Consider the following 64,967-nt stretch of genomic DNA (forward strand, 5'->3'; position numbering starts at 1 on the left):
GAAGCCGCAACCATGGCCTGCCTTGGATCTTTGGTCCTTAGGCAGCACGGGGTGGTCGGGAGCAGCCTGGACAGACTGGATGCTCCTCCAGTTCACCCAGCACTTACCCGAGAATACAGAGATGCTTCCTGGCTCATCATTTCCCCGCTTGGAGGAAGGAAAAAGATGCTGTCGAAGCAGAGTCTTAAGAGTTTTCTTCTGTTCTCCAGCACCGTCCCCAGCGTGCTGCAAAGAGAGAGGGGCCCAGCTGGCCACTGGTGCTGGGAGCAGTGTCTCAAGGTCTCCTGCAGCACTGGGGCTGGGCTTCCAGGAGGGATGGGCAGGTGGGCACAGAGTGCTGGGCAGGGGTCTGCAGGTGTGATGGGCCGGTACCTCAGTCCGGCAATAGCGAGCATGGCCAGCCGCCGCACCTCCGTGCAAATCTCGTACTTGGGCTCCAATTGCAGCAGCACCTGCAGAGCACAGCTGGGCTGCAACCATGCAGCTGCCAGCACCCAGAGCCACCAGAGCCTTGCCCTGCCCACGCACTGCCCTCACCGGCTGCTGAGGCTCCTTGCTCCCTTCCCCAGATTGCCGGGTGCCCCCTCACCTGGATCTTCTCTCCCAGCTTGTAGTTGTGGTAGAAAGCATCCAGGTCCTTGCAGAAGCCAGAATCCTTGGCATCTCTGCAGAATGTGCAGATGCTGTCAAGGAACTTGAGCTTCAGATCCTTGTCTTGGAGCTGGGGAACAGAGACAACGGGGCAGGGTGAAGTGAGAACACCCAGCCAGTGGGACCAGAGCCCTTAGGGTGCAGTGCCCTGTGGGAGCAGCTGCTCTGCAGAGCCAGCACCGCTGGCCGGGCACAGCCGCTGTCCAGCAGGCTGTGGGTACCTGGTCGGGGCTGCTGGCAAAGGCCCGGATGAAGTCCATGGCTTCCTGTCCATACACAGCCTCTAATGGAGAGGGAGAGAAGAGAGAGCTGAAGAGGGTGCAGTGATAGCAGAGAGCAGAGGAAAGAGATCTGCCCTTTGCCCATGCTGTGCCCACTCCCCTGGCACAGCCTTTCAGTGCAGCTCCCGACTGGAGGATGCCCATCAGAGGAGCTGCCCTGCTGGAGCACACCATGGCAGGGCAATGCCCAGTGCCCCGGGCTGAGGAGCGCTCTGGCAGACGAGAGGGACACGTCCAGCATCCCACAGCACCACTGCCTCTTGCCAGCCACTGACCCTCACTGCCCACGCCCCAGAGCAGCAGCTGGGGCCCCCTCTGCTCTCCCTCTCCTCGGCACAGGCTGTGCCGGGGCTGGTGTCCTGCCCCGAGCAGCTCTGGCACTCCGGCATCACTCCCACCCCTGTGATCCCCATCTGCCTGTGTGCCAGGGAAACCTGATCCCAGCCCTGCCCAGTCCCACAGGGCCCCTCACTCACTGGGCTGCAATGGCTGCACCGTGGTCACCTCGGTGGGCTCTGCTGCAGAGCTGCTCTCCTGAGGAGCCACATTCTCTGCCCCGGCCACCCTGGGCCGTCTTGGAGGTCTCTTCTCCATTCTACTGAATGGAGATGAAGTTCGGAGAATAGGCAAGGGGGAAGGTTTGGTTTAATACCTTACTCCCTGCTGCAGGGCAAGACGTGAGCTAAAACCAGCGGGCTTCTCGCCAGCTGTGTGCTCCCGTCCTGTCCCGTCGCTGTCCTGCCGGACACTGCAGGCTGGGCGCTGGTTCCACGTCAACAAACCCTTCCAGCTGTTGCTAGGGGCAGGTGGCGGGTCACAGGGGGCCCTTTGTGACACCCCAGTTCCCCCACTGTGGTGCTCCCACTGAAACACTCCAAATCATGCACTGCTCCCTTCTCGCACTCCCCCTCCCCTTTCCCCTGCAGCAGGCTGGAGAGGAGAACTGCAGGCTAAAAAGTGAAAGGTCACAGGTTGAGTTATGAACAATTGACTAAAACCAGCAATGAAAGAAAGCAAGAGCCCTGAGCTGCCAAACCTTATGGATGACAAAGGAGAGCAAGGCCTGTGATGACAGTGAGGGGGATGGGCCCAGAGACACCCAGCATGAGTGGATGCATCCAGAGGAAAAGCGAGACTTGTGGGCAGTAAATATGATGGGAGAAGAGGGCTGGACCAGGAGGAGAGAAAACAGTGGGAAATGTAAGGGAAAAAGGGCGTGAAACATGAGGGGGAAAAGGGTCTGGAAATGTGAGGTAAAAAATGGGAAACATGAGGGGAAAAAAGGGTGGGAAATGGGAGAGGAAAACTTGGCAGGAAATGTGAGGGTAAAACTGGCGGGGAATATGAGGGGAGGAAAGAGCAGGAAACATGAGGGGAAATAATGGTAGGAAAGGTAGGGGAAAAAAGGTTGGGAAAAGTGAGGGGAAAAGAGATAATGGTGGGACAAATGACATGAGCCCAGCTGTCCTATGTTTGGAGTCCTGATCGGATGTAGCAGCTCGCCCTGTGTTACTGCACCATGAATAAATGGCTTTGTGGAACAAGACATCTGAGACTGCCATGGCAAACCTGGGGTTGATGCAGTGAGGAAACCTGGTTTGACTGTGTGAGTGGGGGCTGTGGGGACTCAAGTTGGGATGCGTGGAGTGTGGAGGGATTCCTTGTGGAATACAGGATACCCCAGGAGAGCTTGGGCATCTCAAGGCTGTTGCAGAAGTACCCCTGACAGGGCCTCAGGCTGAAAACAGGCTCTCAAGGCACCTGCTAGCTGGCAGCCTTGAACAGCCTTGGGAAAAGGTATACACTGGTCAGCTCCCCCGCTGCTTCGAGGCTTTCTCATGGGAAAGGGGCGTGAACTTTGGAAAAAAGTATAACTTGGTGTAACCGAATAATAGAAGGGGAGCACAATGCTCAAATCGTATCGGTGTTCGTATCGTGACTCTGGCTGGATTCCCCTGCTCCTGGGACCCCCCCCCCCCTACTCCCCGCTACAGTGGAGTCACTGGAGCCGCTGCTGTGAATATGCTCCAGTCCCAGCAGTCAATATCTGTGGCCTTGGGAGTTCTCCCAGAGAGGCTCTGCAATGTCACACAGGATTGTTCCTTAACACTGCCATGGCCACAGCAAGTCCTTGTGATGCCTTAGGTTTTAACTTCTATGTTTTTCAAGTCCTGTACTGCCTAGTGTGTAACTCTGAAGTTTCTTGTAGCTTAATTTCTGCTCTCTCATGCTAGGTAGACATAACAAAGTCTCTCCAGGCCTTCTCTCCAAGGACTCCCAGACTGTCCTAGGCCGAAAATGTGTAAACCAACATCTTAAGAGGGGGGTGAGCTTGAGGAAATTACATAATTAACTGAAGTTTTAATTGGAGAATTAACCCTGATATTCAAATCGGCCAATCTTATAAAAGTGTTAAGAACTAGTGACTCATCGTCCAGCTTGGGGTCCATTTTGAGAGTAGCCGCTGGCTCCCCAGGGTGTACTTTTGAAGGCCTTTCAAATAAATGCCTATCTTTATTCGCTTATTCTAGTCTAGTCTCTGTTTTTAGGTGGCCTCTCAAGGCATCACTTGCACCATTGCTTTGGGTGGTTCCCTCTTTGCCCACTCCCCTCAGAATTTGTTCCTGCCCCAGTTATCAGCTCCTGTTGTGCCTTTGCCACCCCGCTGGAAATCTCCGTGTCCAATCGTGTGTTCCTGGAAGTCCAGCTGCTCTCCCCATGCAGTTCTCGGGTGGTGCCAGCACGCAGAGGCTTCGCTCGTGCGCTGTTGGCTCTGGCGGTCCACACCACTGACCCTGACCTGGAGAATCCAAAGCCGTGTCACATTCCTATCACCTTGCTTCCCACGGAAGGGAACGGCCTCTTGGCAAGAACTGATGGGAGGAAACGGACTACAGTGGGGCGATGGAAAATCCTAAGAGTTTTATTCTTGCCAAGGGATTTCAGTAACAGTGAGAAGGCAGAAAGGCGGCTGGGCTGAGCAGGGCTCTCGTGTGGGAGATGAGGCAGAAGAGGAAGGTGCGTGGCCAAGGGCAGCGAGGTTGGGGAATGCGGGAGGGACATGGAGATGCTGCTGGAGTTGACTGTGTGGGTGGGGCGTGGCGTGGCTGGAGTGGCCGTGGTGTGAGAATGGGCGCGGCCTCTCTCTGTCGCCTGGCATGGCGGTGTGGCGCAGGTCCTCCCCCCGGTAGGCGGCGCTACCCATCCTGCCCGGCGCGCTGCTGCCCCCCAGGGGAGGGAGCGGAGGAGCCGCGGTAAAATGTCCGCAGGGAGCGGGCAGGGTCAGGGGATTGGGGTGGTTTTGGGGGGCATTGGGGGAGCCTGGTACGTCCAGGGGGGTTCTGAGGGGGAGCTTGGGGTGGGGAGCTGGAGAAGGGGGAGTTTGGGGTGGGAACAGCAGGATTTGCTGGGGTTTGGGGGACAGGAGAGGGCGGGAGGAGAGAAATTTTGGACTTGGGGTAGAAATGGAGGATTTGGGGTACAGGGAGGGGATTGGAGCGGGAACATGGGATTTGGAGTGGGAATGGGGATTTTGGGGTGAGAAGGGAGGATTTTGGCATGGGGAGGAATTTGGGGGAATTGGAGGGATTTGGGGGTTTTAGGACAAGAGGTGGGATTTGGCATGGAAATCAGGGATTTTGGGGTATAGGAGGGGATTTGGGTGCAAGGAGAGAAGGTGTGGGGTAAAAGAGGAAATCTGAGGTGGGGCCAGGGGAATTTTGGACAGGTATGGCAGATTTGGGTTGGGAATGGGGGGATTTGGGATGCAGGGAGGAGAATTTGGGGTGAGATTTGGGGCAGGAATTTGGGGAAAAACAAGAATTTGGGTCTAGAGAGGGATTTGGGGTTAAAAAGATGGATTTGGGGTAGAAGGGGAATTTGGGGTGGCATCAGGGGATTTGGGGTGGAATGAGGAATTTTAGTGTGAGAAGGGGAAATTTGGGGTGCAGGTGAGGAAAGGGCAGTCAATAGCTAACTCATGTAAGCACAGTTAACTATTGGGAGACAGCAAATGTTACTTCAGACAGCAGATGTTAATTACAAAACCTAAGAAACCAAATTCACCGTAATCTTGTCAAGACAGAGGGGACAAGGATTATCCCAGAGACCGCTGAATCATTCCTCAAAGGACTACTCATGCCCAGGGAGAAAGGTGAAAAGTGCACTGTGAGGATGACTACTGGCCTTCATCAGAGAGACCCCCGAGGAAGAAGAGGAGCCTTCCTCAGCGCGACCACCAGGACACACAGCGCATGCATGACCCATATGCTAATGATACTAATGACTTCTGAGAAATAATTTGTATAACCACGCCTGTCCCAAGGAAAGTGATGAATATTCATAATTTAACCCTTAATACTGTGTTGTAGGGAGCACCGGTGTGTGTGTTTGGAGGAGCGATCCCCACACACCCAGCGTGCCGAATAAATCAAATACCCACTTCTCTGTCTCTGAAGTGTCTCCTGGCCCGGTTTTGGCACGATTCATCGGGAACAAGGGAGATGAATTTCCCTGCAGGAGACCTCTCTGGTTGTCCCTACGATGGGAGGGTCTGTAGATGCAGGACTCTTCAATGCTCCCATCTGCTGCAGGGATGCACCTTCCCCAGCACAGCCCAGCTGCCGCCTGAGTATCTTCTGGTGCCAACTGATACTTTCCCAGTGCAACACTTCCAGAATACCTTAAAATCTGCTTATTGTCCGTTATCATATTAGGCTTCTGATTCTGGACAGGCAGATCAAAACAGCATTCTAACAGCTCTCTCTCGCTGGTGAAAATGATGCCATCCCACACTCCCCTATTCCCCCACCACACACACACTGTTCTCTTAGACACTTCTAATCTCATTTTTCAGAATCTCCAAGGGGAAACAGTAGCCATCCCTGTGATCTGCAGCCAAGCTCTAGGCCTTGCCCTTGGGGGCCCTGAATTTCAATGAACACTTCCCCAGTACCTTAAAGGCAAGAGAGTTTGTTAGTGGGAGAAGTCTCCCTGAAAGTAGCTCTTCCTTGGATTCACAGCTCTTGCTTAACTCAGAGTTTTCTGCCAGTTTCTGTCAGTCCTTCACACAACCTTTCCAATGGTCTTTCTGCCATCCCACACTCCATCTGCCATAAATGCCAAATTTCCTTTGGCTGAAAAAGAGCTACAGTTTGGGATGGGTTTGCCTCTCAGCTCCCCACTATTTCATGAAACAGGCAGGGAGAAGGTTTGCTGTTTATATTCCTCTTTCAGTATGAATATGTAGGAGCCTGGAAGTATTCAAGGCCAGGCTGGACAGGGCTTTGAACAACCTGGTCTAGTGGGTGGCATCCCTGTCTATACAGAGAGGGTTGGAACAAGGTGATCTTTAAGGTCTCTTCCAGCCTAAACCATTCTATGATTCTGTCATTCTGTGCTCATTTTTGATCAGTGAATCCAGGCTGACCAGCTCCACCTGGCTTTATCAATACCTGCACACAAACGGTGCCCACTGTCCAGCTAGGGAGAACTGGCAGCCCAGATCATCTCAGCCCAGATGAGAAGTCACAGCAGGGAGGGCCCCATTCCCCTCAGTCCCACGGCCAGGGATGCTGAGCACTTGGAGGTTTCGCCAGCCCCACACGGGTCAGAACAGGGCTCAGGCTGGGCAAGGAGCATCCAGAGCATCTCTTGGCACAGGAACTCCCCCCAGGCTGTTTGCAGCTTTTCCAAGCTGTTCCTGCCTGCTCCATTTCACCACACAATGCAACTGCCTTTGAATGTGCAGTCCAGGCTGGGTCTCCTGGAACATTCCGGTTTAGGGCTCCTTCCTTGCCTAAAACTACCCAGGCTGCCATGACCTTCCTGGGGCTGGTGACATCACCAGTTCCTGGGCTCCCTCCCGGGTGGTGGTACATGGGTTGAATTTTCTTGGCTCCTTACAGACCATTCAGTGACTCAGAAATAAAGTGTGACAGGGATCAAAAGGCAGCTGCCATGTGGCCCACGGGCTGCTGGGAGGAGTGGGGAGGTGATGTGTTGGGTCATATGAGGCGGCATCAGCTGGGGGACAGTGACCATTCAGAGAGCTCTTTTCCCTCTGTAAGAGCTTCCCCCCTTCCCCACCCAGCCCAGAAAGTCTCCAACCTGCAATGCTGAGCTTGGTGGATGTATGAGTGCTCCAGTCCCTGGATATCACAGTGCAACTGTACATTCCTTCATCTGCTGGCTGGACGTTCTTCAGTGTCAGGGACACGTTCCCAGTGGCAAATCCATCTCCTGGCACTGATGTCCGCCTGAGGTATTTCTGCATTGGTTCACCCCCAAAATGCCTGTATGTGTAGATGTCCTCTGTGTGCCCATCTGTGATTTTTATCCAGTGCACTTGGGGGTTGTCCAGTGGCTTTGTGGAAGAGATGGTGCAAGGAAGGATTGTATCCTGGCCAACAATTCCAACTACTTTCTCAGGAGAGGTGACCTTGAAATGTTCTGTGGAAACCAAACTTGAGTGAGCATCTGGCTGAAATCAATCAGAAAATGTACTGGTGTGAAGGGCACAGAAAACTGGGACAAATAATGGGGAAGAATTGAAAGTTGCAAATATTCACTAATGTCCTTGGACCATTCTGTTCATACACCTTAAGGCCACGAGACATTAGATCTTCAGAGAAAAAAGCCAAACAATGAGAACAAATAAAATCCAAAGAGATCTTTAGGGGGATTTGTCAGTTTTGTAGAAAAATCCTAGAGCGTATACTTGACAACGTGATGAAAAGGGTAACACCTTTTCCTCAGTTTTTATAAGAGATAAATTGATTTTGCTTTGAGGCATTCACTCTTTTGATGCCTTGAGAGGCCTCCTAGAAACAGAGACTAGACAGGAGTAAGGGAATAAAAGTAGGTATTTATTTGAAAGGCCTTCAAAGGTACCCCCTGGGGAGCCAGAGGCTATTGCCAAGATGGACCCCAAGATGGACGACAGCTCACAAGTTTTTCACACTTTTATAGGTTTGTTTCATTTGCATATTAGGGTTAATTCTCCAATTAAAGCTTCAGTTTAATGATGTAATTCCCCTCAGCTTGCCCCCCTTTAGAGGGTTTTTGGTTTATACTTTTTGGGCCTAGGATGGTCTGGGTGTCCTTGGAAAGCAGGCCCGGAGAGGCTTTGTTATGTCTACCCAGCATGAGAGAGCAGAAATTAACAGGCTACAAGAAACTTCAGAGTTACACAATAAGCTGTACAGTGATTTGAAAAATATAAAAGTTAAAACCTAAGGCATCACTTTCACTTTCTCCTTTTCTTCTTTTCTCTGAGGCAAAATGGTAATTGGGGAAATTGGAAACCTAAAATATTAGAGGACAGGGAGAAACCAGGATGATACACGTTGTACAGGATGGGTTTATTTGAAAGAAAAGTAAAAAATAAAAAGTATAAAAGCATGTCCAGAGCCATTCCATGCAGCTTCCCAGCTGTCCCTGCCCCTTTGCAGCCCTGTGCCACCAGCAGCGGGGCAGTTGTGCCAATGCCAACTGCCCGTGCAGGCAGGGAAATGCTCCTGGCACTGGGGAGGGCTGGACAGGGCAGAGCTGCCTTGGCTTAGGGCTTCCCCAGCTCCACCAAGGGAGAGAAACTCCGGCTGCAAAGGGCTGGATTCCCCAAGAGCAGAGGGGCAGGGCAGCTCTGGCTCTTGTGGAGTTCAAATCAGGGCTGCTCAGGAGACCATGGCCCTCAGCTCCTGCACTTCTGACCATCTGCAGGCTGGAATCCCCCAGAAAGGAGCAGAACAGCTCCTGGAAGCGTTACCTGAGACAGGGATGGCCAGAAGCAGGGCCAGAGCCAACAGGAGCCATCTCCTCTGCTCCATCCCTGCAGTCCCCGGGGTGGGATGATCCCGCAGCTGACCTGGAACAGGCACAGAAGGGAAGTGAGCAAAGAAGGGAAATCCTGTCCCAAAGCCCTCTGATCTCTCTCACCTGGCACCTGGCACCAGCTGTGACTTCTGAAGGTGCCAAGTGCTCAAAAGTTTGAGTTCAGACCTCAAGAAAACTTGTGCCTTTCCAGAGATCTCAGTTACCCCTGCAGATACAGGGAGCTTCTCTCAGTCCAACGTGCTCCCAGGATGTTGTGACAGGGGATGCAAGAGAGGAAAATTCAACCCAGACCACACTGCCTGCTCTTAAAATTAACAGACACCTTGAATCACCGATTAAACTAGGTTGGAAAATACCTTTAGATCATCTAGTCCAGCTTGTGACCTAACATTACATTGTCAGCTAAACTATAGCACTGAGTGCCTCATCCAGTCTTTGTTTTTAACACCTCCAGGGACAGTGATTCAACCACCTCCCTGAACAGCCCATTCCAATGCTGAACCACTCTTTCAGTGATGAATTTTTTTCTAATATGTAGCCTAAACTTCCCCTAGTACAGCTTGAGGACTCCAGACTTGAGGCTGTGACCTCTCATCCTGTCACTGGTTGCCTGGAGAAGACAACAACCCCCACCTGGCTACAACCACCTTTCAGGTAGTTGTAGAGAGTGATAAGGTTCCCCCTGAGCCTCCTCTTCTCCAGTGAATTAACACACCAGTTTAAATGTCTGGTCTCACTTGCTCAAGTCTCTCTGTCCATGCTCTGACATGGGGGAAGAGGAGGAAGAAACTGTTTTCGCTGTCCCCTGCCTATGTCTGGGGGAAGGAGACTCAATGGCACTTGCTGTCCTGAAATTACAGCTCCCTGGGAACCATCAGGCTGCAGTGACAGTGCATCAGCTCAGCACAAACCTGAAACCATTTAGGGAGCTGCACCAGGGTCAGCTTTGCGGCACTACACTACAGATCCTGCCCTTCTCTGGCTCTGGCTTCCTCTGCATTTTGACATTTCCAGGATGTCTCTGACTGCCCTTATCTCAGTCCCCATAGCAACACTTCTGGTGTGATATCTTTATTACTGTATTGAGGTATTAGGGTTTAATATTCCATGTTTCTTGAGCAGCAAGGAAGGTGGGGCATCCTGATGACATCCAAGCAGGAGTCAATCACCCAGCACTGAAGTGTCTGGATACTTCCCTACTTCCCAGAGAAGGTCCCATAACATCTCACAGCTACCTCTGAATCGAGTAAATTGGATGCTGTTGAAACAAGCGTGGTGGTGGATCAAGGCAGACATCAGTATTCCTTGTTCTGGATCAATTCGTGTCCTGGGAAGACACCTGCCATGTTTGGCCACTGGGGAAGCACAATTGGAGCTACAGGGGAAGTGTTTAATTCACTGGGTGTTATTCACAAATTCTCCCTCTTCACCTGCTAAGGAGACACAGGAACTCCTGGAGGGATTTCATCCAATTCACCACAGGCCACCACAATGGGGATTTGTCTCCACTCTGATCTCCACAGCACAGGCTTTCTCCTCTGAGCTGGTTGTTCTGAGCTGTATTTATGGGACATGGAGGTAAAAGAGCACTGTGAGGTTTCTGGCCTGGTTTTGGCTGGGATATGTGGATACAAAAATGCTGTTAGCAAGGATTTTGTTGCTATTTTCTAAGTCCATGAGAGACTTTTCTCTCTCACAGAAGAGGTAGCAGAGCTATGTAAACAACCAAGCCACCTGCAGCCTTGAAAAGTCTTGTTTATAGTATAGTAGGAAAATATTTTGACAATGGATGTTTTAGGATTTTAGCCAATCACCCCCAAGGGGTGGCTGATCCTTTGTCCAATTAGACTATGAAGAAAAAGGTCTATAAAAGAGTTAATAAAATAATTAAATAAATCAATCTTGCTGCACAATTCCTGCCTGCTGGATCTTCTCTCCTCCTCCCTACGGCTGCAGGACACGGTGATATACCCTAGGGTTGCAGTAATAGGGATAGAGTTAATTTTTTTCCTTGTGGCTGGTCCAGGGTTGTTTTTTTTCTTCTTTATTTTTTTTTTTCTTTTGATTCAGGATGAGAACAATGTTGATAATACACCGATGTTTCAGTTGTTGCTCAGCTGTGCTCACCCCAAGTCAAGGAGTTTTCAGTGTCTCTTACTCTGCCAGTGCAGAGCTGCACAAGAAACCAGGAGGGAGCGGGGCCAGGACAGGTGACCTGAACTGGCCAGAGGGATATTCAAGACCACAGAAAGTCATGGTCAGTATAGAAACTGTGGTGAATTGGCAGGAAGGGGGCTGATCACTGCTCAGGGACAGGCTGGGCATCAGGTGGTGAACAACTGCATTAGGCATCTGTTGGGTTTCATTTCCCCCTCTCCCTCTCCCTCTCCCTCTCCCTCTCCTTCTCACTTTCCCTCTCTTCTTTCCATTACAGTTGTTCTTATTGTTCTTATAATTATTTTTTAAAAATTTGTTTCAATTCTTAAGCTGTTCTTATCTCAACCAACACCATTCTTTCCAATTCTCCTCTCCACCCAGACAGTGCTGGGGGCCAGGGAGTGAGTGAGCTGCTGTGTGGTACTTAGTGGCCATCGGGGGTTAAACCATGAGAGTCTCACATCATTCAAGAAGCCAAAGGTCTTGGGGTGAGATGGCCACAAACTCAGATCCACTGAACACATCACCCACGTGTCCATAAACTACACAGGGAGCTCAGGGCACTGAATGTCAAACTGCAGCTGGCAGTGAACTTTGGAATTTGTCATGTTAGATTCTGCTGCTTCTGCTGTCCAGGGGTTTTCATGGGCACTAAATTTGTGCTTTTCAGGCAGTTATAAATCCATATGAAATCTTGTAGGAGGCATTAATTTGGACAGCTAATATGGGAGACAGGTTAATCTTAATTAGAGACGAGAGGGCTGCTCTTTAGTCCCTTAAAAAGAGCTCTCAGGGGCTGTCTCAGATATTATTAGGGTTGAGATATTAAACCAGACATTTGGGGAGGGGCAGATACGACACAGGACTTGTAGAAACCTGTTTGCCTCTGGATGAGCAGCTGGAGGCTTAGAAAAGGAAAATGTCACAAGACAGGAACATCTGACCCAGGAATTCCAGCCAGAACATGCTGAGACCTTACACACCTTGTTCAGGAACACTGAAACTTCTTCTGACAAATGTCATGGTCTTTTTTCATCCAACTTTTACAAAATGTTATCCAAGCAGGGCCCAAAAGAAACCTTGCTGTATTACAAGTCATCAGTTCCTACTTCAGAAACCAAACCCACATTCCCAAACAAGCTGAAAGCTTTCCAAAAGAAGACGTGACAAAAGGCCTAAAAAATCCAACACACCAAGGCAGAGTTTCTCCCTCCTCTGAAGCTTCATGTTCAGCACTGCTAAACAGATGCACTGGGACAGAGTTTAACTGAGGGCAAGAATTGGTGTTATGCCAGAAGGGGAGAAAATGGAGTTGAGTTGACATTGACTCTGCAGCACCTGTGAGATCTGCAAAGATCACTGAACTCCCTGGAATCATGAGATGAATGATTTAATTGATAAACAAAGATGATGCATGATGACATGAGGTTTGGTGCTTAGGAAGTGACAGCTTTAATCTTTCAAGGTACTAATCAGGAAATTTTTAAGCTTATTAATATTTCTGCAGGGGCTACTGACCCCTGGGTGCTCTGGGAGTTATCATCATCCTGAGTTACCATAAAATCAAGGCAGTTTCACACTGTTGCAGCTTGCAGCAGGAAAGAGTTCCAAGTGGCCAGACTTGGAGCCAGCCTTGCTCCTCAGAAGGAAGTTCCAGCATTATCATCAGCCCTGCTTTGCCTCAAGGCCCTGCCCCAAGGGGGTCCCTGGGCCCAACAGCCCTTTCTAGAGGGGGAATTTTGCCCTTCTCTCCTGCTCTGCCGCCTCTCCTTCCAAGCTGTACCAGGACACCACAGCCAGCTCTGGACACCAAAGTCGGCAGAGCCATTCTTGGGGAAACAAAACACCAGAGCCAGAGGGCCAGCCCATATGTCAGCATGATCATTCCCCATCACTTTTAGTTCCTCTCTGAGCCTGTCAAGGTTTAACCATCACCAGCAGACAAACCCCATGCAGCCACTCTCTTGCTTCCCCACCAACAGGATTAGGAAGAGAATTGGACAGGTAAAAGCTAAAAAACTTGTGAGTTGAGAAAACAACAGTTTATTAGGGAAAAGCAAAAGCCAAGAACACAAGCAAAAGAAACCCAAGGAATTAATTCTCTACTTCCCATAGGCAGGTGGATGTTCCATCACCTCCAGGACACCAGGGTTTCATCAAACAAAATGGTGACCTGGGAAGACAAACACCATCACTCAAATGCCCAGCCCTTGTTCCTTCCGTTTATCAGGCTGAACAAAGACACCGGATCATGTGTCTGGCAGCTCTTGTGCTTTATGGCACACTCACCTTAATTACCCCAGAAATGATCCCACAGTTTAGACTGGAAAAGTGTTGGCTAACAAACCCTTACACTTTATAATACACTTCTCAAGACAAGCCCTCAATTTTTACAGTATACTTCAATCAGCTCCCACAGAAAACTTCTCAAAGGTTCTGGCTCATGAGCCACAACACACTTCCACAAGTTCCCACTCCCATGGCAAACTTTGGTACAGAGTATGGGGTAGAATGTTATGGCAGCTGGTGTGGGGTCAGTAGCTCTGACCGAGGAAGCTGTGACCGGTCCAGAGAGATGGTCCTGAAGAGATCGTCTTCCCGAGGCCCAGTGTCTTCCCTTGGCTGCTAGCTGGAGGGCCCGTGCAGAAACTGTCAGCTCATCAGTGACTGTCAGCTCGTGATTTCAGCTCAGCTCTGTAGGGCAGCCTCCAGGCCAGACCAGGGAGAGAGAGATGAGAGGCCCGTATAGCTGTTCTGCACGAGGCAGCTTTATTAGTCCAGCGAAGGGGAGGCCAGGGACAAACATCTCTCCGTCTCGCAGGGGCAGAGGGCCAGCTTTATAGGGATACAGGGGGTGGGTATCAGAGGGTGAGGGCCAATGGGTTACAAAGGTTCTGCAAAGGGTCTCCCAGAGGATTCTGGGTTTGTCTTCTTCTCACCGTAACTGAAAGTAGCTCCCTTTCCAAGGGAGTCTTGCTGGGAGATTGAGCACTCTCCTATCTCAGCAGACATCCCTCCAGGGATGATGGGGTGTTGGGGAGGATGAAAGTTTGGTAAGAAAGTTTCACAGGTATGTAGGCTTGGCAGAAAGATCTCTGAATGTAGAAACTGGGGATGAGGTAGAAATGAAAGCAAGTTTTGATATAGAATAAAAGATGTTTTGCTGAAACAGTGATCGCTGAGTAACTGAGAAGGCAAAGGTGGGAGATGAGTTGGAAGGAGACTTTTAGGAGTAGGACAAAGGTATGTGACTGCAAACAAAGACATGTTTTTCACCAAGTAAGTGTCTCAAGAAGAGCATAAGTAAGTAGAAAACATGTCTTTACCAAAAAGAGAGATATGGCAGGCAAACAAGAAATGTTGATGTAGCAAGAAGAAGAAAGGTCTGAGAATTTCCCATTGTAAGCTTAAATTGTAACTTACTCTTGTGATTGGATAATAATGACCATAATATGGTGATGGTAGTAGTTATGATAGGCTATAGGCAAATGTAAAGGTATTGTGTGTGGTGCTTCTTGGTTGTTATGTGTTAAGATACTCTGCAAAGAAAAGTATCTGATGCTTTGTAACTTGAACAGCAAGCGGCTTCAGGTATGCCCACAGCTGGAGCTGGCAGCTGTAGGGCTGGCTCTGGATACCCACTCCCTGAACTGCTGTAACTTCGCCTATGCAATAAACAGCTTTCAAGAGAGCCGCCTGAAGTCCAGACATCCTTCGTGAAACTTTCTCCTATAAATTGGCGCCCAGCGTTATAGAGGGGCAAAAAGGGATTTTTTCCACATATAGGAGACTTCTCGGTAAACGTGTAGTCGGTCGCTGAAACCAAGTGACCTGAGTAGCTGCAAACGAGACGCTTGAAAGGAAAGCGTGTGCAGCTGCTAACGAGAGGAGACGCCTGAAAGGAAGGCGTGTGGAGGCTGGACGGACGCTGCGACAGGTCAGAGCCTGGACCGGACCTCGACGAGAGACACCTGCCGCGACGGGCCGGCAAAGGTGAGCACCGAGTAATCCAGTCATGGGTCAGCATGTGCCTGCCCAACAGAAGGATGTCTATCAGCACCTAAAACCTCTAATTAAGTCCAGTCCAACTAAATTGGCAAAAAAAGAACTGAGAGATCTCATAGCATGGACTGTGACCCATGTCCCAATCGCTGACTCTAAAGCAGTCTACACCAGAGACTTTTGGGACTCAGTGGGAATCAAATTATTTAATGCCACATCACGCCGGGACAAGAGAACCGCAGAACTCATCCCGGTTTGTGCAGCGTGAGTGGAAATACTCGCTGCGCCCCCCCCCACCACCGCCGTGCACCTCCGCACCGCCCCCTCACCCGCCGCCTCGATCGGCCGTGACGGAGTCACGGAGCCAGTCCCCCTCGGCCCCGCCGCCACGGAGATCGGCCGTGCCGGAGTCACGGAGCCAGTCCCCCGCGGCCCCGCCGCCACGGAGATCGGCCGTGCCGGAGTCACGGAGCCAGTCCCCCGCGGCCCCGCCGCCACGAAGATCGGCCGTGCCATCGCCGCCCCCGCCGGGCCCCATCCCCGCCCCGCAGCCGCCCCCGCCGGCGGTCTCGCGGCACCGCGCACTCGTATCCCTCCACCGCCGCCCAGCCGTATCCCTCCGCCACCGCGCAGCCGTATCCCTCCACCGCCGCCCAGCCGTATCCCGCCGCCGCCCAGCCGTATCCCGCCGCCGTGCAGCCGTATCCCTCCGCCGCCGCGCAGCCGTATCCCTCCGCCGCCCAGCCGTATCCCTCCGCGCAGCGCAGCCTCGCCTCAGAAGCCGCGAGCAGGGGGGGAACGGAGGGCAATGATGCAGCTCCAGTGGCAGGGGAGACGGAGAGCCCCTCTGTCGGAGCTGATGCTTTAAATCTAACACAAGGAAACTCTGAAAAGCAGCCAGATTTGTTTGCAATGAGCCCCAGAGTCCCGCCAGCAAGCGGCGGGGATCTTGCAACCCAGAAAGAGAAAACGAGTTCTGAGAGTTTGTCAGCGCTACTTTCTGAATCAAAAAATCCTCCAGAGTGCTCAGATTATTCTCAATTAACAGATTTGCATTAAATAAGATGCCAAATCCGTAAAGATGAAAGTCTTAGTCTATTAGCTAAGCCTGTGATAGCTAGCCAACAGCCTGACAGTCCTAAAACGTGGGCTCCCATCCCCACTCTCGAAATTAAAGAACTAAAAAGTGCTGTAAGATACAGTGGCATTTGCTCACCGTATCTTAAACAACTGCTAAAAAGTACCCTAAAAGGAACACATCAAACTTTAAAATGCATTTTAAATCAACAGAAAAGGGGAAAAGCCCAGGCTACACCTCAAAGAAGGTTGAATAAAGCCTTGTACAGCTCTGCAGAAGAGCCTGACCCCCCCCACCCCCCCCACCCCCATTTACAGACATTTCTTGAACAACAAAAAAGCAAAATTGAAAGAACACCCCCCACTTTTAATTAAGAATTTCAAATCAGGAAAAATAGAAAGACCATATGATCTTATAATGTGGGGAAAGGGATTTGCATGTCTCTCCACAGGTGAAGGAACCAAGTGGATTCCAGCAAAGAACGTGAAGCTGTACCACGCATCAAAGCGCGTTGTCGGTTCCACTTCAGGCAGTGACCCCGCGAGTGGAAGCCGAGAAGCCAGCACTGAAATGTGAACTAGGCAGAACCACTGAGAGAAGATCATCTGCCAGAAACGGCTCAAGAAAAGAATGGAGTTTTAGCATTATTTGTGCAGATGGCATGTTGCTTTTAACCTCTTGTTTTTGTTTTTGCAGTGAAGCTTTACCTGTGAATCAACCAAAGACAAATGTTCGGGTTGCTTTAGCCAAGTCCGCAGGCTCCGACACCATCTGTTTATCCAACCCAAGCCCTGACAAACCCTTCCCAACTTATTTAGTTGAGTGCCTTTCCCAGAAGGTTTTGGTAATGCTACTTTTGATAAATATTAGCCATATGATGATCATCACATTTCTCCAACTCCCAGCCCAAGACACATAACTTATATTGATAATTTTAAAGTTGATAAATTTGACCTTCAAAAATCAGAAATTTTAGGCACAATAAAGAGTAAATGCCACTTCTTCTATGATCAGTGACTTGCTGACAGATGAAGAAGCTGGCAAACATGTCACTTTAAAAAACAGAGCTGCCCTTGATTATATTTTACTAGTACATGGGCATGGCTGCGAAGATTTTGAAGGATTGTGTTGTATGAACTTATCTGATCATTCTGCTTCTATCCATAAGCAGTTGCAAAACTTAGGAAATTTAGCTAACCAAATTACAACAGATGAACCATCTTGACTAGACAGTTTGATGGTTGGAGCTTTGCACTTTGGCTGAAGGAGCTTTATAAAATAAGCTTAATTATTTTAGTAGTAATAATTGTGGTTATAGTAGTAGTACCCTGTGTACTTCAATGCATGCAGAAAGTAATGAATAAGACAATTTCTAGTGTTTTAATAGTTCAACACAAAGGGGGAGATGTTGGGGCAGATGAAAGTTTGGTAAGAAAGTTTCACAGGTATGTAGGCTTGGCAGAAAGATCTCTGAATGTAGAAACTGGGGATGAGGTAGAAATGAAAGCAAGTTTTGATATAGAATAAAAGATATTTTGCTGAAACAGTGATCGCTGAGTAACTGAGAAGGCAAAGGTGGGAGATGAGTTGGAAGGAGATTTTTAGGAGTAGGACAAAGGTATGTGACTGCAAACAAAGACATGTTTTTCACCAAGTAAGTAAGTCTCAAGAAGAGCATAAGTAAATAGAGAACATGTCTTTACCAAAAAGAGAGATGTGGCAGGCAAACAAGAAATGTTGATGTAGCAAGATGAAGAAAGGTCTGAGAATTTTCCACTGTAAGCTTAAATTGTAACTTACTTATTCTTGTGATTGGATAATAATGACTATAATATGGTGATGGTAGTAGCTATGATAGGCTATAGGCAAATGTAAAGGTATTGTGTGTGGTGCCTATTGGTTGTTATGTGTTAAGATACTCTGCAAAGAAAAGTATAAAATGCTTTGTAACTTGAACAGCAAGTGGCTTCAGGTATGCCCACAGCTGGAGCTGGCAGCTGTAGGGCTGGCTCTGGATACCCACTCCCTGAGCTGCTGTAACTTCGCCTATGCAATAAACAGCTTTCAAGAGAGCTGCCTGAAGTCCAGACATCCTTCGTGAACCTTTCTCCTATAATGGGGCTTTTTAATATCTGAGATAGCCTTACTAGAGATAAGGACAAGGAAAAATCCAAATAATCTCCCAAGGAGATGCTCTGGGGGGCTTTATTGCCAGCACTGTCACTTGTGTCTGTGTTGGGCTTGGCCAAAGTGGGGTTGATTCCCAGCATGAAGAAGGGTACTTGTATTTGTGCTGCAGAGAAATAGCAACTACTGATTTATGCTAAAAAGTAAACAGGAACCTCAAGGGAGGAACAGGTACCCCAAGGGAAGCAAATGACATGGTTTTGGAAGTAAGGCACTTCCAGTAAGGCTATCTCAGATATCAAAAAGCCCCAGGTAAGTGCATGCAAAGGACAGGAGAGATGTAAAAACCTGCAATCGCCTTTCAGAGAAATTGGATACAGGGGTGCCCAAGTCAATCTGAGCAGGAAAGGATTTGGATCCCACTTGATCAGCATTTTACATGTGTACCACAGGTCACAGGAGGTGAAAGTCAGCACAACATCCCAAGCACTTGGGACCTCAAGAAAAAACATCATTTCCTATTTGACTATCAATTTAATGAAGTGAAACATGGGGTGCAAACAGGCAGGAAGGGTGAATGCAAGGGAATGGCAGCTGCAGAAGCTGTGAATACATCTCCTTGGCCCAGGCTGACAGCTCCTGGTGGTTCCTGTGTGGAGGAGATGAAGCATGTCTCATTGGATTTTTTCCTTGTCCCACACTCTGAGCTGCCCTTGTGTCCCTGCTGCTCAGTGTGGGAGCTCTGGAGTCACATGGGAGGGACAGAGAGAGCCCTTGGGCTGTTCCAGCTGTGCCACTTTGGGGGACGTGCAGCCATCAGGCCAAACCAGGGCACCACTTTGGGGGAGGCTGGAGAGGGCTGCTGGACCCCTGTGGCTGCTCAGGCCAGCACTGACCATCCTGCTCTGATCTCCCCCCGACAGCAAAGTGTCCTCAGGGAGGAGGTTCTGGGGCTGTGCATTCACCACAGCTGTACAGGCCTGTCTCACTGACAGAGCTGGGCTTTGCAGGGCTGGTGTTCTCCTCATGGGTGCAGTTCTGCCAACTCTGAGAGCACAGGAGGCTCTCTCAGGGCAGGGACTGACCATCAGGGCACTGCTAAAGGTCTGTGACCAGAGCCCAGCCCTTCATTTCTCTGTTCCAAGGGAAAAGCCATTCTGTGCGAACTGGGAAGGACCAGAGTCTTTCCTCCCTCCTGGTTCACAGTGGATATTGGCAATATCGTGGGAGAAGAAACAATAACAGGAAATGGAGGTGGAGCAGCATGTTCTGACCCCGCTTCCTTTCCACTCTGAGACTCAGGATATGTCAACTCCCTTTCCCCTCGTGACTCAATTCTTGTAAGAGGGCTCAAAGAAACGATAGTGAAAGTATGCAGCTTCAACAGTTTAGCCACAAAGGAAAGCAGACCTGTGTGTTTCTCTCCTTTTTTTTTATTTTCCCTCTCGCTCACCCCTTTTGTTATTCCCAGCTCTGGACTATCCACGCAGCAGGACCAACGCGGGATCTAAGGACGGGTGATACTCTTTGTTCTCTTTCTCTCTTTTCCTCCTTCATCTCTCTCCTCCCTTGCTTTGTCTGGGCAGAACGTGGCTGTCATATTCTACCCCATACTCTGTACCAGAGTTTGCTATGGGAGTGGGAACTTGTGGAAGTGTGTTGTGGCTCATGAGCCAGAGCCTTTGAGAAGTTTTCTGTGGGACCTAGGAGCTGATTGAAGTGTACTGTAAAAATTGAGGGCTTGTTTTGAGAAGTGTATTGTAAAGTGTTTATAAATAACATAGAGAAGAGAAATTTTCAGCTCCCCTGAAGCTGCTGGATAGAGTTTAAAGACTATCTAGCAAAAAAGATAAAATAATATAAAGTATGCACTGATGATGATGAACACGGCTGGAACCAGTGGAGAAACAGATAAAGAGAACTACAGTGTGTTTTTAGCAAGTCATGTAATATGAAGCAACAGCACATGGGCAAAGAAAAAGTTCAAGGAAAGATCACATTTAACATTGAAACATTCAGTGATTTTGACCACCAGAGACTCGTTTAGATGACCTCCAGGAATATAAAAGGATTTCCAGTAGGAGGCAGAGCCATGCAAATTAGTTCTAGGAAAGTGATGTTTATGTATTAGATAAAAAGCCCATTTTAATGAATGTTTGATTATGAAGGATAAAAACCCTGTTGTAAAGTTGTCCTGTCCCAGACTTAACAGAGCATGACTCTGCAGTTGATGGACAGCAAGATGCTCAGTAAGCGATGTCAGGCTCAGGCAGGAGACACAGCAGTGGCAGGAAAGGTGGCAGGGAGCAAGGGCTGCAGGCAGGATCGGGACAGTGGTGGCTGAGGGCAGGATTGGGACAGTGGCAGCTGAGGGCAGGATTGAGACAGCAGTGAGGAGGATCTGAGGGCAGGATCAGGACAGCGGAGGCTGTGGCAGGGACAGTGCAGCAGAGCAGGATGACAGTAAAGGCTGGGCAAGGAGGCCTGGTGAACAGTGGGCAAGAGACAGAGCAAAGGCTGGGGCCATGAGTGAGGCTCTGTCAGCGCTTGGAGGCTGTTGCTCACACACTGTGTAGCCTCTCCCATGGTCCGACTGTCCGAGGAAGATTATTTGGTCGCCTGGAGAGTCTCCCTAGTGACAGAGGCTTTCTTCACCCTGATAAGCTGCCGGGAGAAATTTTCCCCAGAGACAGAGCCTTTCTCTGTGCACACGCTGTCACATGCTGCCAAGCACTGCACTTGGTACTGCCAAGAACATGCGGCTTTTCCAGTACTTTCCATTAATGTTAGAAAAAACAGATTTATAACCAATAGTTCAAAATAAAATCCAAACAATGTTGAGGTGTTCTTATTCTAAAATTAGTCAGTCCATCACAAAAGTCTCACCACAGTAAGGAAATACATTTCTCATGTGTCCTGCACAGATCAAGAATTCCTGCTTCCTAATGCTTCAAATTGTGTTAGCAAATTTATTCTGGCCAATTTCGGTATCATTCCTGGCAAACCCAGGTGGGACACCTGCTTGATCTCCTGTGGAGGCAAGGGGGGTCTCTGGATTTTCCATGCCAACACTGGGACTTTCCTGGAGAAGCCCACAGATCCCCCTTGATTCATTTGGGACACAGGCAAGATCCCATTTTGATAATAAGGCATTCTTTTGGGAATGCTGTCCCCGAAAGACATCTGGAATTTGATATTTTGGAATTTGATATTTTGAAACTAGGTTATTTTGATGTTTTGGAACTTGGTATTCTGGTATTTATTTTGAAACTGGATTATTTTGGTGTTTTGGAACCTGGTTTTCTCATACTTTGGAACTTAGTTTTCTGGTATTTTAAAACTAGATTATTCTGGTAGTTTGGAACTGGGTTTTTTGGTATTTTGGAACCTGGTTATCTTGTATTTTGGAACTTGGGTTTTTTTGGAATGAAATAATATATTGTCATTATAGGTTTGGGTCAATCTTAAGGGACCCTCAGGGATGGTATTTTGAAAAAGCACCACTTGGATGTATATTGAAATACTGAAGGAAGGTTGGTGGACCCCCCAGTGGAACAGCTTTCAGGGAGAATTTAACTAAATATTGTAATCAATTGTAGCCTTTGAATAAATTAGAAGTGGAAGAAAAGTGGGCACCAAATGGTACCTTAGACTATAACACTGTTACAACTAATGCTATTCTTGCATTGAGAACAAAAAATAGGATGATGTTATGTATGCTGATATTTTTTTTTAGAGAAACCACCCTGCATGGCAGCAGGATTGTGGCATTAACGTAGCACCTTTGATTGCTTTGTTTTGGCTTTGAAGAAGGCAAATAAGGAGAAAATATTAAGCATTGCTATTCTATGTGTAGCATGGGACAAGTGCTCTAAACATTTAGACAACCAAGAAGAAGAAGATTTAAATTTAGCTGCAAGTCCAGTGTATAGAGGACCAGGAAGGCCAGGTGGAGGTGTAGATAGAGGCATAAAGATAAGAGAAAACTCAGGCAGAAGACTTGAGGGTGGAGAAGGCTTTAGCCCTGCAGCAGGAAGGATGTGGGGAAAGCAAAATGATTTAATAATAGCTCCTCTTTGACAGGCAGCAGGGGCTGAGGGACCAATAACAGTACAAGTCCTGTTTACAATTACAGATCTGAATAATTGGAAACTGATAGCTGGGACTTAACAGGGATGATGGCTAAAGCCCTAGAAATTATGATTAAAACTGAAGACCCTGATAGGAAGGATATAGACACTATGTTGGAAATGTTACTTGATAAAATAACAGGGAGATGGTTCTTAGGACAGGTGAAAGATTTGTCGAAGAACAAACCCTGGCTGGAACCCTTCCCAGAAATCTGGAACTACAACTCCCTTTGGCACATCCTGGATGGGACCCAAATATACCTGTACAGAGAGAAAGATTGACAAGATATCAACAGTGGGTTTTATATGGGATTAGACAAGTGATTCCAAAAGCTATAAATATGTTTATGTTTTTTGAGGTAAGACAGGATTTTAAGGAAACTCTTACAGAATTTATGAACCATCTCAAAGATACTGCTTGGAAATACACTAATATAAACCCAGAGGTGGAAGAAGGTAAAAATAACCCAGCCCCTATTTTTGTAAGATGGTCCTGAGATGATACTAGAATGAAACTACAGAAAATCCAGGGGACAGACACTTTTGATACAGGGAAGCTGCTTGATATTGCATGGGCAGTAAAGTGGTGTGTAGTGGTTTGGTCCAAAATACTCATTACTGTTTATCTGCTGTGAGATAAGAATTAGGAGAAATGCAAAGCAGGCACCAAACTTGAAAGAATATAAAGAAGTTTATTAACAGACCTAAAAGAAGAAGGAAAAAAAATTATACCACCTTCAGAACTCTCCTCCTCCCCCCACCTTCCTCCCTTCTCCCACTGACAATGTGAAAAGACAACCCTTAAGATGTTCAGTCTGTTTACCACTTCCATAATAACCTTGTTCAGTCCATTTAGAAAGAGAAGTCTCTTCTTGCTCATGCTATGAAAATAGTATCACAACGAGACAGCCGCCCACTTCCAAATATTGTTCAGTCCATTTAGGAAGAGGAGTCTCTCTGCCTGCGTGTGAGTCCTTTCCCCCGACTTGCAGCTTTTCCCGCAACTGCTTTCGAGGGTCCACTCTTGAAGTTTTTGGGGTACAATTTTAAGGTCGAGCCGTTCAGAAACAAAAAACAGAGGCCCTTCTCCTTCCCTGGGAGCAAAGGGTCTTCCTCATCTTCATCTTTAGGACTATCTCTGGGAGCATCTCTAGGGACTGAGGTTTTCTCCTTTCCCATTTGGAGCAAAAGTCCTCATCTGGTCCATCTCTCCCTGTCCAAACTTCTCATGAAATTACAGCTGCGTCAGCATCTGCCTATCTCAGCGCAGGTGCTTTTGCTCACGAGTTGAACACTCCACCCCCCAGATCTTCATGAAATTACAACGGGATGCTCTGATATATCATAGCTTCACAACAGAATTTCAGCTTTAAGCATCTCCTCTCTCTCTTCCCTCAGGTTTTCAGCTCTTCACAGCAATAAAAAGGGTTAATCTCACCTCGGCCTTGCAGCTTTGCAGCTGGAATGTTGAATTTTTCTTATCGAAGTGGAGAGGGGGGAGAGCCGAGCCGCTCCGGCTGCCCACGGCAAGGCAGTGGGGGGGGTTCCGTGGCTGGAACAGGTCCATGGCTTCAGGATGGCCGTGGCCCGGCCTGGCCTGGCCCAAGCAGGGCCTGGCCGGGCCCACTGGGCCCTGCTCGGGCCCCGCAGCCACCTGTCCCAGCGCCGGAAACGAGAGAGAGCTTGGGGGGGGAGTTTGTCTATTCTTAAATGTGGATCACAGAGGCGGTCACAACTTTAAGTGGCCCAAAGAATTGTCCATATTCAAACTGGCCAGCTGATAGGTTCTGTCAGGTCATAGAGGAAGCTGTAAGAAGAACATCACTTCCGAGACTCAGCTTGCTAGCCTATGACAATATAATATTCCAATTTTGCGAGTCACAAAGGCTAGTGTCAGTTAGTAAGTTAGTCCAAGACTTAAGAGCAATTAATAAAATAGTATGATAACTAACCCATATACACTCTTAATCATGCTAAAAGAAAATTCAGAATGGTTCACTGCAATAGATTTAAAAGATGCTTTTTTCTGTGACAGCCAGGAACTACTTACTTTTGAGCGGGAAAATCCACAGACACGACTGTATTACCACAAGTATCTAAAAATAGCCCCACAATTTTTTGGCAAACAACTGGCAAAGGAATTAGAAGAATGGAAGACCTTTAATCCCTAAGGGGCTGTATTACAATATGTTGATATCCTGATAGCCACCAAAACTAAATAACAGTGCCAAGACCTAACCGTTGAATTGTTAGAGTTTTTAGCATTAAATGTATACAGAGTATCGAGGAAGAAGGCCCAAGTGATGATCTTTCTGGGTTTAGAAATTCTACAAGGTCAAAGGAAACTACAGACAAGCCACAAACTGGAAGAGAATTGTGTGCCTTTCTTGGAATGGTCAGGTAGTGGATCCAGTAATTACAGGTCCAACCTGTAACGGACTTCTGAAAACTGCACATAAAGATTTTATTATATGTACAGATGGTACTTGGGCTGCATTCAAACATGGGTTTGTCTTTGGGCTTGCCAGATCCCACGAGATCTTTTGAATTATTCATTTGTGCCAAGGATGGCCCAGTTCTCTGCAAGCAGTCACAGATACGGTGCTGTTGATTCAGGAAGCTCCTAAATTGACTCTGGGACAAACGCTGTGTACCGTGTGTGGTACAGATGGGCTTGGAACAGAAGGGGGGCCACTGGCTGCTCCCAGATGAATGTTCGAGTACCAAGTGGTACTTGTGGACCCCCAAAACCACTTCTATTGTTAATCCTGCTTTTTTTCTGTCAACCACCAAAGTAGAAAGTACTCCAGAACATGATTGCTTACAAACAATCAAAGAAGTTTATTCCAGCCCTGGATTTAAAGAACAGCCCGACAGAGAACCCATATGGGGAATTATACATGGACAGAAGTACCTTTGTTTGCAATGGGAAATGCATATCAGGGTACGTGGTGACTACCCTGAGCGAGGTAACTGAATCTAAGGCTCCAATGCCAGATATTTCAGCACAGAAGGCTGAACTGGTTGCTCTAATACAGGCATTGGAACTGAGAAAGTAAACATCTGGATGGATTCTGAGTATGCTTTTGGTGTAGAGCATGCCACAGGGCATGGGAGAGAGAGATTTGTTATAAGCACGAGGAACGTTGATCAAACATGGGACACAAATATTACACTTAGTGGAAGCAGTACAAAAACCAGCTAAAGTTGCAATAATTCACTGTGGAGTACACCAGACAAATCAAATAGGGCCAAAATGTGGAAATTACTTGGCCAATAGAGCAGCTAAAGAGGCTGCAGAAAAAGGCATCTGTAGCAATGGGAGATTAGCCTATCAGATATTAGGCCAGAATAGAGTGCAAAAGATTGCCAGTTAATTGAAGCATTATATTCTAAATTTCTCCCCTATGGATGGGCAGTCATTGTTACTGCACAAGAAATAGTTTCCAAGAAAATAAAATGGTGATAGGGGCTATCAAATCTGGTAATTCCCCAGGAGATTACTGGCAAATTGGCTTTACAGAACTGCCATGTAAGGTGAGCTATAAATATCTTTTAGTCTTAGTGAATGCATTTTCTGGATAGCCTGAAGTGTTTCCCTGTTGCACCAATATGGCAAAAGAAGTAGTGAAAATATTGCTAAATCAAATTCTGCACTTTGAAGTTCCTCTAGGAATGCCATCAGATAGAGGGCCTCATTTTATAGCAAGAATAGTAGAACAGGTCAGCAAGGCCTTGGAAACTCCGTGGGATTTACACACTCCATACCGGCCATAAGCCAGCAGAAGGGTAGAGAGGATGATTTGTACTATTAAGCTGCAACTCAGTAAACTGTCAAGGAACCTCACTGACTTGGGTACAAGAGCTCCCAATTGCTTTGTTGAGAATTAGGATCCAACCCAGGGGCACAGGAAGATTAAGCTCTTCTATGGGCAACTCTATCAAACCCCACACATCCAAGGGGATGTGCATGTTAAAGGTGGGGCAGACCTCAAGAAGTTCCTCATGTCTTTAGGCAAAACATTGCAGGATTTATGACGGGCAGTTGTCATCACCAGAGTGATAGGACTGGACACAGCAGCACCAGAATTCCAACCAGGAGGCTGGGGGTACCTCAAGGACTGGGTACCTGGCACCTCTCCAACCAAAGTGGGAAGGACCCTACCAAGTATTGTTAATCACAGACCCTGCGGTAAAGCTGAACAGCAAAGGACCTTGAGCGTGTTATTCTAGAATTAAAGAAAAAGTGTCGGCTCTGTAGACAACTGAATTGTGGTCCCCAGCCCAAATAAGAATGAATAATGTTGTGACTAAAATATTACTTACATCTGTAGTATAAGTAGTATCTTGATATTTAACTGAAGTCTCTGTTGGCAAAAAACAGTTTTAGAGTTTCACCAAGGAATCAGTCATGAAAATTCTTATGAAAATTTAAAGATCAAAGTAGGTAGAATATTAAATGTAACTAATTTCTGGATATGTTCTCAAATAATGTTGGGAGGAACGGGGCTCTGCAGAATCCCATGGCCTTAGATCATCTGCTGGCTAGCCAAGGAGGAAGGTATGCTATTATAGGACAGGAATGCTGCATTTTATTAGTGATGGGCTGGAAGTCCAACAGACAGGAATCAATAGAAAGAGCAGTAGAAGAGTGGCAGAAAGAAGAAAATTCTTCTTGATGGGATTGGCTTATTTTAGGTCTACCAAATTTGAGACTGCTATGAAATGCATTTGTGGGCTCACTGTAACCATTGTAACGTGTGCACTTTCTTGTATTCAATGTTAGAGCTGTTCTAACACTTTGCGCTGGAAAACGGAGTACTAAGACAGTCTCAAGAAAAGGGGGGACTTGATAAATAGGTTAGAGAATAGAAATTTTCAGTTCCCCTGAAGGTGCTGGATAGAGCTTAAAGACAAACTGTCAAGAAAGAAAAAGGATTTAAAGTATGCACACAGGATGGTAAATTTATCTGGAGCCAGAAACAGATAGAAACAGATAAAAAGGACTACAGTGTTTTTTGGGCAAGTTATGTAACAAGAGGCAACAGAGCATGCACAAAGAAAAAGTTTACCTTTACTATTGAAGCATTCAGTGAGTACAATCACCAGAGACCCCTTTAGATGACCCTCCAGGAGCATAAAAGGACATGAAAGTATGAGGTGGATGCATGGCAATTAGTTCTAGAAAGTGATGTTTATGTAATAGATAGGAGGCACATTGTAATGAATATGTATGGTTATGATGGATAAGTACCTTATTGTGAAGTCTCACCTCACACACAGAATAAGGAGAGATCCTCTGTGTATCCTGCACAGGTAAAGAATTCCTGCTTTCTAATGCTTCAAATTGTGTTAGAAAGTTTCTTTTCTGGATGATTTTGATACCAGTGTGAGGGCTTGTTAGCCAACACTTTTCAGTCTAAACTGTGTGTGTTTCCTGGAATTGAGGCAACTGTGCCATAAAGCACAAGAGCTCCCTTGAAGGAAAGCTTCATCTAGAGCATCTCTGTCATCCACAAGGCAGGCTTCATTGTAGAATGATATCAGATTAGTTAGAGACCTTTCCAAACAGCACGTAATTCCTAGGGCAGCAAGAAATACTTCTGGCACAGTCTTTGAAGGAAGAAACAGCTGGGAAATATGACACCAAGAAGAAAAGTGCAGAGGGAATCCAAGAGCTCTTCAGTTCATAGATGTGACATAGATGTTCCATAAGCAGAATTACTCCCATTTCAAGCTGATTTCTCTGAAGGGTTATTTGTCAACTCCCAGGGAAACCCTGCCTTCATTACCTATGTAACCTGTCAGGAAAACATCAGTCTTACAGAGTCCGTGATCTTCAGGCAGAGCCACACCCGGAGTTAATCCTCACTGTTTAATTCTTCATTTCACATTCTCTGTTCAAAGTCAATAAGAACATTTCAGTTTATCTTTGATTCATAGATTGAAGACCTGAAGATCATTCTTACCTCACAACAGGTAAAATCCAGGTTTAACTTTGAAATAAGGCTCACACATTTTATGGGCATGGAGCAGGATCTCTGCTTATCCTAAACTTCTCAGTGCCATCAGAGATCTATTTATACCCAATTGCCTACAATGCCAACAGAGACACGGGACCTTCTTTAGCAGGGGGGTGTCCCGGGTGCAGGAGAGCCGGCCTGAGACACGACACGAACACCGATACGATTTGAGCATCGTGCTCCAGTTTTATTCTTTACCTCCACCAAGTTATACTTATTCAAAGTTCACGCCCCTTTCCCATGAGAAAGCCTCTAAGCAGCAGGGGAGCTGACCAGTGTATACCTTTTCCCAAGGCTGTTCAAGGCTGCTGGCTAGCACATGCCTTGCAAGCCTGTTTTCAGCCTGAGGCCCTGTCAGGGGTACTTCTGCAACAGCCCTGGGATGCCCAAGCTCTCCTGGGGTATCCTATGCCACCGCTCCACAAGGGATTCCTCTACAACCTTCAGGCATCAAGGTGACTTTTTGGACACTTACAGAAACACTGTAATTGAACTTCAGAACCTGATTCTTCTGTTCATTTTCCTTCCCTTCTGCAGGTGGAAGTTTCTCTGGCAAGAGGAAAAATACCTGTCCCATATCAGTGCTCACCTTTGCTGAATGAGGCAGGTAAGCAGCTCTCTGTTGTTTCTTTCTCTCCTGAACAAGTGGTGAATGTGCTGCTGCTGTCGGGGTGGAAAGGAACCACTCTCTTCCCTTCACCCCAGTTGTGCACACAGGGACCAGCAAGCTCTTCCTATCCCCCATGCCCCCCATCTCCTCAGGCAAAGGTGGCAAGAACTGGGAGCATCAGCAGCACAGGTGTTTCCAGGGGGGCTCAGAGAGGAACTGAAAGTGACAGGGAATGGTCATTTGGGGGAAAAGCTGAGCTATGGACTGGCCCTCTGGGTCTGGTGTTTGTTTCCCCAAGGATGGTTCTGCTGCCTTTGGTGTCCAGAGCTGGCTGTGCTGTCCTGGTACAGCTTGGAAGGGGAGGCTGCAGAGCAGGAGAGAAGGGTGGAATTCCCCCTCTGCCTTGAGGCAAAGCAGGGCTGATGATAATGCTGGAATTTCCTTCTCGGAGAGCAAGGCTGGTTCCAAGTCTGGCCACTTGGAACTCTTTCCTGCTGCAAGCTGCAACAGTGTGAAACTGCCTTGATTTTATGGTAACTCAGGATGATGATAACTCCCAGAGCACCCAGAGGTCAGCAGCCCCTGCAGAAATGTGAATAAGCTTAAAAATTTCCTGGTTAGTACCTTGAAAGATTAAAGTTGTCACTTCCTAAGCACCAAACCTCATGTCATCATGCATCATCTTTGTTTATCAATTAAATCATTCATCTCATGATTCCAGGGAGTTCAGTGATCTTTGCAGATCTCACAGGTGTTGCAGAGTCAATGTCAACCCAACTCCATTTTCTCCCTTTCTAGTGTAACCAGACCAATTCTTGCCCTCAGTTAAACTCTGTCCCAGTGAGTCTGTTTAGCAGTGCTGAACATGAAGCCTTGGGAGACAAAGGAACTCTGCCTTTGTGTGTTTGGTTACTGTTGTTTTGAGGTTTTTAGGGTTAGTTTCACATGTCTTCTTTTGAAAAGCCTTCTGCTTGTTTGGGAATGTGGTTTTGGTCTCAGAAGTAATTGATCACATTAAACAGTGAGGATTCTTTTGGGCCCTCCTTGGATGACAGGAAATTTGTTTAGTCCACAGAGAGAGCCAGAGAAGGGCAGAATCTTTAGTGCAGTGGAGCAAAGCTGACCCTGCTGCAGCTCCCTAAATGGTTTCAGGTTTGTGCTGAGCTGATGCACTGTCACTCTGCAGCCTGATGGTTCCCAGGGAGCTGTTAACGCCAGGATAGCAAGTGCCATGGATTTCCCCACCTCGTAGGCATGGGAAGGGGGGGAAACGGTTTCTTCCTCCTTTTCCCCCTTCTCAGAGCATGGAGAGAGAAACTTGAGCAGTCTAAACCAGAGATTGAAGCTGGTGTGTTAATTAACATGTCCATCAAATTTAGGAGCAGGTAGTGGGGCTGGGTTGAATTTTCCTCTCTTGCATCCCCTGTCACAACATCCTGGGAGCACGTTGGACTGAGAGAAGCTCCCTGTATCTGCAGGGGTAACTGAGATCTCTGGAAAGGCACAAGTTTTCTTGAGGTCTGAACTCAAATGTCTGAGACTGTTGCACCTTCAGAAGTCACAGCTGGTGCCAGGTGCCAGGTGAGAGAGATCAGGGGGGTTTGGAACAGGATTTCCCTTCTTTGCTCACTTCCCTTCTGTGCCTGTTCCGGGTCAGCTGCGGGACTGTCCCATCCCTGGGACTGCAGGGATGGAGCAGAGGAGATGGCTCCTTTTGGCTCTGGCCCTGCTTCTGGCCATCCCTGTCTCAGGTAACGCTTTCCAGGAGCTGTTCTGCTCCTTTCTGGGGGATTCCAGTTTGCGGCTATATATAGAGGACATCTACACACATGGGCAGTTTGGGGATGAACCAATGCAGAAATACCTCAGGCGGACATCAGTGCCAGGAGATGGATTTGCCACTGGGAACGTGTCCCTGACACTGAAGAACGTCCAGCCAGCAGATGAAGGAATGTACAGTTGCACTGTGATATCCAGGGACTGGAGCACTCATACATCCACCAAGCTCAGCACTGCAGGTTGGAGACTTTCTGGGCTGGGTGGGGAAGGGGGGAAGCTCTTACAGAGGGAAGAGAGCTCTCTGAAAGGTCACTGTCCCCCAGCTGATGCCCTCTCATATGACCCAACACATCACCTCCCCACTCCCAGCAGCCCGTGGGACACCTGTCCTTTTATCAATCCAGCAATTACTGAGGTTTGTTACCAGTGTCACAGCTGGCATTAGCTTTAGGTGTGAATTTCTTTTCCAAGGGTCAGGTACTGTTTGTTCTACATGTGTTTTATTAGAGTGATCCTTAGGAAAAAAGACATTGCTCTCTTTTCTTTCTTTTCTAATTGTAGTTGTAAGGTCTTGTTGGGATGGCTGAGTAATCCAGTGTAAATAACCATGCTGCAATATTAAAAACATTTTTCTGCAAACATAAAACTATAAACCACTAATTATTTTTTTATCATGCTATTTCAGAGTTTCTGATTCTGTTGCAGCCTTAGCTACAGCAGATTCATTAGTTACTGTGCTGTCCAGTATAGTCCCTCTGTGTCTGGAACTGGCTTTATTCCTTTATAAGAGCCCAGGAGTCTCCATCAGGAGCCATCACAGCTGTGTAGGTAATCAACAGTCCTTCCCTCTGCTGCTTGAGTGACTCCTCATCTCACATCCAGATGTACACTCAGTTTTCTGTCTGGTAAGGATATACTTGAACATCCAAGACTATCAGAGGAACTAAACCAACAGAATTCATGCAATGATTGATGCATGAATCATGAAGTTGTGGACTTCTCTGCCCACACTTTCAAACCCCAGCCTTTCCACCTCCCTCAGAGATCTCCTTCTCTAGTGCTAGCACAATATCAGTCCCCTCTTTAACTCACCTTTCTTTCTGTGCTTCTGCCTTTCTGTGCTGGGTCCTAAAGTCCTGGTCACAGTCCTGGATCATCACTCCAGCTCCTCTGTAGTTCGCCAGCAGAGAGAGGGGCAAAGCAAGATGTGTTTCAACCCAAGACTTCGAGTTTCAAGGTCTTCAGGGTCCCTTTGTGGTCACCAGCAACTTATGCCTTTTCCTGGTCTTAAAATCAAGACTCAAACATGGTTAGAAGGGGAAAAGGGATTTTACTTTGGTATTTATTTTAAGGATCCTTAGGTGCACACATCCAGGTCGAATGCACCTCAATGCACACTGCAATGCACACCCCCAAAAGATCGGGTATAACATTATAGGTGTTACTAATTAACATATCTATCAAAGATTCCCCAGTGAGAGGCTCGAGTGAGCCCCCCCTCCCCAAGGAGCCTTCTCCTGGATGGTTCTATCTTAGTTTATAGAATGTGTTCTGGAGAGGACCTTGGGGTCTGGGGCACACTGATCCCTAGCTACGAAGCTTCTAAAATGTTTACTCTCAGCTTGACAGACAAGTCCAAAAATGTAGGCAAAAAGCACTAAGAATACAGAAGTTGTAAAAAAGTATAACAGAGGTATAAAAGAAAAGGCAAAAATCATCATAGCATCATGACACAGGTGTTTTTTTCTAGAGTTACTGAAGGTTTCTGGCCTCCACTTGCAGACACAGCACTGTTCTCAACACTGCCACACAGGGCAGCGTAAGAGCAGTTTGCGAGGCTTCTTTGAGAAACTTCCGTTCTGCTGAGAACATAAAACAACCTTGTACAAAGAGAAGAGCAGTTTAGAATGTGGGGAATATCCATCGGAACTGATTGTGTGTTGGTGGCCATTAGAATCAATAGCACCCAGGCCATCAGTCCTCAATTGTCCATCAGTCATAGGTACAATCCCAGTTTGGGGTAACTTCACCATGGCTGGTTGGCCCACCCTTAAGTTGTCCTGAAAAGCTTCAATTTCATCATTTTGAGCTGTTTCAAAAAACATAGGGCTGAAGAAAGTTTATGAAACTGGACTCCCCATTGGTCCATGGTGGTTATTTATCTAACAAAGAGAGTAACCTTTTATCCCATCCAGATTTGTGTGGCCTAAGGTAGCGCTTTAGCAAACCATTGGCACACTCTACAATCCCATTGGATTTGGGATAATAAGGTGTATGGAAAACCCATTTAATACCTTCCCTTTTGGCCCAATCTTGTACCATCACACCGTTGAAATGTGTGATCCATTGTCACTCCGTGTAGAGTCTGGCACAGGGAGACTGGAAAACCAGTTACTGAGTCAAGAAATAGTAGCTTTGGCACCAGCATGCCTGCTTTAATGGCAACTAACAGTCCAGATACCACTTCCACACCTGTTAGTTTGTACTTGTAGCCATTAGATGTTTTCAGAGGCCCAATATAATCTATTTGCCAACTGCACCAGACCATTCTGTCACTTTTGATATGTAAAGGCAGTGCCAAGTCTGGATGATTTTGTTTGAGTCTCAGCTGGCACTGGGGACACTGAGTGAGAATGCCTTTACACATCTTCCTGATCAGTGGCCAGCCTCTGCTTTGTGCTGCAAAACCAGAGCTTCTTGTCCAGTATGCCCCAATTCACAATGTAACCATTCACCTAATCAACACCAATGTTGTGGATCTTCCAACTGCTAATTTTTTCTCTTTTCTAATTTTTGTCAGCAGATCCAACTTGTTGTTGGAAGAAGTCAGTAAAGTTTGGCCCTTTGCATGAACTTTGACCCATTCTGTGACAATTGGTTGTGACTGAGCCTGTAACGACCATTTTCAATTTTCCTTCTGCCAAAACAAATTTCCATTCACTTGCTAATTTGATGCTTCCCACTGACACAACCACTGTGTGGCACCAGCCCAGACTATATAAGAATCGAGATCCACTGCCCTTGCTTACTCCTTTACTGCCAGCAATACAGCTTTTAACTCTTCCACCTGTGCACTTCCTACTCCTTCTTCTAACCCTAACCCTAACTGTAACCCTAACCCTAACGACTTCCACTCCTATTTCAATGTTTAGAGCAACTGCTCTGTACTTCCATTTACCATCAATGTGTTTGGCTGAGGCATCAGTGAACCAGACATCTTCAACTTCAGCATCTGAAGTGAGTGCAGGAGTATCCAGTATAGGACTAGGTTTATATGGCTGTTTTAAAGCTGACATGTCTGGAGTCACAGCTATCTGTAGTTTTGTAGGTTTTGTTGGCCCTTCAGTGACATCCATTTGATCTGTGACCCCAGAGATATTTGCATACCATTTGTGCAGCATTGGTGTTTGTGCAATTCCCTTTGGCAGAGCACTGCCTTTCCTAATACTGGCCAACAGATTGAAAGGTCCTTGGATTTTCACAGGCTGACGCTGTTGAATTTTTCTCTACTTGTTTAAGAGCGTGGGTCAGAGATAATAATCCCTTTTCCCAAGCAGTGTATCTCTTTTCAGTATCTTTTAATGCTGTGGAGCTGAACCCTAATGGTCTTTTGGGTCCATGTGGCCTTTCTGAAACATTATGTTAAGTCTCATGTTCAGCAAAACCCCAATCAGCAAAACCCCCAGTAATAGGATCACTGGGCTGAACTGGCCCAAGAGTTTTCAACTCGTCTATCAGCATTGCAAAGCCTGTTTGTGACTGTCAAGCCATTGCCAATTTTAGTTTTTCCTCATTAATGTGTACAGGGGCCTTGCTATTATAGAAAATCCAGGAACATGATTTTTCCAGTATTATAATGTCCCACAGTGGTAGGGAGGAGAAGAGAGATCCAGCAGGCAGGAATTGTGCAGCAAGATTGATTTATTTAATTATTTTACAAACGCTTTTATAGACTTCTTTCTTCATAGTCTAATTGGACAAGGATCCAATTGGGGTGATTGGCTAAAATCCTGAAACATCCATTGTCAAAATATTTTTCTACTGTACCATAAACAAAGCTCTGCAAGGTTGCAGGTGTTCATAGTTTATAGAACTCTGCTAATATCTTCCGTGAGAGAGAAAAGCATCTCACGGGACTGGAAAGAAGCAAGAAAAATTCTTGCTAGCAGCAATATTGTATCCACACTCCAGTATCCCAAAGTAACCCCGATCTTTTGGAGCGTCTTGTTACTGGTGGGGTAGATACAGCATCTAATTTTGTAATGGTTGCATCTGGAATTACAACTTGGCCTGCTAATCCCCCAGGCATTTCACCTCCTCAGAAGGCCCTTGGCACTTAGCTGAGGATGCTTCTATCCCCTCCTCATTTAATGTATTCCATATATCCAGTGCTCTTGTTCTTACTGCACTTTCCTCCTCACCTACCAACACAGCATCAATATATTGGTAGATTTGTACTCCTTCCTGAGTTTTTGTTTGTGGAAGGGGTTCAGCTAAAGCATTGTGTGCTATGATGGGTGAGTGCTTATACCCTTGGGGCAGGCGGCTGAGAGTGTATTGTGTTCCTTCCCAAGCAAATGCAAATTTGGGTTTAGCTTCTTCCTGAATTGGGACCATAAAAACATGTCTTTTATATCCCAAACTGCCATCCATTCATGTGCAGCTGCCTGTAGCATAGAAGTGAGGTTTGTAATATTTGGGATGGCTGCAGTGAGTGGTCCCATGTTTGCATTAAGCCTTCAATAATCAATTGTTAAACACCAGCTCCCGTCTGCTTTTTTCTCTGGGCAGACAGGAGAATTGTAAGCAGAATGCATCCCAAATATAACACCTCTCTGTTCTAAACCTTTAATTACTTCCTCTGTCCCTTATTTGGCCGCAGGAGGCATAGGCTACTGTTTAATGTTAGTTACAGCAGCAGCAGGTAAAACTGGAACCACTTTTACTTTTTTCTATCTTTCCCAGAAGGATTACTGTGTGGGGTTTTTTACTGAGTGGGGTTTTTGTGGGCCTGAAGGACCAAGCATGCCCGTTGAGTAATTGCCAAACTTTTCCTTTAAGGATGTCACAGCCTAAAATGTTTTTCATGATCTGCAATCGCAAATACGTGTGAAGTAATTTGCTTTTCCCCAAGTAACCATAGTTGGACTTTGTCAGTGTAACAGATAATAACCTTTCCCATTAAAAGCAGTCAAACAATTTTTTTTAAATTTCTAAAATATAAATTTAGTTTTTCAGCATCCATGGGGCCAATTAAAGAAATTTCAGCTCCCATATCAATTGAAAACTTCAAAGGTTGCTTTTTTGCTCCTAGAGATAAATAGATATGGGTCCCCTTGCTATCAGAAAACTGTTGATATGCAAGAATGTTCTGGGTGAGGGGCCCAAAGTTCATCCAGCACCTAGGGGTTTTCTTTCCTGTTGTGGTGCAATAGGATTGGAGATGTGTTTTTCCTGTGGAGGGTTTGAGGTTGCCACTTTCCCCACATCCCACCTCTGAACTTCCCTGATTAGCTCTGCTATTACACTGTCAGATTGTTTTCTTAAGGCTGCTCTGGGTATCCCCAAAGCCAGGGCTGTTCTCCACAGCTCATTCCTTTGCTCTCAGGTGGATTAGGTGTTTCTTTCCTCTCAGGGGGACTATGTTTCATAGTCCTCACTTGACTTTCAGGGGGCTTCCCACATTTCAGTATTTGGGCTCTTTTTTGTGATTTTCCCTGCCCATGTCCCTTGCATGGTTTACCACATCACGCAGGAGTTCTGCCCACGTAGGGATCAGCCTCTTCAGGGCTTGTGGATCTTGCAAAGCTTCATTATGCATTACATCTCTTTTGATTTTCTCTCCTCTCCCCACCAAATGATTTTTAGCATACTTGGAGCTCTTAACTAAGAGGTCTTAACATATCCATCTCTGCAGAGATTGGACTGTCTCCCTCTGTGTGTCTGTGCATTGCCTGCACACAGGCGGCTTTTGTAACAGCAGCAGAGATGTCATTAACTGTCTGCATGGGGATTGAGGCTGTTCCCCTCTCTCCATAATATTCATTCTTCCTGCCCAATATGCAGTTCTGCTGGTTATTGAATGGGGCTCGTCAGGAGGCTCAGGTCTAAGGTAATAAAAACCCCTGCACCCAAAACTCCAAAATTCTTTGCACCATCTAATAATGTCCAATCACCCCAGTGAGACAAACTCTCCACGATATTCAGGTTCTGATTCTTCCATATTTTTCCTGTTGATTTGCCAGTTGCAGAGAATGCCAGGGAGCAGTTTTGACTGTGTTCCTTCTCTGACCTCCTTGGGGTCCTTTGGAAAATTCAGTCTTAATTATGGGTCTCTTTTTAAATCCTGGAACTTCTTTGTCTTTAAGAGGTGGGGGTTCTGTGCTTTCATCAGAATGCCATTCAGAATTTTCATCACTAATTTCACCAGGGCTTTCCCATAAATCACCTTCCCAATGTTTGCATGATATTATCAATTTTTGAATTTTTTTAACATGCATAGATTTGGGGTTTTTTAATAATGTAGATTTTAATTTTCTTCCAAGGTTTTTCTCTTTCCCTTGGATTCTTTTAACTATTGTTTCAGTTTGTCATTTTGGTATTGTAGAGACAATTCTACACGTTTTCTTTCCTTTATTTCATTTTTCAGCTTGTAAGCTTCTTTTATCATCTGTTCCCTCCATCTCCAAGCTGATTTTAAGCATTGTTCCAGTGCATGACAAATAATACCTTCTCCTTTCTTATCCTTCAGCGACCCCCATTTTTCATCTGTTTTCTCTTGTATTTTTTCCCCACTCAAACCAGTTCTCTACTGGCCAAGGGTCGCCAGTTTCTATAGGAAAGCTGTGCCTCCACAGAGAATCTGCTAAGCCTTCGGCCTGTTTCTCTAAATCGTTTGCCATCCTGCCTTTGACTATGCCAATAACGTCACGGGACAAGTGGGAGCTTCAGACAAGCCCTGCCTTAGCTTAAATATAAGAGATTACTCTGGCCTGCAAGTTCCAAGGATGGCAGTTCAGGTCTATTTATAAAATTACTTATTTACTGAACAGATAGGAGATAACAGACAAAATATCTTAATCACAGTTACTTACTACACAGTATAAAACTAAAAGAACTACTAGTAGATGATACTAAAAAGTTCATGATATCAAGGTACCTATATTAAAGCTAGCAAAAGAAGTAGCATTGATTAGGAGCCAAATGTAACTTACCACTGAAATGACAATAATGGACACGGAGTCCTTTCACTCAACCTCCAGAGGAGTAGCCACAAAGCAGGCATCCCTGCTCAGGGCAGAAACTCCACACATCTCCAGGGAAAGATTTCTACTTTGTCACAGTTTGGTGTAGATTTATAGTTTTGAAGTGAGGTGTCCGTCAGTCAGAACTGCTGCTTATCTTTCCAGGTCTCACTTGCACAGGAAGATTTTTATTGGCAGTTGGGAGCTGCCAGACCAGTGTTAACCCCACGGTGCCAAAATAACTCACCGCAAGACAGCTTGTCCGGTTTGAGTTATCTCACCAGTTAACAAGCAACAGATAAGCTCTTGTGGGGGGCAAGATGCCCTGCTACACCCCTACTGCATCTGTACCCAATTCCTGTGTGTGTTTAACTTTCATGTCCTCTTGGCTCTTTAATCTTTTGCAGATGTGGTGATAGAAGGTGTGCATAAGAAGAGGAGAGGCACAGAATCCTTCTGAGTTGGTGCAGTATCGACCACCGAGCAGAATGGAAGTCAGAGAGAAATTCCAAAGTGTTTGGAAAAATCATTATAATGTATTGTCTGTATCACTTTATTCCTTAATTATGGTTGTGGTAGAGGAAATAATGGAGCTGGAATTTAAATGTCCTCAGGAAAAGTCATTAAGGGTATGGTATGTTGCTTCTTACTTTTCCTGTCCAGCCTTCATTACATTTGTCCTGAGCTTGACCTCCCACCCCGCCTGCATTCCCTGGGCTCGCTGTGTTGGGAAGTGCTCGTGCTACCGCAAGACTCAGATCATTTTTAGGGCATTTTTACCTCCTGTGATTTGGTGTGTGATCCTCCTGTGCGATGGCAGATACATCGACTGTGTGGTTTCAGAAAATGAAGGAAACAACATCCAAGGCAGAGCAGCTGAATTACCCAGTGAGTTCTACACCAAATCTCAGGTAAGGTCCTGGGCAGCTTGGATTGCAAGTGTTTAACCAATCTGTGTGTGTGAAGAATCTGGGATGTACAGCAATATGGGAACCATTTCATCTGGAGAATGAAGTGTTAAGTTGCAGTTATGATTTTTATGTGATATATTTACAATATTTGTATTTCCTGTTGTTTTTCCATGCTTCTGGATTTAATTAGCCTATATAAATGAGAGTTCATAATCATCATGTTCCTTCTGAGGCTGAAACCTGAACTGTGAACACCTTGCTCCAGGGTCATTCTGGAAACTTACACGTGTGTTTTGTGTCTGGTTCTTAAAGGAAGTTTTACAAAAATAAGAAATAGGAGAATGCCCTGAGATTGAGAGAGAGAGAGAGGCTGCTATTTCTTGTTCCAGTGAGTCTCTGTCTTGCCATCACTTATCACCTGACCATGGCAGGAGCAAGGAATATATTCTGTAAGAAGAACTGTGGCACTTAATAATGCAAGAGCTTTAATTTAAACAAAAAAAAAAAAAAAAAAAAAAGTGCAAAGCATCTTTAGGAATGTAAAGTCCAGTGAAAATTAGCTTTAGTATTTTCTCTTCCAGGTGTCAGGGCTGTTCATTCTCACTGCTGTTGTCACTCTCTGTGGCCTGTGCCACGTGTTCCCCTGCTGGTTCTGCTGTAAAAATGAAGAAGGACATTGGAGAGAGGAGCTGCAGAGCCGATTAGAGGAAGGAGCCAGGAATCACATTGAAGAATTGAAGAACGAGGGTGTAGAGCAGATCATGGAAGAGAGAGTGAAACCTCTTCTGCAGCCTGCTAATGCCAATTTCTGGGAAAACATAGATTTAAGAAGCATAGGAAAAGAAATAAAGAAAGTGGTAGAGTCTGCTCTTAGAAATAAGCCAGCAGAGAGACAGCCAGCAGGGCAACAGGGTTTGCCTCTCACCCCTCTGGTTCGGGGACCCCTTTCCTAGAATTAAGGGTCCCCCTCAGCTCCCCTTAACTTAGCGGGCCCCATCATCCCTTAGTGCCTCTTCTCCATCACAGACCCCCCCATCCTGCAGGGATTGACCACAGCACAAGCGGCTCCAGGAATTAACTCTGCGCTCTGAGGAGGTGGCAGCAGCTATGGCCAAAAAGCCAGAGCAGGTGCTGACGTGGCAACACCAGGATGCTGGACCTGCCCACCCTGGGCTTGCTGGGGAAAGCTCCCGCTGTTCTCCCAGCTCAGCTCTCCTGGCCTCCAAAGCAGGTCTGGCTCTTACACTGCTGTCAGAAGAGTAAGTTGGGTTTCTCCTCCTCTTCTCAGCTCCAGCTTAGAAGCCAGCAGGTACCATCAGACAGCACCTGTCACCTTATTATCCCTCTTCCTATTGCTTGGCCCTCATTTTGTTGCTCTTTTACCTCTCTTTCTTTACCCTTGTGACTAATTTCAATTTTCAATTTTGCTATGGATATACCCAGAAATTGTTATTCTAGTAATGTAAATAGAAAAATCTTCAGTAATCAGAGGCTTCCTTTGCATAAAGCAAGGAAGAAAGAAGTAAAGAAGAAGGAACAATAATCAAGCTTAAATGGCAGCAGAAATGTGAGCTGGTCCTTGCTGAACATTGTGCTGGTTTGCCCTGTTCCCGTGGGCAAGGACTCAACAAGGGCCTCATGGCAAGAAAACTTTGTGAGCCCAAGTCAGGTGTCCGTGTCTGTATCACCCTCGCAGGGTGAGCGATACATTCAGATGCTCCATTCCTCCTCAGGTGGATTCGCTGTCTGGGAGGCTGAGCAGCAGCGTTCTGGCAGGAAAACAGCCAGTCTGAGCACAGCTCCAAAGAGGGGACACAGGGAATGAGCATTCCCAGCTGCAGGCACTCCTGGCCTCTGGGTTCAGAATTGGAAACTCAATCCCAGGATGGGTTTTCTATCCCAGCAGAGCTCTGCCCCTTCATTGTGTGCCTGCAATGTGGAGGCTGCTGCTGTTCTTTCAAAAGGTGTTGATGTGGATGAAGCCCTCCAGTCTTGCTGTGACCCATCCCACTGCGGGGCTGGGGCAGCGTGATGCCAATCAATCCCAGCCCATCCCCTGGATCGAGTTTCCCGAAGAGGCAGACTCAGAGGGTGGGTCGATGGGCGGCTCAGAAGCCTAAGCTGCACCCCTTGGGCAGTGCCCGGGTACAAGCCGCCTCCTCCGGTTCGGGAAAATTCTCGGTTACTCGGTTGTTCACTGGTTCTCTGTTATAACTCCTGCCTCTCGGTTTCCCCCAGTGGTTCTTGTTAAATTGTATCTGACCCCTGGCTTGTAACTCATTGGTTGTTTTCCCCTTTCACTGCGGTTTTCAAATTGCCTATAAAACTGAGGACAAGCCTCAGGGGACCATCCCATCACATCCCGTCACATTCCATCCCTTCCAAGCTTGTTCTGGTTGTGAAACTTCTAACAATAAACCTGTTAGGAGCCAGACCAGAACAGCCTCTCTCTTTCTCTGTCTCTGAGCTAACGTGAGCCGATACCATCGGCTCCTGCCGTGTTCCCTCTGCTGAGGAGCCAGCGAGCTCAGCCAGCAGCACCTTCCTGATGCCGAAGTCGCTTCTGCGATGCACAGAAGAACGCAGCTGGACTCTCTCTGACCTGGGGCACGCCAGAGCTCGTGCTTCGAGCACAAGAACTGCGTTACTCCAGGACAGAGGAGGGACCTTGAGCTTCCTCAGGTGTTTTTCACAGAGACAGTCCATGGGTGGGGGTCACTGGGATACGTGACCAGGCACGGCCATGGCTGCAATGGAGCTTGAGACAAAAACACCTCTAACACCACTCAGACAGGGACTCAAGGCCCAAGCTTGAGCTTAAATGGAGCTTCTGGAATCTAAATGGAGCTCCTGAAGTTCGAATGGATTTTCAGGCTATGTGGATGGGGCCCCAACCTAGGAATATTGCTCTCTGCTTAGTTGTTAACCAGCCCTCAGTCCTGCAAGATCAGAGACCACAGAGTTTCAAGTTAAAACAGTTTCAAGAGCCAGCACAGACCAAGTTTGTGCCTCAGCTGCATTGTGCCTTCTGCTCCCATCTTATGTACCAGAGTGACCAAAATCTGGAAGCTGGCACAAAAACTGACGTGAGGAGCACTGATAAGACATCAAAGATCAGGGCATGCTTTTGGCCTAAAGCCAAAAGGCCAGGAGCTGGAAACACGGATATTTCCTTGAGGGAAGTGCTGATGCTTGCACATCTCTGGCTGGGGCCCTTCCCCACTTCTGTGGTTTGGCTTTCTGGAACATGCCAGTTAAAGAAGGACTTTCTTGGGACAGAAATCTGCCAAAAAGACCAAAGCAGAGCAGACAGGGCTTTACACTCTTCAGCTACACCTGCTGTGGGAGGACAAGGTGGGATGGGGCCGTCCCTGCTGCTCTTGCACTTTCTGCTGCTGAGGAAGCTGAAGCCACAACTGCCAGACCAAGCCCTGCTTCCCAAAGGTCGATGGTTGCTGTAGGGTTGAACCCACAGAAAACCGGGGATCCTTTGTTCTCCTTTTAGACAATGCCTGAACTGCACCATCAGAGCTGTTCTGGGACAGAAAAGGGTTGAAAGGGGAATAACTCAAACAAACTGTGAGGAGAACACTGGGAGCAAACCCAAGGGAAAGAAAAGGTGTGAAGATTGAGCTCTCAGGCATGGACCAAGAGTGCCCTGGAGAGACAAGCAGATCAGAGGATCCCCAGCAGCACTCCCAGGGCTCCAGGACACCAGAATGGCTCTCCTTGGAGTGGTCTGAGATGAGATCCCACTGTTTCTGGGGTCTCTCCCATTCCACTTTGTCCTCTTGTGATGTCAGTGGCCAGTTTGACCAGGACTGAAGACTTCCTGCAACTTGTTGTGTCTTCAATGGGAGCATGTAGAAGGAAGCGGGAGCTGGAGGTGAGGGGATGGAACTCAGAGAATATCCAGAGGGCACAGGCAGGTTTTGAGGTGAAATTTACACCAGAGCTGGTGGCAGCTCCGGGACAGGGCACTTGCTTGAATCCATTTTGGGTGGAGACATTTTGGCTTTCTCTAATTTGGCTGATGCACCATTTCTGAAAATAAAGTGACTTTCCAGGCTGTCCCTTGGACAGGCAGCTCACCCAGCGTGCCTGCTTGTCCCAGAAAGAGCAGTGGCAAGGAGCACTGAGCTAGCAGGAGATTCCCGTGCCAGGTCCTGGTTCTCACCCTTCAGCACCACCAAAATAGCCTTTGGATAACACCTAAACACAATTCCTTGTAACCTCCTTGACCAGAGCAGAGCCTCCAGGGCTTCAGATCTGCCCTGCTCTGCTCATTTGAACACAGAGACTCAGACTCCAGTTTCCCCCAGCAGCAGCCCAGCAAGGCACTGGGGTTTCTCTGAAAGCAGCTGTGGCTGTTGGTCAGGGGCCCTTGCTGGGGCTTTGTTCTTTCCAACACCTGCAGTAAGTGCTGGGACATGACCTTCAGCCCGGCTGGGTGAAGACCCTGCAGAAACCTTCTGCCCCTTCCCACCTGCTGTGAGACCTTGCTCAGGCTCCAAATGCCAGTCTGGAGAGGCCCAGGGCACTGCCAGGGTGTGCATTGTATCTGCCTCAGCTGCACAGGGCTCTGGATTCAGGGGCTCTGGCCCCATGCAGGGAACTTTGTCATGTCCTGTGTGTCTGGCTGAATGGCAGTGAAATTCCTGGCTGCAGCACAGGCAGCCGTGGGAATCCTACCCTGAGAGATCCAGTGCTGTGCATGGAGGTTTCTGGTGGCACTTGGGTGTTGTGTGGGTGTCCAGGAGATCACATGTCCAGGTGTGATCAGCAGGACACAAGGCTTACAGGAGACACACACTTTTCTGCAGCAGCTGAACATGGGGCTTGAAGCAGGAAAAGTTTTACTTTCACATGCATGCTGGCTGGGAACAGTGAGAGGTTTTGGAAACAAATCTTTTATCTTGCACCTGCAAGATTGTTATGCAGCTTGTTATGTTACTGACTGGAGAAATAGTTTGAAATGGGTGTTGTAGGGTTTGACCAATCATTCGAAGAGGTGGATGGTCAAAGGACCAATAACCTTATGCCATTCAAGCTAACCAGATTGTATAAACAAGTTTGGAAATTAATAAATAATTCCATCCCTTTCCTGGACTGAAGTCTATGTCATTTTTCTCGCCGTCCCCAGTACAACAGCGACACCCAGGCTCCTGCCCACTGCTTCAGGAACTCCCAGCAGCACCTTCCGCTGTTCTCCTCTGATTCCCAGCAAAGCCAGCGTGAGGATGAGCAGGAGAGCCAAGCTGAGCCAGGTTCATCCCTGGTGGAGCTGCATGGCTTGGGGACCCCTGTCCCAGGGACCTGAGCCCGCCTGTGCCTCTGTGCTGACACCACCTGAGAACTGAGCGGGGAGAGCAGCTGGAGTTCCAGGCACACCCGAGTGGAGAGGGAGATTTCTGTGGGGTGGGAAAGGCAGAACAGGAGCTGATAACTGGGGCAGGATGGAGCTGTGAGGGGGGTGGGCAAAGGAGGACCCACCCAAAGCAATGGTGCCAGGGCTTGGCATGGCCATGGCAGAGCTTTGGGAGTGCAGGTGTGTGGAGACCTACACAGAGTGTTCTGCCTTTCTGCTTTTGTGTCTCTGTCTGCCGTAAGATTTTGGAAAAAGCTGTGGAGATGAGACGCTCTCAGCAGTTTGTCCTGCATTCTCTCATCCTTCTTTGTTTTAATAAAATTTTCTATTCTCTCTATAATTGAATCTTCATACTTTTCATCTCATAATTCTTTAGAAATCTTTTTGAATTCTTTAGATTTCTTTTCATTCACTGTACCGACTTGGAATAATGGTGTAAATGAAATAAACACTCACAATTAAAAACATGGAAAACAATGCAGAAAAATGAAGAGAAAGCAATTGTTAGAGGTCAATATCGGTGGAATTTATTGTAGTAACTGAACGTTTGGTAACATTTAAAATTTCGCAGTGACTCAGGTATTTTTTTCTCACAGCAACACCAGAGCCAAGGCAGCTCGTTCCCTGGCCGGAAGCTCTGCTCTCAAGCTGCTGGGCACAGCACAGCCCCGCTGCCGTGGTTTTCCTCCCCACACTCACAGCCTGCACAAACACAGCAAAGCAGAGAGGAAACCTCTGCAAGGGGCTCCTCCTGTACAGCTCCTCTCCCCCAAGGCAATTCCTGCCCTGGGGACTATTTCACACCCTGGCTGAGCTTGCAGGTACCTCTGGAATTCCTCTGCTCCAACCCCACTGCTCCAGTCGGGCTGATTGCAGGTGCTTGCCCAGGATCAGGTACATCCAATGCAGCTGCCTACCCCAACAATCAAGTTTCCAAACTTTTCATGTGATTCTCTAAATCTGCCCTGAGTGACTCCCCTGGCTTCAAGTTTCTGTTCCTGAATTCCTGCGGGGCAATGGAGCCCCTTAAAATAGAAACATTCTGGCTCACCAACCTGAAAAACCTCTCAAACTGCCCTGAGCACAAACCCGTGGGTGAGGCAGCTCTCCTGTGGAGCAGAGCTGTGCCCTTCTGGGGCTCCATGGATGGACAGCCCGGGGCAGCTCTGCTGTCACCAGAGGTTTGTGTGGGAGCAGCTGAGTCCAGCACCCGCTGTCCTTACCATGAGCTCAGAACAAATGAGAACAACAGGCTTGGGGTTAACATGTCTTCACTTCTGCACTTCTAGGTTAAAACACACTTTACTCAGATTTAATTTGTTCTGGTTGTTGTTTCCTCTCCCATGATGTTCCCAATATCAGCTGTGAACTGGGAGGGAGGAAAGACTCTGGTCCTTCCCAGTTCACACAGAATGGCTTTTCCCTTGGAACAGAGAAATGAAGGGCTGGGCTCTGGTCACAGACCTTTAGCAGTGCCCTGATGGTCAGTCCCTGCCCTGAGAGAGCCTCCTGTGCTCTCAGAGTTGGCAGAACTGCACCCATGAGGAGAACACCAGCCCTGCAAAGCCCAGCTCTGTCAGTGAGACAGGCCTGTACAGCTGTGGTGAATGTGCACAGCCCCAGAACCTCCTCCCTGAGGACACTTTGCTGTCGGGGGGAGATCAGAGCAGGATGGTCAGTGCTGGCCTGAGCAGCCACAGGGGTCCAGCAGCCCTCTCCAGCCTCCCCCAAAGTGGTGCCCTGGTTTGGCCTGATGGCTGCACGTCCCCCAAAGTGGCACAGCTGGAACAGTCCAAGAGCTCTCTCAAGTCCTTACTGAGTATCTCCAGACCTCCCACATTGAGCAGGAGGGACATAAGGGCAGTTGAGAGCGATGGAAAAAGTAAAAAATCCAAATAATGTTCTAAGGAGATGGCTCCAGGGTGCCTGTATTACCAGCACTGTCACTTGTGTCTGTGTTGGGCTTGGCCAAAATGGGTTTGGCTTCCGGTATGGGGAAGGGCCCTTGCATTTGTGGTGCAGAGAAAAAGCAACCTCTGTTCTGTGCTCAAGGTAAACGGGCACCTCAAGGGAGGAACAGGCACCTCAAGGGAAGAACCGCTAAAGCAAACATCAGCGTTTTGGACATCAGGAATGTCTTGGTTTGAAAGACAGGTGTCTGCTAAGGAAGGAAGGAGCCTCCCTTGGAATGGAGAATATGACCCTCTTCCCTCCAAATTATTATAACTTCGAAATTAAGGGGCTTTCAGGCAAAGATATGGGAAAATGAATAACAGTTCTTTACTAATATATCTACTCAAGACAAACAAACAACAACAGTGGCAGCCACAACAAACAGAACAAGAGTCCCAGTAACAGCCTTGTCCCGGCCGGAGGCACTTTCCCCCCGGTGCAGTTCCGGTCACGGCCGGCAGGGGCGCTGGTGGCTCCCGGCCGGGCAGGGCGGGTGCGATGGTTCCCCCGCGGCTGCAGGGGGCGCTGTGGCGCGGGTCCCGCCGTCTCTCTCCGTGTGGACGATGGCGGGCACAGCCGGCAGGAAGGGATGGAGAAGGAACTTCCTTTACGAACCCCATGGGGAAGCTGATCCCTGTGCCCCCTCTGGATTGCAAAAGGAGCTGTAGCACGAGCCTCAGGAGAAGCACGCTGGAACAGCAGGACCTCCCGGCAGGCAGAGGGTGAACAGCTACGGTGTAGCACAAACACGGCGCAGATGGCAGAGGCATGGCAGGGGTTGGGCAGCAGCAGCAGCCCGGCTCTGGGACACGGCAGAGAGAGACTCCCCGGGATTTCTCATCGGTGCTGGCTGGAACCTGGGTCCGGGCTGTGCAGGGGGGGGCAGTCCCTGGCGGGAAGTGGGGTGTTCCCAGGTCCTGGGTGGCATGCACTGGCTCTGGGCTTCACGACAGCAGAGCAGTGAGAGAAGCCAAGCCAGCAAGCTCAGTCGCAGTGCCGAAGCAAAAATAAACCGAAAAGAAGCAGGCAAAACCCACAGGAACAGCAGGATCTCTGGCCCGAGATACCGGCCATGTGTGTCTCATCAAACAGCCCATGCTGGAAGAGAGGGGCTGCCTTTTGCACCATCCCCAACGCCCTCCAGAAACGCCGGCTTGGCTCCCGAACATCGTGATAGCCCCAGAGCCAGGGAGGATAGGGGGTGGGGACAGCTGCCACCCCTGGCCACAAACAAAACAAAACAGATGAAAACCCCACAAATGGGATGGAATGGGATAACACATCATCCCCAACACAAGGAACCTCTAGAAAATCTGGCTCAGACATCAAAGCGCCTCAGCAAAATGCATGCAAAGGACATAGATGCAATCCTCTTTAAGAGGAACTTGGATAGAGGGGTGTCCAAGGCAATCTGAGCAGGAAAAGATTTGGGTCCCCCTTGATGAGCAGTTTTATATAAGACCCACAGTTCACAGTCAGTGAAAGTCAGCACAACATCTGAGCAGTTGGGAGCACAAGAAAAAACCATCATTTCCTATTTGTTTGTCAATCTAATGAAGTGAAAGGTGGAGTGCAAACAGGCAGGAGGGGTGAATCCAAGGGAATGACAGCTGCAGAAACTGTGGATACATCTCCTTGGTCCAGGCTGACAGCTCCTGGTGGCTCCTGTGGGGAGGGGATGGAGCAGGTGGCACTGCAAATGTCATGCACGGGGATGTTTTGGTCTCAGTGAATTTCACAGCCCAGACATGTCTGACTCTCCCAGTCCTGGAACAAGGAGATATCCTGCCATGTTGTCCCTCCAGCAGATATTGGAGCTGTAGAAATTCCCCACAAGGACCAGGCCCTGTGAACGTGAAGCTGCTCCTGTCTGTCAGTAGAGGCCTCATCCCCTTGTTCTCCCTGCTCAGAAGGCCTGGAGCAGACTCCCACTCTAACATCACCTGGAGCTCTGCTCTCTTTAATCCTCACCCTGGAGCTCTCCCTTGGCTCCTCACCCATCCTCAGGGAGCTCCATGCAATCCAGGTTCTCTCTCATATCTGGCAGAAGAGCTGGGAGTAGCAGTGAGGAGAGGGCAGAGCAGGGTGGGGGCCAAGTGTCAGGAGGGCTTTGCAGAGAGGAGGCAGCCCCAGAGGGACAGGCACACACGGCTCGTGCTCTGGGCTCGCAGGGTGCGGAAATGAAAGCGGGGCCTCTGCAGGCTCAGCGGCCACAGTGGGGGCTGAGGCAGGGCCCCCGCTGGCCACAGCTGCTCGGTGTGGGATGGTCCTTCCACCCTCAAAGATGCAGCAGGACCAGTCCCAGGCACGCTGCAAGCCCCGGGCCAGGCAGCTCTTGCAGCGCTGGGCAGAGCTCAGCCCACAGCAGACGCTGCAAGGAGAGGCTGTGGCTGCAGTGCCCCAAACAATGCTGGCCCAGGGGGGATGTGCCAGGCTGTCTCCTGCTCGCCCGGCCTTCCTCCTCCTCCTCCTCCTCCTCCTGCTGCTGCTGCTGCTGCTGGGTGAGTTGGGGATGGCTTTGCCTTGGGGCTCAGCACTGCAGGGCTGCTGAGCGGGGCAGGACAGGGCCCGTGCTGGGCCCAGGGCAGGCCCCAGGGGAAAGGGTGTGTGGAGCAGCCGTGCAGCACTGAGGGGCAGAGCTGCTCTGGGGAGGGCAGCAGGAACAGTGCTTCCTCCAGCTCCCATGGACCTCTGAGCCAAGGGGGCAATCTCCAATTCCTCTAAAGGGGTTCTGTTCATAGTGTGAGACACGGGAGATGCTAAAATGCTTTAGGGAGCCAGCAGCATCCATCTGGAATCAGAAGCCAATCCACAATCGGCTTAAAGTATAAATCTGGGAGATCAAGCAGATGCAGTCGGGAGCCCCATGGGTGGGAAGGTGCTGGCCCAGCAGACTCAGCAATGGGAACATGGACAGGGGCACGGGGCTGAGCTGGGCTGCTGCCCATCTGACCAAACCCCTCTGTGCCCCACGGTGCAGGTGCTGCTGTGATGGCCCAGGACATCTGCAGCTCCCCAGGGCATGGTGAGTACAGGGACAGGTCCTGTAAGGGGAGTTGTGTGGGACTGGAGATGGGAAGGGAGAACATCTTTGTCCCCCATGTGTGAAGCCCTGGAGGGGAAACTCTATCCCTTCCTGCCCAGACACCACTAACACTGTCCCGAGCCATCCCTGTGCCATCTCTCCAGGTGACCTCCCAGCTCCTGCCTTTGACGTGACCCCCACTGCTGCAAAGGAAGGAGAACAGGTCATATTGCAGTGCCAAATTTCTTGGAAATCTCCTGTCACCAGAATCATCTTCTGCAAGGACGGGGTGCAGGTGCACAGCCTGAAAGCCCAACAGGGACAGGGGAACTACGTCACCTTTTTCCCCATGGCAAGGGAGAACGCAGGGACATTCACATGTGGATACCAGCAGAAGGACAACAGCAACCGAGTGAGGAACTCTGCCCTCAGTGCTCCCACAAACCTGAGGGTCACAGGTGAGTCGTGGCACTGGGGCACACACAGGAAACATTCCCAGATCTCCCAAGACCCCAGGGGGGGGAGGGGATGCTGCCCTGCCCCACGGCATGTCCCTTGGAATGCTGAGGGTCAGGGTGCAGTTCAGCACAGCCTTGGGCACCAGGGACACTCCTGCCAGTCCCAGCAGAGCATCCTGCTCCTCTCCTGCCCCAGCATCACAGAAAGGGCAGAGTGGTGGTGCCAGAGCTAATGCAGAGCCACAGCTGAGCAGGGCATTCATTTATTGATCCCCACAGTTGATAGAGGGTGGATTGGGAGTCCCCACAGTGTCTCAGTCTGGGCAGGACCTGGGGGAGCTGCAGACTCTCTCCCTGTCCCTTTCTCCTCCCAGGCAGCGGGTCCAGCTCCCAGGCAGGGACATTCACTGATGGTGAGTGATTCACTCCCTCACACCCAATGTCCCTCAGCATTGGGCCAAGGCTGCCCAGCTGCCAACACCAGGATACTGGGAGGTTCATCAGCCAGGACTTGGCTTGGCTCTAAGGGCATATCCTTCTCTCCTCTTTCACTCCCCATAACACACCCTCTTCTCAACATCTTCTTTGTGCACAGATATCACTCCAACGTGCCTCCAGACCAATTACAGAGACATCATGATAGGGCTCGTGGTCATCTCTCTCCTCCTTCTGGCTGCAACCACCTATTCTTTTGTGAGGAAAGGTGAGTGATTTCTTGATATTGAAGCTTGAGAAGCATCCTGATGCAGGGCTGCTGCTGTCTGACCTCTGCTGGTTGAGGATGGTCGGCTCTTTACCCCATATCAAAGAAAGTTGAACTTCTCAGGCTTTTCCTTTGTCACTGACAGATGTAAATCTGCAGAGATGACAAAAACTTTACCAAAGGAATGACTGTCCTTGAATGCCAAAATGTGTAGAGAGAAACCAAATGCATCCCTGCCCCAGGCACACATTGGCTCCCATCCTCTGGGAACAAGGATTGAGGCTCTGAGCTGCCCTGAGTGCAGCCAGCACAGCTGCTCCACACTCTGGCTGAGCACAGCTGCTGAGAGCTTGGGAGAAACCAGGCTGGGAAAGGGGATTCAGGGTTGTGAAGGCTGGGACAGAAAAATCCCTCTCCCAGCGAGGTGTGGAGGTTCAGCCCATCATCTTCACTGCTTGGTCCAGAGCAGGGAAAGGCAGGGCTGTGCAGGAACTCTGCCTCCCACCTCTGCCTTTCTTTTCCTTGCAGGGGCCTGCAGAGAGAGATGCCAAAGGTGAGCAGCAATCCCTGGGGGCTGCGGGGCTGGGGCTGATGGAGACGGGGGAATCCCGGCTCCCTGGGTTGGTCCTTGTCCAGGGGCAGCATGGTCTGTGCCCGTGGGGGGATTCCCCCATGGTGCAGGCAGGGAGGAGCAGGGCTTGCCCTGGCCTTGACTCCAGCCATGGACCTGATGCAAGACAGAATCATCCATGGCAATGACTCCAATGGGCTCATCACAGTCTGGGCACAGACCCCAAAACTCTTTCCCCAACTCTCTCCAGGCAGCAGCAAGTTCCCAGCCACGAGGCCAAAGTGACCGAGGACAATGAAATACAGTGTGAGTACCAACACTTTCCTACAGGTTACCCACAGCCCCCTCTGTCTGTGGGACCCCCTTCTTGTGGCCTGGCTGCCCTCCAGCACCACCAGAATCCCTGAGCCCATGGGCCGGCCCTGCTGCAGCCTCAGGAGCTGCACTGAGTTGCAGGGACCTGCCCCAAACCCCCTTTCCATGCTCTCCATCCCTCCTCTCACAGCAGGACCTTTCCCAATTCCACATGCAATCCCAGCAGTTCATGTCCCAGTGGCATTTGCAAAACCACTGCCCATGGCACAAGGGCAGATCTCTCCCCACGCCGTTGCTCTGCTCCTTCCCTGCACGCACGGCCCAGCTCCTGCCTGCAGAAGAAAGGTGACAACAGACCCCCCATCCCTGCTCTGCATCCACAGAGGGAAGGGCAGCTTCCTCTGCTGCCAGGAGTGGGGTGAGATTAGGGGGACACAGGGCAGGGGATTCAGTCTTGACTCTGGGGAATTTGCTGTTCAAAGGCAGGGTGGGGCTTCTCCCTCCCAGAACAGGAAGCAAGGGCTCACTCTGTGCTTTTTGCCCCCACCAGACTCCACCATCGCCCACGTTGGACACAACAGGGTGAGTTGGGCACAGCCTTGGTGCCAAAGCAGGGAGCAGTGCCCTGGGGATGGGATGTGAGTGTCAGGGTCTGTGCTGGTGGCTTGGTGGGGAGTCCCACTGGGCCATACCCGCTAAGAGCCAAAAGGAAGCATTGGCAGAAATAGACATTTCCGAGATATTTTTTCATGAAACCACTTTATTGAATTTTCTCAGCATCTTCTGCAAATATTCTCCCTGTATAAACATCTTATGCTGAAATGTCAGATACAAAAATCTGGGGGTTCCAAGTGGGAAATAAAATCAAACCAAAACTGAAAGAAATCTGGAGCCCAGGGCCAGAGGTTTGTGCAGGGCTTGCAGCCAGCAGCTGAAATAACAGGCTTTCCTTTTCCCTCTAAAGCCGGGCAGGCAGGAGCTGAACAGCAGCACAGAATACGCCCCGGTGAGGCCCTCCCGCAGCCAGCCCCGGTAGCTCCAGCACGGCGAGTGCCCCGGGACAATCGCCCACGCCGGCCTTTGCTCTCTGGCACAGCTCCTGCACTGGGAAAATGGGGCTGGGGGGTCCAGCTGGGGCTTGCTTGGGCTTGGCTGTGCTGGCCAAGGGCTGGCAGCTGGGAGCCTTGGGGCTGCTCCTGCAGCTGCTCCTCTGACCATGGTCTCCACCTCTCCCTTCCCACCCCCACTCCCACCCACCATGGCACAGTGGGGTTTTCAGGCCTCCCTGCAGCTCCCAGTGGGTTTGTCCCCGTCCCCAGGACCCTGCCGTGTGCCAGCCCCTTGGCTCGTGTTCACCAGCTCTTGTGGGGAATTGCCAGGGCTTGGCTTGGGAGGGCAACACCTCCCCACAAGGCCTGGCCAGGCCAGCATGGCTACACCCAGCCCTTGCCACCTCATCAGAAATGTATTCTGGATGATTTAAACCAAATCTGTGTCTGTGACTTGCACGTGTATTTACAATGTCTGATGGATCAATACACACAAAATCTCTCCCATATATTGTACACGGACACGTTGTCATGATCTGGTTTTAAAGATACTAGAAATGCCTCTGCCCAAATTAAGGTGCAATTGAGACCATATGCCAGTGACAGTAGTATTGGTTTTATTTGATAGTAAATATGAGAGAGAGAGAGAGAGAGAGAAAAGAGAGACAAAAGAAGAGAAAGACATAGAAAGTAGGTGGTGGGACAGAAAGAGAGTGACAGAGACAGAGTAAAGAAAATATCACCATCTGTGCATCCCACTGGTGTCCCGGTGATCCTCTCCAGCTGGTCTTCTTGGTGGTGATGGTTATTGTGGTGGTCAGCACCTGGCCTGAAGGCCTCACAATAATAATTAATCCCATTTTATAACTCCCTCTTTTATAACTGAAATAATTAAGACATAACTGAAATCATGTAAGCACCTTGACCAGTAGGTTATGCAATCTGACCAGTGTGGACTGTTGGAGAGCAGGCCCAGGCCGCTGGGGATGCGAGCAGCTATTGGCTGGTTGGCTGGGTGGCAACTGGCTCAGCCCATAGGGATCGACCCCGTGGAGCTTCAACTCTATGTAAAGTAAAGGAGGACTCAATAAAAGTTGGCTGTTGTGCATGAACCCAGTATGTCTTGTCGCTTGTCTGTCTTCGAAACTGCGACAATTGGTGACCCCTGGACATGATACAAGAGCTGCCGCAGGTATAGCGGGGAGACAGACGGGGCATCAGGGAGAGCTGCCCGCAGCCTTTGAGCTGTGAAGAGCGGCGGGATAGCCGCGGGGCAGCGGGGAGAGCTGCCCACAGCCTTCAAGCTGTGAAGAGCGGCGGGATAGCCATGCTTGGTCTGGACCTTCCCTTCTACTTTTTTTTTTCTTTTTCCTTTTTTGTAATTGGGAGACATTGCCAGCATGAGTGCATGGGTTTCAGCACTGAAAGACCCCGTACTACAGGTGTGGACTTCGTTTTTAACAAAAAAAGGGATAAAATACGACAAGCAGGCTTTAACAACCTTAATCACATGGTGTAAGAGCCACAGACTAGACATCTCCGAGGGGACTGGAAAAGTGGAAGCGGGCTGGCAAAACTATAATCGAAGCAGCCTCCATAGGAAATGAGACAGCCATTAATGTGATAAAGGCTTGGAGGCTTATAGTGGACTTGCTAAAACAATTAAAAACTGAGAATAATGCAAGGATGATGCTGGGAATACTGCGAGCGCTGCCCACTGAGGCCAGCAGCGAGGAGAGGGCACCGGGAGAGGCAGCAGGAGGTGTGGATGCTGCACTGGGTGCGCAAGAGAGCACCTCGGCCGAGCAGGGCTGCGCTGCTGGCTTGTGCCAGGACGTTGCCTCCGGGGAGCGTTCCGCAACCAAGCAGGGCTGCGCTGCCAGCCCATGCCGGGGCATCTCCCCCATGCAGCGCCACGCGGCCGTGCGGAGCCACACCGCGTGCCCATGCTGGGACATACAGTTTATGGAAAGCGCTGCCACCGAACCAAACGGTGGAGCCGCCCCTCATGGCCGCGCTACATGAAACAAGTGTCCTCCAGCCCCTCTGTGCCCTGCCTCCCACAGCTGCAGAGCAGCGCTTAAAGCTGGCCACTGCAGGACCATGTCCAGCTGCTGCCAAGTCTCTGGCCACTGCCAAGCCGCTACTAGCAGGCATTCTGTGACCATGCCTGGCGGTGCTGGCTGCGAAGTTTCTGTGGAAACAGAGCGTCCTGCAGCTACATTGAACGCGCCTGCACAGCCATCACAAAAACGCTCGCCCGAGACAGACACGCTGTCAGAGGCGCCTGATCCCCGCTTAAGCGTCACGCCTGGAAATAGCGGTGGACCATGAAGTCCTAATGTCGCTGCTGCCACAGCAGCAGACACGCCGCTATTACCGGAGCTGGAGCTGTCCCCAGGATGTATAGCAACAAAGGATGTGAGAGAGACCAGAAGAGAGACACAGAGCCATCCTCCCCCTTTGGAACACTGCGATATTGTCACTGTCACTACAGTGCTGATAGCCCTGCCAGGACAGCACCACAACCAGACACACTTGCACAGGCAAAAGCCTCACGCCTTCTTCCATCAAGGTGTTCCAGCTCTAAGTTTCTCATGGTCTTAAAGTTTCCTGTTCATAGAGTTAAGTTGTTAAGTTGTAACTTTTACGTTCATAAGCCTGCTGCATGCCACTTGGAGAGTTTGTATCACTGGTAATCCTATTTGACAGCTTTTGAATATGATTGTTACATCACCAATGATACAACGGGATCCATCTCTGGCTGAAAGGGCCTAGGCCTGTTGAGCCATGTTTGTCACCCTGTCTCCAAGGGCCCTGGAGACAGGATGACAGATGCTGCTTTTATATTTAAAAACAAAAAGGGGGAATTATTGTGGTGGTCAGCACCTGGCCTGAAGGCCTCACAATAATAATTAATCCCATTTTATAACTCCCTCTTCTATAACTGAAATAATTAAGATATAACTGAAATTATACAAGCACCTTGACCGGAAGGTTATGCAATCTGACCAGTGTGGACTGTTGGAGAGCAGGCCCAGGCCGTTGGGGACGCAAGCATCTATTGGCTGGTTGGCCAGTGTCAACCGGTTCAGCCCATAGGGATCGGCCGCGCGGAGCTTCAACTCTATATAAGTAAAGGAGGACTCAATAAAAGTTGGCTGTTGTGCATGAACCCAGTGTGTCTTGCCGCTTGTCTGTCTTCAAAACTGCGACAGATGGTCTCCCCAAAAAGCATAGAATCCGAGGGATTAATACACCCTCAGGCCAGGTGGCAATGTCCAGGTACGTCCCTTGGAGGGGGTGGCAGTCTCTTGCAGCAGACTCTGTATCTGTTGCATCACATGCAGTCCTGTGGTGCAAGGCCTCTGGGGAGCGCTTTGGGGAGCCTTTGATGGATTATGACACCCCTCAGCTGCCTCTCACATGAGTGTCCTGTGGATGTGCCCTGTGGGACTGGGGGGTTCCACAGCTGGGCCAATTTGTGTAAGGGAGGATGGGTGTTCACTGCTTCTCACCAGAGGTTACACCACGCACCCGAAACTTCCCCTGCCCCCTCATTTCTGTCAGCTATGGTCTCCTCCAGCCCAAATCCAGCCAGAGGTAACTCTCAGCACAGCTGCTGGGTTTGGCTCTCTTGTGGATGCATTCCTTTCCCTCAGCCTGTAGAGGGATTCCTTGTGGAACAGGGGCATATGATACCCCTGGAAAGACTGGACAACCCAGGGTTGCTGAGGAAAAGCCCCTGAACTGGCCCCTGGCTTCAGGCAAGCCTGGAAAGCACCTGGCTGCAGGCAGCTCTGAAAGTCCTTGGCAAAGTTATACACTGCTTGTCTCCCCTGCGGATTAGAGGCCGTCTAGAGGGACTGGGCGTGAATCTTTGCAAAAGTAGATATAAGCTTGGGTAGTTAAAGAGTAAAGCGGAGAACGATGCTCAGATCGTATTGGTGCATGTGTCGTTACTCTGGCTAGCTCTCCAGCACTCGGGCCTCCCCTAAAATCAGCCTTGTTTTTCCCTAGGCCTGAGATGATTGAACAATAGCATCCTCTTTATCTTATCTAGGTGGTTTAACTCACAGCCCAAAGTCCCAGTCTGGCATCTTCAGGGAGGCTTCTTTGGTTGTAGCTTCTGTACACAGTTTTTGTTAAAATGAGCAAAATTTTATATCAATGTTTGAGGCATGAACTATTTCAGTCTCTGACACATGTGAGCACCTGGAGCGGACATCTCCATCCCACTGTGTCCAATGGAACATGTGTGTCCATAAAGTGTGGAATCCAGCTCTGGGTGTAGTGTTCTTTCTGCCCACACCAATGCTCACATGGATGCACAGGTCCACAGGGACACAGGCACTGCTGTGCTCACACCCAAGGACACCTCCAAGATGCTCCTTCCTCTACCTCATCATTTTCCTGTCCCTCAGTTTCCTAGAGGTTCCTGTCTGTTCAACAGTGGCACCTGGGAAAGGGAGGGAACCCTGGAGGAGATTTGCCTGTCACCCCAAACAGGGACCTGTCTCCACCCCCATCTCTGAGGTCCCCTCCTGCCTGTTGGGGAGAGGGATGGGGATCCTTCACTCCCTGAGGTGCATTGACAGTGTCCTGCCCAGACACTGCCCAGCCCCACACAGGGGCCTGTGCAGGACCCCCTGGGCTGAGGGGCTCAGGGCTGAGGAGGGATCCCCCTGGCCAAGGGCCCTGACAGCCCTGGGGGCTCAGTCCCTGCCAGCCCTCCTGCACTGGCAGCCACCCTCATGCCTGCCACAGAGGGCTCCAGCCCTCTGGCCCTGCCCTCAGGAGCCCCCAGGATCACGGTGGTGCCCCCAGGGAGGCTCTGGCACTGCCCCAGGGATGTGGCTGCACCCACACCTGCACTGGCACCAGTGCCACCAGCCCACAGGGCTTCCACAAAGGCCAGGACACAAGGGGACAGTGTGGAAGTGAGAAGAGCCCAGAGCTGACAAGAGCACGTCCTGCTCTATTCCCTTGCCAGCCCTGCAGGGAAGCAGCAGCCCTGACTCCCAGGCAGCAGAGAGGCAGCCGAGGCTGTGAGGGGCAGCGCTGGGGCTACCAGGGCTCTCCTTAATGGGACCTTGTGGGAATGGACACAGGCAGGTGGCCAGAACAACCACAAAACCGCTGCCGGCCTGTCGTGGTTGCAGGCCGCTGCGTCTTCCAGAAAGCGTCCCAGTTGAGGCTGCTTCAGCTGGAACCACGCTGCTTGGCACTCAGCCTCTGCACCACAGAGCTGGGCTATGCCCACAGAAGCCACGCACACGTATGGCACCAGATAGCTCTTGAGTGTGTCACCGAGAAGAAAGGGGCGGGTGATGAGGCTGACAGCTGGTCTGGGGGCCTCACAGAGTCAGACCTAAAGACAGTCAGAATTTACCTGGGAGAATTTTACAGTGAAATTTTGCAGCTTCAGTGAAACCCACACGGAAAGCCAAGAAGATAATCAATGAGAGAAGATGTTCTGGACACGAGGAGAGGATGTTCTTGTTATGGGACATTAAGAGTGTACAAGGAAGAACTTGTGGATAATATGTAACAACTATACCTTTGCTTGTATAGCTAATTGTTTTACAGCTTGAAAGGTCGTTTATTAGATAGCCTTGTCATTGTTTGTTAAGCAGCCAATCTCAATAAGCCACAGCCATTGTGAAGACATATAAGAATAGCAGTAGAGAAAATAAAAAAACTGCTGGCTTTGGATTACAACAAGTGTGTGCTGTTATGTTTATCTTGACAAAGCCATGGGCAGGAGGGGCCCTTCACGCAGAGCTCCACTGGTGTTTATTGCCGAGTGCATGAAGGGTTCCTGGGGTGAAGGACCAAGGATACAGGAGGGTCCAGGGTATAAGTATGAGGGGAGGAGTAAGGGCCAGGGACCAATGGAGAAAGAGCTGAGGGGAGGAGCTTGGGCAGGGCTAGGGTATACAACCCAATGGGGAAACATGGAGGGAAGGTCCAAGGACCAAGGGCTAATGGGAAAGCAGGGAAGGTAGAACATTCTAGGACATGAACTTATGAGGGGTACAGAGGGTGGAGAGTTAGCAAACCAATCGGGGTAACAGAACTGGGGTACATTAACTTAAAGTGACAGAGCACCTTGGGAGAGGCCCTTTCGATCACCCTGCCTTAAGGCTTACCCAAGGGGGTTGAGTCAAACTTTGGGGCTGTCTCCCCACCCCCAGCTCCCCTGGCCCACAGGCCGCCCCCGGCTCGGGGGCAGCCACCATAACACAAAACCATGGCTGCAAAGCAAAGAGTAAATTTATTTCATTACTCTCACCAGAGGATCCCAAAGCAATACCCAGGTGGAGACACACAAGCGGGAACGCAGGCCACTGTCAGGCTCAGTCCATCCCAGAGGCCATGCCAGCAGCCGGTGGGGCTGCTCTTTGCACCTATTTGTTCAAGGGCCTGCACACACATCATTTCCCATCATGCTGTGACCTCCCTGGGCTTTTTATGATCTCTGAGCTTTGACCTTCTCTCTCGCAAAAGAGGGAGCTCAGGCATGTCAATGAGAGTGCCTCCAAGTCTTTCCAAACACCTACATTATCTTGACACAGAAATTCTACCTCTCAAAACAGACAGAGGATAAGCAGCAATAGGTGTAATAGATGGGGTTTCCCATGCTGATTTTCTCCAGGCCTTGGCATTCCCAGCTGCAAGGTCTCTTGAACACATCTACCATCCTTCTTCTCTCCATTCTTCTGCTTTCAACACTTTCCTCCCAACATTCCACCCCCTCGCTCAAGAAACCACTACCCCTGGGGCTGGAAGTGTAGGACAGGGCAATTTGCAGAGACACTTAATGGAGCAGTTGGAAAAGAGAAATAAACATACAATTCTCTAAGGGGAATGTCCCAGTCCTCCTGTCAGGGAATTTAACCACTCAGCAGTCAAGGCACCTCCCCATAGGCAAAGGGGTTTGGCTGTGGGTCATGTCCCAGGCACGTGCAGTGGGAGCTGATCAATGTCCACAAGCTGGGTGTGCATGCATAGCTTGTGCAGGTTCCTCAGCAGAAGTCCTATCATCCCCTTCCCTATTACTTTGTGGCTCAAGCGAGTCATCCTTCTGATGGGCTGAGACATGTCTTATTTTAAAGGGATGATCTTGTACATGTTGCCAGTTTTGTTGCCATGTATCTGTCCCCATACAGGGTATTTCTGTACATGCCAATCTTCCTGGGCCCAGAGGAAGGTGTAACCACATCCTGAGGCTTTTGTGTACAACCCAGCTGTCAGTATAGAAGTGATGTTCCTGCCCTTCCAAGATGGCAAGGGATGCTGCAACAAATTCAGCACCTGCCTCAATTTCTTGTTATGACTCTGCCATAATCAATATATGATCAATATAATATCAATCATCAATATATCAGTGAACAGTGATAGCACCAGACCAGAGCTGCTGCATCAGCTGCCACCGTCTGGTGACAAATGGACTGTGTTTGTATCTCTGAGATAATACCTGAAAAGTATATTGCTTTTGTTGCCAGGTAAAGGAGAACTGGTCCCGACCTCCTGAAGCAATGGGTCTTGAAAAGAAGTCATTAGCAAGATCTCCTACCGCTTTCCAGGACGTATTGGTTTTATATGGCCTGGTTTTTGTAGTGGGGCTGCTACAGGAGTGGCTTCTGTGAGAAGCTGCTGGAAGCTTCCTCCATATCTGGCAGAGTCAACTCCTGACAGCTCCGAAGATGGACATGCTGCTGGCCAAAGCTGGGCCAGTTAGAAATGGTGGTAACACCTCTGTAATAACATATGTAAGAAGGAAAAAAACAATGTTTGCACAGATGTAACTGTGCTCAGAGAAGAGTGGGGTGAGAACATGTGAGGAGAACAACTCTGCAAACACCAAGGTCAGTGAAGAAGGAGGCGCAGCAGGTGCTCCAGGCACCAGAGCTGGGATTCCTCTGCAGCCTGTGCTGAAGACCATGGTGAAGCAGCTGTGCCCCTGCAGCCCATGGAGATCCATGCGGATGCAGAGATCCACCTGCAGCCCATGAAGGAGCCCATGCCAGAACAGGTGGATGCCTAAGAGGAGGCTGCAACCCTTTGTGAGTGCCACGGGTAGAGAAGCCCCAGCTGGAGCAGCCTGTCCTTGAAGGACTGCACCTCATGGAAGAGTGACCCACTCTGCAGCAGTCTGGGGAGTACTGTTGCCCGTGGGATGGACTCACATTGGAGAAGTTCATGGAGAACTGTTCTCCCTGGGAGGGACCCCAGGATGGAGCAGGGGAACAACTCCTCTCCCTAAGAAACCACGGGTGATGAACTGACCATAAACCTCATTCCCTGTCTCCTTGCACTGCTGAGGTAGGAGGTAGAGCTTGGAAGGAGGGGAGGTGTGGGGGTGAGGATGTTTTTAAGGGTTTATTTTACGTCTCATTATCCTGCTCTGATTTTGTTAGTAATAAATTTAATTCATATCTCTAATTAGAGCCTGTTTTTCCCCCGATGGTATTTGATGAGTGAACCCTCCCGGTCCTTATCTTAACCCATGAACCCATCATTATATGTCCTCTCCCCTGTCCAGCTGCAGAGGGGAGTGAGAGGCTTTGGTGGGTGCCTGGAGTCAGGTCAACGTCAACCCACTGTAGGGTGCCACAATGTCACATTGATTTCGTGAGGCCCCATAGTGTCACAGTGCCAACTTGGATCCTTGGGCCCCCCCAGTGTCAAAATGGCCCCTTGGTTCCATGAGGTTCTGCAGTGTCACCAAGGCCCCTCAGTTGCATGGGGCTCACAGTGTCACACTGGTCCCTTGGTTCCACAAGGCTTCCCAGTGTCACAATGGCCTCCTTGGATCCTCTGTGTCACACAGGCCCCTCAGTCCCATGAGACCCTGCAGTGTCACAATGCTCTTCTTCATTCATCAGTGCCACAATAAGCACTTGGTGCTGTGAGACTCCACAGTGTCACAGTGGTCTTGGTTCCATGGTACCCTGCTTTGTCACATTGGACCCTTGGTTCCACCAGGTTCTGCAGTGTCACAGTGGACATTGGTTCCATGGGGCACCATGGTGTCACAATGGAGCCCCAGGTTCCACAGCATCACAGAGGCCCCTTGCTTCCATTGGGCCCCATGGGGTCACAATGGTCCCCTTGGTTCTGCAGCATTGCAATGGACCACTGGTTACACAAGACCTGGCAGTGTCACAGTGGCCCCTTGGAAACATGAGGCCCTGGAGGGTCCCAGTGTTCTCCTTGGTTCTGCAGTGTCACAATGACCACTTGGTTCCATGAGGCCCTACAGTGTCACAATGGTCTCCTTGGTTCCACAAGACCCTGCTGTGTCACAATGCATCTTTGGATCCATGAGGTTCTGCAGTGTCAGAATGGCCTCCTCTCGTTAGCCACTCAGGCACAGAGAAGGGCTTGCTCTGGCCATCAGAGGTGCTTTAAAGAAGTCTCTAGGGAGCACGGCCAACTGGGAGTAGGCAAACAGGGGCATGGCACGTCTTTGAGGCTGTGGCATGGCAGTTTGCACAGCAGTTCACACAGGCAGGGTTGCAGTCATCCTCCTGGTAGTGGGGTTTTTATTTTGTGTTGGGATTTTGTTTGTTTTGGGGTTTTTTTTCAGCAATGGTCTCCAAATGATTAAAAGCTATAGCTAGTAAAAGTGTGCCAACCCAAACAGAACCTCCCAAGAAGGACATATCTGTCCAGACTCTTCCTGTAAGGAGTGTTTAAGCCTGTCTCGGTTTTGGAGACAAAACTTCAGGAGGGAACACTCTGGAGTGAGTGTCTCCTCCGAAGGGAAAAGGGCCTCTCCTTTTCCTCCACCAATAAGACAAGTAGGTCACAGCAAGTGAAAGTGGAAAAAAACCAAACTGTTTATTAACACCAAACAAAACAGGGTAGAACACAAAAAACCCCCTCAAAATACAACAAATTCCCAGAGAGGGAACAGACACATGGCTCAGACCAGCTGCGGCTACCCCCAGATCCCCCAGACCAGTGAGGAGGGAGGGGAGGCAGTGAGGCAAGGGGAGGGAAGGGAAAAAGAACAAGAAAAGCCAACAGAACCTTTTCCCAGCTAGCCAGAACACAAAAGAAACCGGAAAAAGCAGCACAGTGCTCCCGGCATGCTCCCTCCCGAGCCCCACAGAGTCCCCCAGAGCCCCTGAGCTGTTGGGCTCAGCTGTTAAACTGCCCCGCACTCGGGTCCCGTGGTTCTGGCCCTGCCCCCGGGTCCATCTTAAAGAAACAGTGTCCTTGGGCATTGAGCAGACGGTTAAGGAATAAAGCAGCTTCATAACATTACCCCAGGACATTCCACCCCTTATTCCATACTGTCTGCTCAATGCCCAAATTAAAACATTTCAATTTTAAACACACACGTTTATGCATACATATACAGCTAGGAATTAGATCTCTTGGGCAGGTCCCTTGACTTTGCTCCTTTTGATGGCACAGCCGGCTTCCAGGAGAACCTGGATGATCTTCTCTCCTTTCCCAAATACCTCCGATGCTGTGTTCTCCCACACAATGATGTCATCAATGCACTGCAGATGTTCTGGAGCCTCACCCTTTTCCAGTGCATTCTGGATCAGTCCATGACAAATGGTGGGACTGTGCTTCCACCCCGGGGCAGTCGGTTCCAGGTGTACTGCACGCCCCTCCAGGTGAAGGCAAACTGAGGCCTGCACTCTGCTGCCAGAGGAATGGAGAAAAATGCATTGGCAATGTCAATAGTGGCGTACCACTTCACTGCTTTGGACTCCAGCTCGTACTGGAGCTCCAACATGTCCGGCACAGCAGCGCTCAGCGGTGGAGTCACTTCATTCAGGGCACGATAGCCCACAGTCAATCTCCATTCCCCTTCTGACTTGCGCACAGGCCAGATGGGGCTGTTGAAGGGTGAGTGGGCCTTGCTGACCACCCCTTGGCTCTCCAGCTCACAAATCATTGTGTGGATGGGAATCACAGCATCTCTATTTGTTGGGTACTGCCGGTGATGCACTGTTGAGGTGGCAATTGGCACTCGCTGCTATTCTACGTTCAGGAGCCCAACTGCAGAAGGATTTTTGGTCAGCCCAGGCAAGGTGTTCCATTGCCGAATGCCCTCTGCCTCCACAGCAGCTATTCCAAAGGCCCACCTGAGTCCTTTTGGGTCTTTGGAATACCCACTCCAGAGAAAGTCTATGCCCAGAATACATGGGGCCTCTGGGCCAGTCACAATAGGATGTTTCTTCCACTCTTTTCCAGTTAGGCTCACGTCAGCTTCAAGTAGTGTCAACTCCTGATATCCCCCTGTTACTCCAGAAATAGAAAGTGGTTTCTGCCCCCACATGTCTCAATGGAATCAAGGTGCACTGCGTGCCCGTGTCAACCAAGGCTTCATATTTCTGTGGTTCTGATGTGCCAGGCCATTGAACCCATATTCTCCAAAAGATGCGATTTTCCCTGGCCTCTACCTGGCTAGAGGCAGGTCCCCTCTAGTCCTGGTTATCATTCAAAACTCTTGCTACTTCCCTTCTGGTAGAACTTCCTCTCTCAGCATTACCATCCTTCAATTCACGCACCCGTGCTGCCAGGACAGAAGTTGGTTTTCCATCCCACCTCCTCATGTCTTCCCCACTGTCACACAGGAAGAACCATAGTTCAGCTCTTGGGGTGTACCCTCTCTCCCTAGCCATGGGACATCTGCTTCTGGTAGCAGGGCCTCTGATCTGCACTGATGCGATTTGGAGAAGGCCCTCTTTCAGCTCCTTCCTGACTTTCTGATGAGTCTTGTCCATCCCATCTTCCATCTTCTGTATGGTCTCTGACAGACTCTTTTCCACAGCTGCGATACTTGCTTGTGTTGGGCCGTGCACAGTGTCTGCCTATGCCCAGAGCCTTCTCACCATAGAACTCACTGTCTTGTCCCCCTCATTCCATGTCATCATTGCTAAAGCAGGGGCGTATTCTGGTGGTGTGTGTCATGCAAGTTTCAGCCACATCACCGGTGTACATTTTTCCATGTCAGGGCTCCTAACTGTTTGGTCACCTGAGAATATGATCTCTATCAGTGCCAGTTCTCTCAGGCATTGAATCCCTTGTTCCATGGTCTTCCAGGGCTTTAGCTGCAGCTGGAGATCTTCTCGGCACAGGTACCTTTCCTTCACACTTCTTAAAAGCCATGTCCAGAGACTGAGAGCTTCAGACCCCCTTGTCATCCCTTGGTCGATACTTAGATCATGTGACAGAGACCCCAAATGCCTCGCTTCAGTGCCATCCAGAATTGTACCATCACATGCAACATCCCAGATTCGGACCATCCAACTTAACATAGTTTCATCAGGCCATCGGGTGCAATTTTCCTTCAGATATTTCCCCACCTCAGCTGGACTCTGAATTCGTTCAGGGGGGAAGTTCGAGGCTACTGGGTCAGAAAACTGCTTCAGGGTCTGGCCTATGTCCTCCCGCACCCCACATCACTTAGGATTTTCCACAACTGGGGCAGGTGTCTGGGCAACCCCTCTGGAAATCTCAGCCCTTATTTTAGAAAAGCTGGAGACCACATAGAGAAACCCTGCTAGATAACATAATAAGAAGGGGGCATCTTCGACATCCAGGAGAAACTGGATACTTTCAAAAGGTGACATGCCGGATCTGAAGGGGAAGAAGGAGATGAAGGGCTGGGAATTATCATCCCCCGCTTTCCCCTGACAAACTGGGTGTAATTACTAATACATTCCA

The 64,967-nt window shown here is 49.1% G+C and overlaps 2 protein-coding genes and 1 long non-coding RNA gene across 5 annotated transcripts in view; 2 read left to right on the forward strand and 1 right to left on the reverse strand.

The window, feature by feature from the left end:
• Positions 1-1,526, reverse strand: part of LOC116437131 — an 8,236-nt gene extending 6,710 nt beyond the window's left edge. Inside the window, exons 1-4 of the mRNA XM_032094690.1 lie at positions 1,409-1,526; positions 590-783; positions 373-452; positions 108-225 (exon numbers count right to left, since the gene is read on the reverse strand). Coding sequence (XP_031950581.1) covers positions 108-225; positions 373-452; positions 590-783; positions 1,409-1,526 — 510 coding nt within the window. The remainder of the gene's footprint in view (positions 1-107; positions 226-372; positions 453-589; positions 784-1,408) is intronic.
• A 17,954-nt stretch (positions 1,527-19,480) lies between these two features.
• On the forward strand, positions 19,481-40,490 carry LOC116437177. Its single transcript, XR_004237193.1, has 4 exons — positions 19,481-19,646; positions 28,820-28,889; positions 38,323-38,826; positions 39,408-40,490. It is a non-coding gene; the product is annotated as an uncharacterized LOC116437177 (long non-coding RNA).
• Positions 40,491-49,012: 8,522 nt separating this feature from the next.
• Positions 49,013-52,891, forward strand: LOC116437154. Of its 3 annotated transcripts, XM_032094748.1 has the most exons (8): positions 49,013-49,172; positions 49,337-49,630; positions 50,005-50,043; positions 50,226-50,333; positions 50,862-50,886; positions 51,155-51,210; positions 51,770-51,801; positions 52,184-52,777. In XM_032094748.1, exons 1-8 carry the CDS (start codon positions 49,139-49,141, stop codon positions 52,253-52,255), a joined length of 660 nt encoding a protein of 219 aa, XP_031950639.1. In that variant the 5' UTR covers positions 49,013-49,138; the 3' UTR covers positions 52,256-52,777. The 3 variants fall into 3 exon arrangements, with proteins under 3 accessions (XP_031950639.1, XP_031950637.1, XP_031950638.1); XM_032094746.1 differs by lacking the exon at positions 51,770-51,801 and having other exon boundaries at positions 49,014-49,172; positions 52,184-52,891; XM_032094747.1 differs by lacking the exon at positions 51,770-51,801 and having other exon boundaries at positions 49,014-49,172; positions 49,384-49,630; positions 52,184-52,891.
• The last annotated feature ends 12,076 nt before the right edge of the window (positions 52,892-64,967 follow it).

This window comes from Corvus moneduloides, chromosome 33 (genome assembly GCF_009650955.1).
Source record: "Corvus moneduloides isolate bCorMon1 chromosome 33, bCorMon1.pri, whole genome shotgun sequence".
NCBI classification, from domain to species: domain Eukaryota; kingdom Metazoa; phylum Chordata; class Aves; order Passeriformes; family Corvidae; genus Corvus; species Corvus moneduloides.

Bases quoted from the DNA above. Each gene is read 5' to 3' on its own strand.
- LOC116437154 (XM_032094746.1), top strand. From the start codon at position 49,139: ATGGCCCAGGACATCTGCAGCTCCCCAGGGCATG. The intron at 49,173-49,336 runs GTGAGTACAGGG...CCATCTCTCCAG, and splicing joins CTGCAGCTCCCCAGGGCATG to GTGACCTCCCAGCTCCTGCC. The intron at 50,887-51,154 runs GTGAGCAGCAAT...AACTCTCTCCAG, and splicing joins TGCAGAGAGAGATGCCAAAG to GCAGCAGCAAGTTCCCAGCC.